At 57.5% G+C, this 57338-nt stretch overlaps 7 protein-coding genes across 14 annotated transcripts; 4 read left to right on the top strand and 3 right to left on the bottom strand.

The window, feature by feature from the left end:
* Window positions 1-1901: 1901 nt before the first annotated feature.
* GAL3ST4 (galactose-3-O-sulfotransferase 4) lies at window positions 1902-6599 on the top strand. Of its 4 annotated transcripts, none has more exons than XM_048517412.1 (5): window positions 1902-2049; window positions 2682-2753; window positions 3772-3888; window positions 4050-4362; window positions 5621-6599. In XM_048517412.1, the coding sequence occupies exons 3-5, from the start codon at window positions 3779-3781 to the stop codon at window positions 6437-6439; spliced, it is 1242 nt and encodes a 413-aa protein (XP_048373369.1). In that variant the 5' UTR covers window positions 1902-2049; window positions 2682-2753; window positions 3772-3778; the 3' UTR covers window positions 6440-6599. The 4 variants fall into 4 exon arrangements, with proteins under 4 accessions (XP_048373369.1, XP_048373370.1, XP_048373371.1 ...); XM_048517413.1 differs by having other exon boundaries at window positions 3775-3888; XM_048517414.1 differs by lacking the exon at window positions 2682-2753 and having other exon boundaries at window positions 1919-2049; window positions 3775-3888.
* Window positions 6600-10271: 3672 nt separating this feature from the next.
* TRAPPC14 (trafficking protein particle complex subunit 14) lies at window positions 10272-19346 on the top strand. Of its 3 annotated transcripts, none has more exons than XM_048517408.1 (11): window positions 10272-10975; window positions 11065-11160; window positions 11270-11399; window positions 11507-11593; window positions 11998-12118; window positions 14815-14962; window positions 16413-16495; window positions 17752-17915; window positions 18189-18364; window positions 18679-18872; window positions 18994-19346. In XM_048517408.1, exons 1-11 carry the CDS (start codon window positions 10589-10591, stop codon window positions 19145-19147), a joined length of 1740 nt encoding a protein of 579 aa, XP_048373365.1. In that variant the 5' UTR covers window positions 10272-10588; the 3' UTR covers window positions 19148-19346. The 3 variants fall into 3 exon arrangements, with proteins under 3 accessions (XP_048373365.1, XP_048373366.1, XP_048373367.1); XM_048517409.1 differs by having other exon boundaries at window positions 10273-10975; window positions 18210-18364; XM_048517410.1 differs by having other exon boundaries at window positions 10275-10975; window positions 18231-18364.
* Window positions 19347-20345: 999 nt separating this feature from the next.
* Window positions 20346-23380, bottom strand: LAMTOR4 (late endosomal/lysosomal adaptor, MAPK and MTOR activator 4). Of its 2 annotated transcripts, XM_048517749.1 has the most exons (4): window positions 23248-23380; window positions 23073-23153; window positions 20753-20870; window positions 20346-20608 (listed from the first exon to the last, which is right to left on the bottom strand). In XM_048517749.1, the coding sequence occupies exons 1-4, from the start codon at window positions 23248-23250 to the stop codon at window positions 20511-20513; spliced, it is 300 nt and encodes a 99-aa protein (XP_048373706.1). In that variant the 5' UTR covers window positions 23251-23380; the 3' UTR covers window positions 20346-20510. The 2 variants fall into 2 exon arrangements, with proteins under 2 accessions (XP_048373706.1, XP_048373709.1); XM_048517752.1 differs by lacking the exon at window positions 23073-23153 and having other exon boundaries at window positions 23248-23319.
* Window positions 23381-25064: 1684 nt separating this feature from the next.
* LOC125445024 (transmembrane 4 L6 family member 5-like) lies at window positions 25065-28174 on the bottom strand. The gene is made up of 5 exons (XM_048517836.1): window positions 27246-28174; window positions 26775-26840; window positions 26377-26543; window positions 26089-26281; window positions 25065-25575 (listed from the first exon to the last, which is right to left on the bottom strand). Exons 1-5 carry the CDS (start codon window positions 27426-27428, stop codon window positions 25561-25563), a joined length of 624 nt encoding a protein of 207 aa, XP_048373793.1. The 5' UTR covers window positions 27429-28174; the 3' UTR covers window positions 25065-25560.
* Window positions 28175-30576: 2402 nt separating this feature from the next.
* Window positions 30577-31730, bottom strand: MBLAC1 (metallo-beta-lactamase domain containing 1). The gene has a single exon (XM_048517835.1). The coding sequence runs from the start codon at window positions 31340-31342 to the stop codon at window positions 30593-30595; it is 750 nt and encodes a 249-aa protein (XP_048373792.1). The 5' UTR covers window positions 31343-31730; the 3' UTR covers window positions 30577-30592.
* Window positions 31731-31793: 63 nt separating this feature from the next.
* Window positions 31794-38668, top strand: TAF6 (TATA-box binding protein associated factor 6). 2 transcript variants are annotated; one of them, XM_048517834.1, is made up of 14 exons: window positions 31794-31929; window positions 32198-32284; window positions 32569-32722; window positions 33528-33584; window positions 33781-33900; window positions 34339-34481; window positions 34899-34976; window positions 35531-35632; window positions 35718-35900; window positions 36892-36966; window positions 37060-37185; window positions 37484-37657; window positions 37749-37955; window positions 38057-38668. In XM_048517834.1, the coding sequence occupies exons 1-14, from the start codon at window positions 31906-31908 to the stop codon at window positions 38435-38437; spliced, it is 1911 nt and encodes a 636-aa protein (XP_048373791.1). In that variant the 5' UTR covers window positions 31794-31905; the 3' UTR covers window positions 38438-38668. The 2 variants fall into 2 exon arrangements, with proteins under 2 accessions (XP_048373791.1, XP_048373790.1); XM_048517833.1 differs by having other exon boundaries at window positions 31906-32061.
* Window positions 38669-48928: 10260 nt separating this feature from the next.
* PILRB (paired immunoglobin like type 2 receptor beta) lies at window positions 48929-55818 on the top strand. Its single transcript, XM_048516854.1, has 8 exons — window positions 48929-49002; window positions 49913-50049; window positions 51340-51435; window positions 52320-52718; window positions 52998-53138; window positions 54926-54953; window positions 55204-55253; window positions 55353-55818. The coding sequence occupies exons 1-8, from the start codon at window positions 48929-48931 to the stop codon at window positions 55517-55519; spliced, it is 1092 nt and encodes a 363-aa protein (XP_048372811.1). The 3' UTR covers window positions 55520-55818.
* Window positions 55819-57338: the final 1520 nt, after the last annotated feature.

A 57338-nucleotide genomic window follows, 5' to 3' on the forward strand; every position in this document is an offset into this window, starting at 1 on the left:
AGCATTGGCTCTCCTTTGCCTTTGCCTCAAAGATGTCATCACCGTACACGGTTGGTGTGCAGCACTCTCTTGTAGGGGGCCCAGTTGAGAGGGAGGTCTGTTTTGCAGAGGTGGCCAGTGGCCAGCAGTCCAGATGCCCCAGACGTGCTCACTGCAGCCAGGACGGGAGGGGGAAGAAGAAGGGAATGGATGAACCATCTGGGCCTGAGCACACACAACATGAGCAGAGGCAGGTTGCCATGGCTTTCCTCTGCATGGCAACCCCCGCCTGCCCTGGTGGCCTCTCATCCAAGGACTGCCTTGCATAGCCCCAAGCCCTGACGATCATCTCCAGCCATCCTGGGTGAGAAGGGCTGAGGAAACAAGACGGAGGCACTACTGAGCCCCGCCTGAGAAGCTGGGACTTGTGTGGGGGGGGGGGGATGGCATGGGGCCCATTGGCAGACTCATACCCACCCCTCCTGGAGGGTCCTCCTGCCATCCCATGTGAAACGCCAAGGCCAGGCCCTGGAGCAGCAGCCACCCCAAGACTCCTGCCTGCACTCAGAGGCCTAACTTCCGGCCCCAAGCCCATCTCTCCCTGCTGCCCACCTGCCAAGGAGGACTGTGCCCTGCCAGAGGCCAAGGGGAGCGGCTACTTGGTTGCAGAGACCGAGGCCAGGCCTGCGAACTCCTCCTCTGACCACCTGCACCAGCTGAGCCTCCCCTGGTGCTTCAATCCCTGTGGGGGCTCCGAGGAGGACAATGGGGGGGGGGAGATTGGTGTAGGGTTGCCCTGCAGGGCAGTGGGCCCCAGCCACATGCAGGCTTCATCCTGACCACGGTGACAGGCAAGAAGAGGGGGGCATCTGGCCCGGCTGGGATACAGGGTTCCGCCCCCCTCCCTCACCCCCGCTGTCGCCGCTTTTGAACCAGATCCGGCTGCTCAGCCAGAGCCACCCCTGCTGTCCAGCTCCCAGGACAAAGCCGGACAAAGGGGCCTGTGTTTGCCTGCCTTCTGCTCCGGCTGATCCGAACCCGATGCTCCGGGCAGGCTAAACTGGCATTGCGCCGGCGGAGGAAGCTGCCGGACTGGGCGAGGAGAAGGGCCAGAGCGTGCGCGCCATCCGGCTGACGCTCTGCGCGCGATCCTGTCTCTGGAAGAGCAGCAGCCCCACCGCGCTGCCCGACCTGTTACTTCGGGCCGGCCGAAGCCCACAGAAGCCGCCTGGGGAACGCTCGGCCTTGTACCCAGCGGATGGGGGGGGGGTCCCCCAGGCGGCCCCGCGGCCTTCCCTCCCCCCAACCCCCCCCCCGGTAGCCTCCAGCTGCGCCTGAGCAAGGGCGCGGAGGGCCGGACGGTTTGCTTCGTGCCCCAGGAAAACAGCAGCCCCGGAGCCTGCCCATGAGATGCCAGCGTGGCCGGCCGGCTGCTTGCTTCCGAGGAGACGGCGGGCGTCGCAAGTGTGGGCGGCGGCAGCCTGTAGCGCGCCGGGTTCCTCTGGCGCGTCTGTCCCGCAAAGACTGTTTGCGTGTGCACAGTGCACGCCAGCCACGGAACAGCCCGAGAGGGCCGAAAAGCCCCCCCCCCGCGCCCAGCAGCCCCGCATTGGCTTCTGGGCGAGGGGGGGCGGGGGGCCACTGAGATGCAGGGTCCTGTTGCAGAAGTCAAGCTCGGCCGCCCCCCTTCGCCTCTGGGCTGGCTGGAGCTCGGCCTGGCGGGGAGGCGGCTGGCGGGCGGCCCCGTGGTTCTCCGGGGCGGGTTTCTTCGCCTCCCCGCGGAGCGAGGCCGCAGCCGGGCGGGGAGGCGGGACAAGACGGGGAGAGGAGCCAGAAGTTGGGTCAAGGAGGGGGGCGGGCGGGCGGGCGGGCGGGTGGGCGCGGGAGGAGGGGCGGGTGCGCGCGCGCGCGCGGCGAAGAAAAGTTCGAGAGAAGCGGGGGGAAGGGGGGGCTGAGGAACAAAGGGAGGGGGAGGGGAGGGGAGGAGGGGACTGCCGGGCCGACTCCCCGGCGATGAAGTTGCTGCTGCTGCTGCTGCTGCTAGGCGGCTGCTAACGGACCCCTTGTCAGGTAGGGGGGAGTTTGTGTCGTCCCCTCCCCACAAAAAAAAAACCCCTCTCGAACTGTCGGGGAGTGCTGCTGATGCCACTTTCTCCCTCAGCCACTCCGATCTGGGATGGGGGGGCAGCCGATTTGCGGTATTGCAGCCCCCCCCCCCCCCCACCACCAAAGATACCTCGGGCGGCGGCTTGCAGCCCGCGTGTTGACAGAGCCAGCAGGAGCATCAAAGTTCTGGGAGGGAGCGGCCAGGAGGGGCAGCGAGTGGAGCCGGGCTCTCGAGCGCCCGACAGGCTCGCCAGGCGGCAGCGGTGGAGGCATGGCACTCTGCACATGCCCCGCGGGAGCGGGCAGCTCGCAACAGCTCCGCCGGTTCCGGAGGCGGCTGCCCCTGCGGCTGGGACAGCTGCTTGGCCCGGTGGCCCGCGGCGAGGTAGGGGGGAGGCGCCGAAGCACAGCCAGAGACGGCGGCCCGCTCGCTGCGGAGGGTCCACGGGGCGCCCCTTGCCAATCCTGGCCAAAGCGACTCTCGGCCCCTCCGGACAGGGGCTGCCTCCCGCCCCCTTTCCACCTGCTGCTCTTTGGGTCCTACCCGCAACCCGGCCCTGTTTACCCTCTCCCCTGTGCCCTCCCCTCTGTGCTAGGTGCTGACCAAGCGGTGCGAGGGACACTCTGTCCGGGGGCGCGGTAGGCCCTTCCCTGGGCCACCTGCGCAGGTAAGTGCGGGCCCAGAAGGACCTCCCCCCTTCTGCAGCGTTGATCCTGGCCAGGCCGGCACCTTCCTCCAGCGAGTCCCCTGGAAACCCCAGGGCAGGTGCAGGAGAGCTGGCCATTCTGGGCAGGGGTCCAGCCCCCAGTCCTGCCAGCTAGGAACCCCCCTCCCCTTCTGCTGCCTGGGGGAGTCTGGTGGGGCAAGGAGAGGTGGGGGCCACGGCTGTAGAGGAGATGGCCAAGCCAGAGGTGTTGTGCTTTGTGGTGTGTGTGTGTGTGCGTGCGTGAGTGTGTCCTGGGGGGGCTCTTCCCCACAGCCCCCTGATCTCTGGGATGGGGGTGTGCTTTGTGTCTGCTGCTTCCAACTCTCCATCTGTGTCTTGCTGACTCTTCCTCTTCCTGTCTTTCCCAGTTAGTGCCCTAGGCTGCTGGGCTGGGCTGTGTACACAGGGGAAAGTGACCGGTGTGGGGCAGGATGAGGAGGGGCAGGCTGCCTCTGCTTACCTGCAACACTCCTGGACTTGGCCCTGGCCTCCACACCCGTCTTGAGGCCACGCTCCAAGGTGCGGCTGCTGAGAGTCTCCACACTCCTCAGAGTTCTCCAGGCAACTCAGGAGGAAGCCACGGGGCAGCAGGAATGGTGGGCTGGCTGGTGGGGGGGGGTATACATGGGGTTAGGGGTCTGGTCCAGGCCTCTTTTAGAAGGGAGGAATCCTCCAGTGGTGCCAAAAGTGCCTCTGAGCATGGGCTACGTGCTCTTCCCAGGTGGAGGGGGCTTCCTCCAGCCCAAGAAGAGCTGATCCTCAAAGCCCCACATGCGACAGCTTGAGGGCCAGGTCTGCCCATGCTCCAGACCATGGACTTGGCCTCTGGGGTGGGGCAGGGCAGGGGGAGCTGGGTCTGGAGTGAAGGCCCAGCAGGACTCTCTCCAAGGGGGTGGGGAGTTTCCGTTAGCACTTCTGCGAGGCTCTTTATTAATCACGTGCCCCCTCTTGTCCGCGCCTTCTCTGCCCCCCTCCTCAGCAGAAGGATGAGGGTCCTCTTTGGATGTGGCGGCTTCCAGGTGCTCTGGGCTGCCCTGGCCGTCTGCATGACAATTGGCTTCACCATCCAGCTCTGGGGAGTCTCCTTGCAGAAGAGGTAACTCTGCCCCGCCCCCTCACCCGTGGCTCAGGGGAGATGCTCAGAAGGGCCACCTGGTGGTGTGTTGAGAGAGGGGAGCAGGAGGGGGCTGATCTGAGCTCTGCTTCCCCCAGTCAGGGGGGCCCTTTTGCTGACCCACCCCTGCTCTTCCCCTTCAGGCTGCTTCCCGTTCCTTGGGCCCCTCCAGCAGAAGCCAAGGAGGTCAGGGAGGAGGAAGCCCTCCCCAGCCCGAGCCCCCCGTGCCAGCCCCGCAAGCACCTGGTCTTCCTCAAGACCCACAAGACCGGCAGCAGCACCATCGTCAACCTTCTGCATCGCTTTGGGGACTCCTGGGGGCTGCGCTTTGCTCTACCAGCCCGCTACCAGTTCAGCTACCCCAACCCTTTCCAGGCACGGCGGGTCAAAGGGTGGCATCCCAAGGGGCGCCCCTTCGACGTCCTGTGCCACCACATGCGCTTCAACCTGCTGGAGGTGCGTGGGGCGGGCGGGTGGCTACTGTGGTGGGAGCAGAGTGAGAGGCTTTGAGGCAGGGGAGCCAGGGCCTCCGCCGCCCGCCCGGGGAATGGGAGGTTTGGCCCGGAGCATTTGCAGCCTCTGCTCCAGTGGGCCGAGAGCTCCTCCCCTGGTCTTTGACCACCACAAATCTGCCCCCATCCTGCTTTCTAGGAGTTCTCCATGCAGCCACAAGAGTGAGACATTGGTCCTTCTCTGAGTGAACGACATCTCTGGTTCCCAGAAAGCTGAATTCCGAGTTCCACACTTGTTCGCAGGGGACAAACCCTGCAGTGTTCAGGGACAGCAAACAACAGAAGGGCCCCGAGGGGGAGAGCCAGGGCCTCAGGGGTCCAATCCCTGCTCACCACTCCAGGGGACAGCACGGCCAGCAGGAGGAGCCATGTAGCATCACCGACAGTTCTAGCGGGTGAACATAAGAACATAAGAAAGAGCCTGCTGGATCAGACCAGAGTCCATCTAGTGCTACTCACAGTGGCCCACCAGGTGCCTTTGGGAGCTCACATGCAGGAGGTGAAAGCAAGGGCCTTCTGTGGCTGCTGCTGCTCCCAAGCACCTGGTCTGCTAAGGCTTTTGCAATCTGAGATCAAGGAGGATCAAGATTGGTAGCCAGAGATTGACTTCTCCTCCATAAATCTATCCAAGCCCCTTTTAAAGCTAAGGGTGGTGTGCATTCCAGCCTCTGGGGGAGTGTGTCTGGCAAGGACATAAAGGGGGCAAGCCTCCCTCTTATTGGTCAGTGAGGCGCTGCTATATTCTGCCTGTCCGTCAGAGTTCTGTAGCAGTTTGGATGTCCAGCTAAGTGCTGAAAGACCCAAGTTCAAATCCTTGGCCCAGTCACACACTCTCAGCCTAACCCCATGGTGGCGAACCTTTGGCACTCCAGATGTTATGGACTACAATTCCCATCAGCCCCTGCCAGCATTGGAATTGTAGTCCATAACATCTGGAGTGCCAAAGGTTCGCCACCACTGGCCTAACCTGTCCCTCACAGTTGTGGTGAAGAGTAAAACGGAGAGGATTTCTATGTTAATGTGTTATATGAAAAATTTAATAAACATTATTTTTTTAAAAAAAGAGTAAAACGGAGAGGCGAGAACCATGAACACTGCCCAGAGCTCCAGAGGGGAAGGGTGAAAATGTAGCACAGAGTTTTCCTGTGTCCTGCACGCTGTTTTCCTACCTCACGGAGCTCATTCTGTGTCTTCTGCCTCAGGTCCAAAAAGTGGTGCACCCAGACAGTTTCTACTTCTCCGTTGTGCGAGACCCAGTGGCCTTGGCAGAATCGGCCTTCTCTTATTACCGGGGTGTAGCACCTGCTTTCCACCGCGCTGGCACTCTTCCTGAGTTTCTAGCATCCCCGCACCGCTTCTACCAGCCTGGTGAACGAGGCAACCACTATGCCCGCAACCTGCTCTGGTTTGACTTTGGCCTGGATCCACCTGCAAGCCACAGCCCAGCCTCAATTGACGCTGCTCTTGAAGAACTGGAGCGCATTTTTCATCTTGTGCTCCTAACAGAACACATGGACGAGTCCCTGGTTCTCTTGCGCCATGCCCTGTGTTGGACTCTGGATGACGTGGTGGCATTCCGCCACAACCTCCGTAGCCCTGAATCCGTGTACACGCTGGAGCCCAGCAATGCTGCCCGACTGCGGGCCTGGAACTACCTTGACTGGCACCTCTACGCCCACTTCAACCGCACCTTCTGGGCCCGTGTGGAGAACTTTGGCTATGCACGCATGGCCCGGGAAACGGCCATGCTCCAGAAGCACCGGGCACAGCTGATGCAACACTGTTTGCAGAACGGGGGCCCTCTGGAACCCGGACAGATTACTGACAAGCGCATTCGCCCATTCCAGTTTGGGCAGGCCCCAATCCTAGGCTATGCCCTGCAGCCGGGCCTGGCACCCAAAGATCAGGAGGTGTGCCAGCGCATGGTTACCCCTGAGCTCCAATACAAGGACCTTTTAGATGCCAAACAGTTTCCTGCATCCTTCCAACGCAACAGCTCCCAGCCCAGGGCAGCGAGGTAGCCCGGACAAGCCGGTGGCATCGGCAGGCAGAGGCGGGGAGCTCTGCTGTGCCTGCTCGTGGTCACGGTGGGTGCTCTGCAGGAATCTGCCTGGCAATGCTCTGGCAGGGTCCGTGTGCATCGACTTGTGGTGTTCTAATGAAACCTTGGTTTGTTCATAATTCTTTCTGGTGAGAGTACTTCAGCAGCGGGGTGGGCTGCCGGGGGAGGGGGTGACTGCCTCGCGGGCAGCCTTCCAGCAGCAGCAGGACAAACAGTTGTCTGGGGTGCTCCAGGCTGATCCTGCCTTCAGCTGGGGGTTGCACTAGAAGAAGAAGAAGAGTTTGGATTTATATCCCCCCCCTTTCTCTCCTGCAGGAGACTCAAAGGGGCTGACAATCTCCTTGCCCTTCCCCACTCACAACAAACACCCTGTGAGGCAGGTGGGGCTGAGAGAGCTCCGGGAAACTGTGACTAGCCCAAGGTCACCCAGCTGGCATGTGTGGGAGTACCCAGGCTAATCTGAATTCCCCAGATAAGCCTCTACAGCTCAGGCGGCAGAGCTGGGAATCAAACCCGGTTCCTACAGATTAGATACACGAGCTCTTAACCTCCTACGCCACTGATGCTCCTAGATGGCCTGTATGGTGCCTTCCAACTGATGATGGCTGCTATGCATGGACTAACACACACACACACACACACCCATCCCACCCCAGCAGAGGGGCACTAAAACCTCCCGAGTGTGGGAAACCTTGAATCCAGTTTGCCATGACATCTGAAAACAGGAAGCTAAGCAGATGAGAGTTGTTGGCTGTTGATTCCAGAAGCTGTGCTGGGAAGAAGCATTTAGCCACACTCTACCAGTGAGGAGAGGCCCTGCATGGCAGGCTAGTGAGGTGCCTGTGGAAGGCACACAGTCCCCGTGCGGAGCTGAAATGAAATGCCCCCCAGGTGCAAAGTGGACACTCATTTCTGAAAATGTCAGGCGCTGGGACCTCCGGGAAGCAAGTGGTCACCAGACCCATTTCCTTGCAGGCAGGGGTAGCCAGAAGCGGAATTCACAGTTGATATTCCATCATCCCCACCCAATCAGCTCTCTGTTGCATTGGGACTTCTGGATTTGAGTCCAGGAGCACCTGAGGGACCAACGATGAACTTTCAAGAGACAGAGGTTTCAAACCTGGCAGAGGGAGTGTTGGCTCTGGACAGGTCATACCCTAAGGCCCTTGTCAGTCTCCTAAGCGCTACCAGACTGGGATGGAGCTGGTCTGGCTGCCCTCCAGTGTTGGGACTCGGAACATGCAGAAGTTGGGCTCACAGAAGCAAGGTAAGCCGAGGCTGGACTGCTTCTTCCAGTAATAACGCTTGGCCGCCTTCTTGCTCGCTTTCTCCCTTCCCCGGAGACCATCTCTTCTCTGCTGCCATCTTCACCACTGTCCACCCAACCCTCCTTTTGCAAGACGTCGTCGGCACAAGCCATGATGCAGTTCTAGCACGGCCTTCTTTCCTTGGGTCCTCTTCGCCCTGTGAGAGCGCCCCAGACACAAAAGCACACCCTCCGCAGCACGTGCCCTTTCCTGCTCTCTGCAAACAAGGGGGACAGTTCTGAATGCTGCTGGTTGGCCTTCTGAACTGACTGGCAGCCACTCAGGAAGCTGGATTTGCCCATGTGCTGTGTGTCCCTCCTCCTCCACCCGCCACCTTCCCGGAGCCACAAAGGAACTGCTTTATACTGAATCAGGCCAGCTGCCCCATCAGAATCAATTCACTCTGCTTGGAAGGCCCCCCTCCCTCCCTCCCCGGCCTCTCAGGCAGAGGGCTTTCACCTCACCTCCCACCTGGCCTTTTCAACAAGAGATGCTGCCAGATATTGAACCTCCGGCATGCCAAGGGGAGACTCACCTGCTTTGCCAGCCAGCTGTGCCAGTGCCAGGGGTGGGGGCGTGGATGGGGCCCCCTTCACAAATGTAGTTTGCCAAAGGAGGGCAGCAACAACAGCCAGACGCTGCGCAGGACAAAGGACTGTTCCAGCGAGGCCCCCCCAGCTGAAGAAGTTATTGGGGTAACAGGAACAGACACCAAATACGGACTGAAAAATCACGTGACTGAAAAATCACATGAATGCATCCATTCATGAAAATGGTGATCGTGTTTACATCTGAAAGAAAATAATTCATGAATTTAAAGACAATTACTCAGTCACCAATTTGAAGTATAACATCTATGACCGTGGTGGCGAACCTTTGGTACTCCAGATGTTATGAACTACAATTCCCATCAGCCCCTGCCAGCATGACCAATTGGCCATGCTGGCAGGGGCTGATGGGAATTGTAGTTCATAACATCTGGAGTACCAAAGGTTCGCCACCACTGATCTATGACAAGAGACAACAGATGAGGTTATAAGCCTTTATTGAGGTGAACTGTGTTGATAACATTGAAGGAGGTTGTTTGACTGCATCGGTGTTACTGAAGTTCTCCCATTGGAGATATTTGTAATGAGAGTAAAGATTTAGTAATAGCAATTGCATTTTATGTATGTTTATACACTGAAAAAATATTTGTAATATACACAAACCACTGTGCAGCACACATGTGTCGCGTGATTTTTCGGTCCATATTTTGGTGAATGCTGTTGGGGGCACACTTACTATAGTAATGGGAACAGACCCCTGAGCCACACCGGCCCCCTTGTTATTCTTGGCTTTATTTAAAGGCTGTCTTTTCCCTTGATGTTCAAGGCACATCACACAGTGTCAGTCAATGCAGTCAATAGGCTGAAGCATCTAATAAACGTTGTAATAGGAATGGGAACTACAAAAAGCTGGACTCATACAGAATTAGACACAATATGTTAGATGGTGCAGAAAATGGACCGTCACGTGCAGCGAGAGCTGGACAATCCACACGGCAAATGGACACTGGTGGTCACTGGGCACAGCAGCCTCATCCACGGTCCGTTCTCTTGAGTCACACGACCTTTATTAAAGTCTCCTCCTGAACAGTTCTGGTCTTCGTAGTGTGCAGAAGGGAAACAGTGTGCGAGCCCTCCTGACCTCCTTGGGTGGGGGGGGGGTGTACGGGGCCAGTTCTTGCTCCTGCCCACTGACAGGGGGGCCCCCTCAGAGGAGTGATGCTGTCATGGTGGACTAGCAGAGAAAAGGGCCGAAAGCCACAACAGGCTTTCCACATGCCACCCACTACTCTGGAGGGACTCCAGTACTCGATGGGCAGCCAACAGAGTGATTGCAAAATGGTGGGGGGGGGGTCTCATGGCTCCTCCTAATGACTGCTTTTGTACAGAGGCCGAAAATTGCTCCAGTGCCGGTGAGGTGGTGTGTGTGGGGGGGGGGGGGGGGGGGCGGGGCTGAGGAAAGGTAAAGGCTGCAAAGAAGAGCGGGGCCTTCAATAAATGCCCCCTTCCCAACCATGCAGTAATGGGATGCTGTGGCGTGGGGCGGGAGTCCCATTTCCCAAGGGCAGAGCTGGCCTTTCCTGCCTGCCCCGTCCCCCTGCAGTCTGTTTATCTCCCCCCCCCCCCGGGGGCGGCACATCCTGAGGAGCCGACAGTTTCTTCTGGGTCCAACACTTTTAACTGCAAACTTTCCAACAGAATCGGATGCAGCCACGTTTGAGAAAGACTGCAGGCACCAAAGCCGGGACAGCAGCTGCCCCCAAACCGGAATGACCGTGAGGGGAAGGGGAGGCAGAAGCTCCCCCCCCCCCCGTTTCTGGAGGCAGCCTGCTCGGGGTGGGTGGGGGGTGTACCCATCCCATAGAGCCTGTCCGTCTTCTGCAGTGCGGCGGGGGCGGAGAGGTAGGTAACTCAAGAGAAGGCTGCCGGGGTCGGAATGAGACCGGCCGAGGACCCCCAGCCCCCTCTCCAAGGAGCCAGCGACCCCCCCCCGCAGGGGCGGGGCTTGGAGGCCGGCGGGGCTGGCTGCGCGCGCGCGCCTGCGCGTTTCTGCGCGCATTCCTCCTCCTCCTCCTCCGCACTCCGCTGCCGGCCCGGCCTTGCTCCTCCTCCTGCTGCCGAGGTGGGGCGGGCTGGCTCCTGCCTTCCTGACCGGCCTCCCCGCCCTCCGGGCTCGGGGCTCCGCTCCAGGCCCCACCCCCCGCAGCAGCTGGGCCGCCGGTTCCGCGCTTGGCGGGGCGGCCGCCCGGCGGGATGGAGTCGCAATGCGACTACTTCATGTACTTCCCGGCGGTGCCCTTCCCGGCCCGCGAGGCGCTGGTGGCGGAGCCGGGCCGGTACCGCGCCCTGCCGCGCAGGAACCACCTCTACCTGGGCGAGACGGTCCGCTTCTTGCTGGTGCTGCGCTGCCGCCCCGGAGCCGCCGGCAGCCCCCGGCCGCCCTGGGGGGAGCTGGCCGCCTCGCTCGCCGCCCTGGCCAGCGTCAGCCCCGGCGCCAGCTCCGCCTGCGGCTGCGGCGCGGAGGGCGGCGGTGAAGAGGCCGGCCCGGAGGCCTCCGCCGACGGCGAGGGGAGCCGCTTCCGGGACTGTCCGCCGCTGCTGACCCACGGCCACGGCTCCGCGGAGAGGCCCGCCGCAGGAGTAAGTGAGATCCGGGGCCGGCGCGGGGAGGAGGGGGGCGAGGCTGCCCCCTGACGCCGCCGCCCCGTCGGCCCCGCCTTCCCCTCCAGGTGCCCCTGGAAGAGCCCATTGTCTCCACCGACGAGGTGATCTTCCCGCTGACCGTCGCTCTGGACAGGCTGCCCCCCAGCACCGTCAAGGCCAAGGTAGGGCGGCGCGGCGGCGCTCCCTCGTCCTCTCTTGGCGGGGGGGGGGAAGGGGGCTTCCAACCAGCGCTGCTTCTTCCTCCACCACTCCTCCCCCCCCCCCCCGCAGATCGTGGTGACCGTCTGGAAACGGGACCAAGAGAAAGCCGAGGTGCGGGAGCGCGGCTACCTCAGCATCCTGCAGGATCGAGCCCCATCGCAGACCTTCCGGGAGGAGCAGGGGGCCTTCAAGGCTCAAGGTGATCCCAGAGCGCTGCGGGGAAGGGCTGCCCGGGACGGGGGGGGGCAAGCGCCCCCACCCTCCTCTGCCTGACGCTCGTGCCTCTCCAAACCCTCCCCCCTGCAGTGAGCACCCTGCTGACCCTGCTGCCGCCTCCGGAGCTGAAATGCCAGCCGTGCAACGTGTCCGGGAAGCACTTGGCAGTCCTGAAAGGTGCTGGGGCAGAGAGGCTATGGGGCATAATGGGGAAGGAGGTCCCGAGGATGAGGTTTCAGGTGGGGGGGAGGGGAGGGCGGGTGCTCCTCTACACAGTCTGCCCGGGCTCCTGGTGACCACCCCCTCGTGGCCCAAGCCGATGCAGGTGCCCTCTTCCTCCTCCCGTTGTGTGGCCACTGAGCCTCGGAGAGACCCCAAGCAGCACTGGAAGGGGGGAGAGGGGATGGGAGAAAGTTGTGCGTCTGGAGTTCCCACAAACACCCCCTCCCCTCCCGAGTCGGTGGGGCAGTTGGTGAGGCTCTAGGCTGACTGCAGAAGGACATTGCTCTGGGGGGGCATGTGGCTCCTTTTTCTGGAAGGGGGGCCTGATGTCCTCACCCCGATTTCATTTGCCCTGTCAGTTCTGAATGCTGCTTCCCAGGAGGAGCTCTCTGTGTGGGATGTGCGGATTCTGCCCAACTTCAACGCCAGCTACCTTCCCATGATGCCCGATGGGTCCGTCTTGTTGGTCGATGATGTCTGGTAAGAGACGGCGGTGTGAGGCTGGGGTATCCTGCCACTTTGGCTTCTTGGTTGGCACCAGCAAGCTGCCTCAAGCTGCCCCGTTGGCATCAAAGGACCTCCTGCTTCTAAAGGATGTTCAGGCCAAGGTGGCTGTCAGGTGCCTCTGAGGAAGGGAAGGGAAGGGAAGGGAAGGGGGACTGACCACAGGAGGTAAACCTCAGGTACCCTTCTTTTGCCTGTCTGCACCAAGTGCTTCACACAAGTAATCCAGCTGCCACACTCGAAGCAAGAGGACGGGGCAACTGCAAACTGCTCAGCTGGGCTGCAGCAGCCGAGGACAAATGCGGCACTCGTTTGAAAAGGGGGCTCTGCCTATAAGCAGTGGAGTGGTTGGTGGAAATCCTGCCTGGGTTTGTCAGGGGAAATCCTGCTGGACCAGTTACTAGCAGAGTGGATTGTAGGCCTGGTTTCCGCCAAGGTGTTGCTCAAGCAAGCAGATGATCCCCCTCATCAGATACATTCAGTGTTAGCTGGGAAAGCCCCCCATTTCCAAGAGGGCCCCTCACTGGGCCATCATCTACCTGGGGGGTGGGGGTGCTGCTCAGCACCTGCCACTCTTCAGCATTCATGGCAGTGAGGCAGAGTGGGGGGGGGGAACCCTTTTCACCTTTGCAGATGAAACATAAGAGTGTTGGAGGGGTAGGAATCGCAGGAAGGCCTCTAGAAGAAGCTCCAGTTGATTTTCATAGGTTGGAAAAGCTGGGCTGAAACTAACAGAGACAAGAACAGACACCTGCATTAGGGTGTCAGCAATCTAATGTACAGGTATAGGATGGGAATGGCCTGGCCTGGCCTGGCCGTAGCGCACCTGCTCTTCAGTCATGCACTTCACTGATACCCCCTTTTCCCCCACTGTGGGAATGCAAAGTGGTTGAGTGCGCATGACCGGCCCATGGGCACACAGTCGGCTTCCGTGGCAGAGTGGGGATCCGAACTCATCTTTCTGTCCAGTTCTGTCCACTGCGTTGTGTGGACGATCAGTGTTTTAAATCAGACTCTGGAAAATAATACAGTGCAGATATAAAGAAACACTGAAAAGCAAAGATTCCAGAAAAACACTTTGGCTGGAATTTGTTCAATAGCAAATTAATTTTTAAATCATTTTTTAAACTAAAAAAAACAAGAAAAAGGTAAGAGCAAGAAATACAATACTGAACAATGTCTTCATTGTAGAACGATGCATTTATAACAATAACCGTTGTGATGAAAAAGTATTAATTAATTAGACTGCTTCCAACATTGCGGAACGTACCACCAGTAAAGTATTGAATCCATTCAGAGGGGATGACAAAGAACTAGATCCTTTGTTAACTGAGAGGAATCTGCTGGGAATGGAGTGGCCAGACCATTGAAGGACCCTCTGGAGCACAGGTGTCAAACTCGCAGCCCTCCAGATGTTATGGACTACAGTTCCCACCATCCCCTGCCAGCATGATGCTGGCAGGGGATGATGGGAACTGTAGTGCATAACATCTGGAGGGCCGCGAGTTTGACACCTGTGCTCTGGAGGAATTAGGCAGAAGAATGGAGCTGGAGCTCCAAGAGGCCTCCTTCCACCACAACACTGAGTTGCAGGGAAGACCTGGAGGGAGGGAGGGAGGGAGGGGCAGGGCACTCGCCCCCCCTCTCTGGGCTGGCTGGAAGTGGCTTGTTAGCCCCAGATGGAAAGAGAACTCGGGTCGCATCAGCCTCCCGGGTCTGATACTGCAGGTCTCTTTATGTCCACATGAGCAGAAAGGGAGTTTAAACGTTTTTTTTTAATGTGGCAAATGTTGTGTATGTCAGCAAAGCGAGTTTCAGTCCATACAATCAATCTTCCCTTTTCATCGCTCTCAATAAACGCCCACACAGCCCTCCCCCCCTTTGCTGAACTCACAATGCTTCCCAAATTGCCCTGTACCTGGTGCAAATCCACCACCTCTTTCCCATCACACCCACACAAGCGAATGTGAGGAGGGAGTGCGGGATGCGGGCAGGCCACGCCGTGGATCACAGGCACAGCTGCAGCTTCCCTCTGGGTTGCTGCTACCCTAGAAGAGATGGACTCTTCATCCCACTTGCCTGCTCAGCAAAGAGGCCGAGGCCAGGGCTCGCTCGGTCCTGAGGGCAGGGTTGCGAATTGCATGTAATAAGTGAGCAACATAATAAGAGCCAAAAGAAAGCCCTGCCATTCCCAGCTCTTCATCTCTGTGAGGACTGACCCTCTCAGCCTGGGACTGACGCAGCTGCAAGAAAGGCAGATGCAATTTAGGCTGCCTCAGAGGAAGGCACACATCCGGGTGAGCCCTTCTGTTCTGCGCCAGTCAGCTCCCTGCATGGCGAGTTCAGAGGAGTGCGGTGGAGCTGGCCGGGGGGGCCTGGAAGGCAGGTCTTCTGACAAGGGGAGACTGGCAGAGTCCTGTGCAGGGCTTTCTGGTCGAGTGGGGCCAGGGGTCATCATCTGCTGTGCAGGTGGGCAAGGCGATTTCCTCTGGAAAGACCCGGCAACGTGTGCGGTGAGAGAGGCGTGCTGCAGCTGCATGCTCAGCCATCGGCCTTTGTGAAATTCCCGATAATATGGTTGTGCTGAGGGGGTGGGGTGTGAACGAGGGAAGGGTAGCAACTGTGTCTGCATGTGTTGGGGGCGCTTACTCACTTGTTGCCCCTCCCCACAGCCATCAGTCGGGCGAAGTTTCAATGGCCTCTTTCTGCCGTGTGCCCTCAGCTGCCTCAGCCTGTCCCTGCTCCCTTCGAGCTCTCGAGGAGCAGAATTTCCTCTTCCAGTTGCAGGCGCCAGAGCAGCCCCCCCACAGCACTAAAGAGGTGAGTGTGTGGGGGCAGGGAGGGTTTCTTGATGGGTCTTGTTCAGTGTTTATTAACTAGGTATTATAGCCCACCTTTCTCTCTGGGACTCAAGGCAAATTATGCAGAGAAAGTCGATACAGTCAACAAGATAGGACATCCAATAAACTATTATGTGGGAGTTGGTTTGTAGAAAATTGGGATCGACCAGAAATCTGAAATCGCACCGAAGCAAAGCATAAGTGCTGACATGATGCGTTAAGTGATGCAAACGTTATATTGCATAATCCTCCTCACAGCAACAGAGGCAGCATACTTGATACACAGTACTAGACAGCACAGTCCCTAAACCTTTACCCAAGTATCTTTCTAAACTGTTTTGTTATGTTTTAATTCTAATACCTCTGTAAAAAAAAGTCTTCTTGAATAATTCAGAATAATTCATAATTGGCAGAGAGCCAACCAGCTTTCCTGGCCTCTGCCTGACCATTTCACAAGGCGGGGGGGGGGGGGGGCACCAGCACCAAGTCCTGCTCGGATGAGTGAAGCTGCCCTGGTAGAACATAGCAGGAGACACGGCCCAGCAGGTAAGAGGTACAAAGGCCATGAAGACCTCTGTATGTGCCGGTCAGCGCCTTGAACAGACCCTGATAAGTGATGGGCAGCCAATGGACTGACTGTGGAATGGGAATAATATGCATCGGGGGTCCGTAACATTTTTAGGCCTGCAGGCACATGTGACATTTGGACACAGCATGGTGGGCACGTGCACAAAATAGCTGCTTCAGTCTCACAATGAAGATCCTAGTGCTGTGGTGGCAGCTGCTGCTAAAGCAGCGTTTTTAAAAATCTTCATAATCTCCAGTCAGCCCTACTTGGCCCCACCCACTTTCCAAAAAGGTGCCACGATGCCACTTGGAGGCCCCCTGATATGTTTGCTCCATCTAGCTCCCAATAATAGCTGACCTGCAGCGTCTGAACCAACTAGAGGCTTCAAGTTAACTTTGGGTGCATTACCGTGGTCTAGCCTCAATGATTCCGTGGCATGGATCCAAGTGGCCAGGCTGGCCGTGTCAAGGGAGAGCAACTGTCTTCCAGGCGAGACTGAGTTGGAAGGCAGTCTTTTCTGCAGATACATTACTTTGCTTCTCCAACAGTAACCCCATGGTAACCCCAATGCTCTTGGCTGAATCAGCAAGGGTCAGCTTAACAGTACTGAAGGGGGGGGGGTGCAGGGGGAAGGGCAGTGTCCCTCAAAGGTCTCTCTCTTCCCAGCCAGCCTGACCCCTGCCTTTCCAAGGTTCCCTTTGGGCTGGTTAACTCTTTGCCATTTAACCCTCTAGGTACTGTGTTTCACAGAAAGTGCCAAAGAGGCTGGCCTGTGGCTGGCTAGGAGGCAGGGAGAGGGGTCTACAGGCATCCAGAGTGGAGTGGGGGGTGCCTGTCAGTCACTCTTGCCTTCCCTTTGCAGGGCCTGGAAGTCCCCCTCATTGCTGTGGTTCAGTGGTCAACCCCCAAACTGCCATTCACCACCCGGATCCATACTCACTACAGGTGAGAGTCGCTCCGCAGGCTCAGGTTCACCCTGTCGTTTTTCTGGGAGCCGCTCCGCAGTCGAATCTCACACCACCAGAAAGACGGAGGCCAAGTACTGCCAGCGCCTCGCCTCCTGGAGACTTTGCAGAAACGATGTCGCCAAGTGATGTTCTACACATGAGTTCTTAGGTCCTTCCAGCCCCCATTTCTGCCTGATTGCATTTTGGCACAGTGTAGGCCTTTAACTTTGCAATTTCACTGTGATGGGTGGAAATGCTGATGCAGAGGTATTGGGTAGGGCTGGGAAACACTTTGGGGCTGCAGCGTGCCGAGCCCCTAGAAAACTGACGCTGGAGCTTCTGAGGGGCATTTTTCCTGCTCTCTCCTGGGTTAGTTTTCCTCTTTCATCTCTTTCAAGAATCTATTGCTAGGAAACCACAAGCCACAACTCTGAGCCTCGGGTGTGCTGGCCACGCGCTCAGTTAAGGCGACCTCGGAAATTCATGAATTACTTGCCTGAATTGGCAGCATTAATTGACTTGTGTGTACGCTGACTTCATTAATTCAGTAATGTGAACCTTAACAGGATTTAAAATGTATGTGGCTTACTTGGAACTCCTCTTCAGTGCAGCCAAACATTTAAAACAGGATTAAGAAGGGGACTGGCGGCTGCCTGGGAAGTCATGCTAGTCTTTCCGCAGAGCAGGTGCAAAGGATGATGGGTCTTGCTCACCCTACGGCGTGACGAAGAAATTTGGGTTCAAGGTTTTGTGCATCCAAGCTGGGAGAACAGCCGGTATGAGAGGCTGGTGAGGAACGGGGTGTCTTTTCCCCCACTTCCTCTGTGCTGCCTTAGTTCTGAGTGTGGAGCTAGTACCGCAGGTGTAGGGGTCTGACTGGCCCACAGCTGGCTGGCCTCTTTGTGATGGTGAGCCAGGAGCCTTTTCCTTGCCTTCCAAAGGAAGGTTGAAGTGTGGGGACAGGGGGAGTAGCATCCACCTTCCTCTCGGGTTGGCAAGAAGGTCTAAGTGGCTTGGTAGCATTTCTGGTGCTGCAGTAAGACAGTTCCCTCCCCACCCACCCACCCAAAAAAAACCCCCAGGAAACTGCTCCCACTGCCAGCAGTCTTTCTCTGCCTCGGAAGAGAGGTCTTTCCCATAATCCCTTTTTGAACAGGACATGCTACCAAGAATAGAACCTGGGACCACCTGAATGCAAAGCAGCTCCGCCCCCTCCTCCTCCCAAGGGTCTGTATCTCTCCCTGTCTCCTGCAGGCTGCCCAGCATCCGCCTGGCCCGCCCGCACTTTGTGATGATGGCCGAGTGTGAGTCTCCGGTGACCCTGCACCGCCGCTTCACGGTCACCTACACCCTCATCAACAACCTGCAGGACTTCCTGGCTGTGCGACTGGTGTGGACGCCAGAAAGTACAGCTGCTGGTCAGTAGTGGGGGAGGGGGGCAAAGGGCACCAGCTCAGCTGGGAGGAGGAGGAGGAGAGATGGGGCTTCCACTACATGGTGCCCTCAGCTGTTAGGGTGGAGCAAAAAGAGAGCGCCCCAGAAACCTTGGGACAAAAGAGCCGTGTTCTAGAGCCACTGGAAGAGGGTGGGACGCCTCTCTCCTGTGCCCTCCACCCCCCGGAGGCATTTGGGTGGCCCCAGCCTGAGCAACCAGCTGGCCAACCGTGCCTTCCCTCTGCTGCCTACGGCAGCCTTGCCCTTTGCTCCTTCAGGCAAGACGCTTTCTTGTGCAGAACGGCGGGCGGTCCACGACAGCCAGGACTCCATCGTCTGCCACACGCCCCTCAACAACTTGGGCTACTCTCGCAAAGGCAGCGCCCGCACTTTCTGCGTCACGTTCCAGGCCCTGCGGGCTGGCCTCTACGAGGTAAAGAGCCCACCCGCTCCCCTGGCTTTGAACTCGGGGGGGGGGGGGGGGGCTTCTGTCCTTCACAGTCCAAGTGGGTGGGCGGGGCCCAATTTGGACCTCATACTGCAAGTGCAGACGCACCGTCCAGGGGCTGCCTCCGCTCTGGGAAGAGGGCCGGCAAAACTCTGCTTGGAGCCCCGTTCCACAGAACCCTTCTGGACTTGGGTGTGAATTGGAACGGGTGCTCTGAGGGATGGCGGGAACACTCCTGGCCCTGTGGCGAATCTGGACTGTGGGCTTGTTCTCTCGGCCCACCTTTCGGCAATTTTAAGCTGTCCCAACACATGAAGCTGAAGCTCCAGTTCACCGCCAGCATCTCCAACCCGCCCCCCGAGGCCCGGCCTGTTTCCCGCAAGAGCAGCCCCAGTAGCCCTGCTGTCCGGGAGCTGGTGGAGCGCCACCAGGCCAGCCTGGGCCGCTCACAGAGCTTCTCGCACCAACAGCCCGCACGAGGGCACCTCATGAGGTGAGTGAGAGAGGCTGGAAGGGGGAGGGACGTCCCCTGGGGCTTGGCGTTCAGGGAGGGGGCAGGGGTGGCCTGGCTTCCCTCCCCCTGAGCAGGATCTGTCTCTCCTCTTCCCAACCAGGTCAGGCAGCGTCATGGAGCGCCGAGCCATCACGCCGCCCGTGGGCTCCCCCGTTGGCCGACCCCTTTACTTGCCCCCCGACAAGACCGCTCTTTCCCTTGACAAAATAGCCAAACGCGAGTGCAAAGTGCTGGTGGTGGCCCCCGTCACGTGACAGGGGCAGGGAAGCCCCCCCCCCCCAGCACACTGCAGCATGCCTTCCCAAGGTATTGGCAGCCCCTTCCTGCTGCTCCCCATCTGGGAGTTCAGTCACCCCCCCCCATGTTCCTCTGGGGAGGGAGGGGCTGCAGTCTTGCAAAGGATTGTGCAGTTGCATGGAGAGCCCGATGCAGCTCTGCAGAAGCTCCCCCACCCCCCAAAACCCGTGTTTGGAGGCCCAAAGCCCCCCCCTCCCATAGATCCTCTTCTACCTTCCCTGCAGTCCACATTGCTCTTCCTGTTTATTCCTCTCCCCACATTCTCTTTGAGTTGAGGCTGGGAGCGAAAGAAATACATCTGTGTCCTTTACTCCTCCTCATCGCTTGTCTCCGTTCTCCCTGGGCTTGCAAGTGAGGCCACAGTCCAGAGCAGCCCCCCCACCCCTGCTGATGTAGTGCTATCACAAGAAGCGGAGGGGCAGCTGCTTCGAGATGGCAATGTGCCACCCTCTGCTGGTCAAGGGCTTCTCGGAGGCTGGACTCCCATGCAGTGAATGGCGCCACTTTGTGCTACTAGGAAAGGGACGGGTTTCCTGTGGGAGGAGGGGGGGAGGTAAAGGCAGCTGGCTATTCCCTATAGCGCACCACAGTCCGCTCCCCCGTACCCCAGGGAGGGGCTGGCACCCGTGCCAAGTGCCCTGCCGTCTCAGACTGGCATGCTCCTAACCGGATTGCACTTTATTTAATTTTTATTATTTATATGTATTTTTATTTGCCTCAAAAGCTGCTTGAAATCTGTGTGTGTCAATAAACTGCACTGGATGTCATCTGGACTGTTGAGTGTGTGGAGGTTTTTCTGGGGTGGGGGGCCAAACACATCCCCTCCCCAACACTGTTCAACAATTGTTTGTGAATCTGCAGGCAGGGTACACTGTGGATCTCAACAAGGGGTTCACATCCTGCGTGGAAGAGCAAGGGCACCGGTTCTTTCCCAGCAGAGGCTCTGGCCGTCCTTTGCCCAGCCTGGTGCAGACGACACAGCCCTTTTGGTCCGGGGTGAGCGCCTGCTCGTTTCCACTAGTCGCTTGCTGGCCCAGTGATTGAGGACAAACCAATCTACAGCCAGACCTCCACCCCACCAGCGCTCTTTCTACGGAAAATAATGGGCGATCGTGTCTCAGAAAGCAGCTGCCAGAAAGTTGCCAATACAACTTCTCAGTGAAAATAAATGTTTTTAATTTGGTTCCAACACAAACAGCGTACACATTGAAGGTATCCTACATGTGCCTAAGCCAGCCTTCCACACACACACATCACCACGAACGTGGCAGGGTGAGCCACGAGCACAGGAGAGGACGGGGCTCTGCGGCCCCGGCAGGCTCAGACCAGCACGGGCTCCCGGACAGAGTTCTGCCGCTTCACCACGAAGAGCTTCTGGCCAGAGACGGTCACCAGGAATGAGTGTTCCCCAAACACCACTGCGGGGAGAGAGGAGGAGGGTGAGAGCAGGGCCGGGGCAGGCGCGCTACTGGCATCCCCTGCAAGCCTCACCCTCCGGCCGGGGCAAAGGAGAGGAGGGCCAGCTGCTCCCGCCTCCCCCCCTCCTCCTCGTGCGGGCTCACCGGAGATGCGCCGGAAGGGCACTTCCGGGCAGCGAGGCAGACGGAAGGCGCAGGCTGTGCTCACCAGCTCCGAAATCACGCTGGCCGCGCGCTCGTCGTTCTCCAGGTCACCGGCCGACTGCAGGGGGACACAGCCAGGGAGACGGGGGAAGGCAGGGACATAGGTATAGATTTTTTTATGGGGGGGTTCGGGGGGGCCACACACCCCCGCCCCTAGGGCATGGCCACACCTCCCCAAGCCCCGCCCCCAGACTAGCGTTTATGAAGCAGCTCTCCAAGGCCAGGTACGGCAGACTCCACCGCCCTGCCCCCCACCAGCTGGGCTCCCAGGGGGCAGCTGGCAGTTCCTTCTGCCTTCCCCTCTGAGCAGAGTCATAGAGGGAAAATAGAGCCCGGTTCAAAATCTGAGTTTTGCACACACACCCTGCCCTTGGGCAGCCGCTTTGATGATGGAACCCACCCCCAAACAGCATCACTTTCAATGGTGTTTAAACTAGAGAGTCCAAATTCTCCTTTTAAATCCACCTTAAAGGGAGAATCTGGGGTCCCCAGTTAAATAACATTGAAAGTGATGCTGTTTTGGGGTGGATTATCCCCCACCCTGAAACAGCATCACTTTCAATGTGGCGTAGTGGTGAAGAGCAGGTGCTTTCTAATCTGGAGGAACTGGGTTTGATTCCCTGCTCTACCGCTTGAGCTGTGGAGGCTTATCTGGGGAATTCAGATTAGCCTGTGCACTCCCACACATGGCAGCTGGGTGACCTTGAGCTAGTCACAGCTTTTCGGAGCTCTCTCAGCCCACCCACCTCACAGGGTGTTTGTTGTGAGGGGGGAAGGGCAAGGAGATTGTAAGCTTCTTAGAGTCTCCTACAGAAGAGAAAGGGGGGATATAAACTCAAATTCTTCTTCTAAACTGAGGACCTTAGATTCTCCCTTTAAATCCATGCCGAAGGGGGTGGATTTAAAAGGAGAATCTGGGGAAATTGGGGGGGTGGCTTCTGCCAGGGGTGAAATTGTTAAGCTAGCAGCACCAAACTTTAAGGGTATATTTAGGAGACTCTCCTAATGATACCACCCAGGTTTGGTGAAGTTTGGTTCAGGGGGGTCCAAAGTTATGGACCCTCAAAGGTGTAGCCCCATCTTCTATTAGCTCCCACTGGAAACAATGGGGGATGGGGCACCCTCTTTGGGAGTCCATAGTTTTGTACCCCCTGGACCAAACCTCACCAAACCCAGGTAGTATCATCAGGAGTTTCCCCCAAACAATCCCTGAAAGTCTGGTGCTGCTAGCCCAGGGGTCGGGAACCTGCGGCTCACGAGCCGCAAACGGCTCTTTAGAGCCTGTGGTGTGGCTCACCTCTCCTGGCAGACCTGCCCCTTCCTGCCAGCAGAGACTGCTGCCAAGCCAGTTAGTCCCACAGAAGGAAAGCGTTCTCTCTGCCGCCGCCACCCCCCCCCCTGGAGAGAAGAAAAGCGGTCTGCGCCACCGCCTCAAGTGCCCAGCTGCCATCAGGAGAGAGAAGCAGTGCCTCCCACTGCAGGGGAAGAGAAAGCGGCTCACAGGCAAGCCGGCTCCCCACTCCAGGGGAAGAGAAGAAAAGTGCCTCCACGCCAGCCCCGCCGCCCCCCCCCAAAGAGCAGAAAAAAAGCCACCAGCTGGTGCCTGCCCAAAAAATCCCCGGAAACAGCCTCAGCCCTGAGTTGGCAACGCAGGGACTTTTGACAGGTCGAAAGAAGGAGGGGGAAGGAGCCGCAAATATGGTGAAAGTGAAACCAGCCGAAGTAGCAACAGAAGCAGCAGAGTCGAAACACCAGCCTCCGGCTGCCTCCCCCCAGAGAGAAAAAAGCGGCCTCCGCGTTTCCAAGGTCCGGCTCCCCACAGAGGGGGGGGGGGGGGGGAGAGAAGGAAGTGGTCCTCTCCGTGGGCAAGCGGCTCCATGAATTTTCTTTTCCGGGGAAAATGGGCCCAAATGGCTCTTTGAGTCTAAAAGGTTCCCGACCCCTGGACTAGCCTAAACAATGCGCCCCCTGCAGGCCAAAAACCAAAAAACACTAAAAATGTTTTTAAAACCCAAAAACGGGTGGGCGGAGCTTCGGACATGAATGGGGGGTTGAACCCGAGAAACCCCCCCTTACCTACGTCCTTGGGGGAAGGCCGCGCCCCTCGAGCCGCCGCGCCCCGCCCCGCCGCGCCCCCCACCCACTCCCCACGCCTTGGCGCGCCCACTCCCCGCCCGGAGGCCGCCGTTGCGCAGGTTGCCCCCCCCCCACGCGGCTGCCGGAGATGGGGGGGCGCAGAGGGGGCGGGGGGGGGACTCACGGCCAGCACAGCCCCGTCGCAGATGACCAGGTAGCCGGTTTGGTCGGGGACGCGCTCCAGGCCCTGCGTCAGCGCCGTCGCCTGCGGGCGGAGAGAGGCGGTCAGGGGGGGGGCGGCGGCGGCAGAGGGACCCGCCACCTCCCTCCCTCCCTCCCTCCCTCACCCACCCACCCACCATGTTGTGACTCCGCCGGCGCTGGGTCTCACGTGACAAGGAAGGGACCGCACCGCCACGCCCACTTCCCTGAAGCGCCCCGCCCCTTCCGGAGCCCGCATTTCCGCCTTGCTCCTGAACCCCGCGTGGCCTAGAGCGGCGCCCATAAGCGGACCGTCCAGCCCCGCCCCCGTCTTGGTGGGGGCGGGGTCATCAGAGGCGAGCGCCACCCCCGCAGGGCGGCCAGCTGAGCCGCAGCAGAAGCCGGAGGAGGACCGCGCCCCCCGCCCGCCCGCCCTCTAGTCCCGGGGAGGGGGGCGTGGCCGGGCCCCTCCGGAGCCGCTGGCTGGCCGGACCTTCCCTCGTGGGTCAGCCTGAGCCGCCACCGGAGCAGCTGCAGAGGCTTGTGCGGCGCCGCCAGAACGGGACGTCCCGGGAGGGACTCCAGGCCCGGTCAATGTGCCGGCTGGTCTGCCGGGGCTGTGCAGCCGGCGCAGGGTTGGGCTGTGACTTGCGAGGCCCAGATTCAGACCTCCACGCTGCCGGGTGTCCTGGGGCCAGTCACTCACTCTTGGCCCCCTGGGCCTACCGCACAGGGTTGTTGTTAGAATAAAGTGGAGGAAAGGAGGAAGCCTTGTGCAGAGTGCACACCTGTGGCCCGCTGTCTTCCTCAAGAAAGCGGCCTGAGTCCAGCCTCAAATGCTGTTCCTTTCTTGAGCTCAACTGCGATGCACAGACCCACCGCCTCGCCAGCATTGGAACATGTGGGGTGGCCCTTCGATGGCTTGTGCGAGGAGAGAAGCTCTCGCTGTGACACCTTTTGGTGTGTGGCATCCCTCAGGAGGCAAACCTCTCCCCAGTGTGCTCCCCAGCCCCTCTTGGGGCAGACCTGGTGCTCTGGCGCCTTCCCCTGGTGCCTCACGGGTTGCTTGCACAGGAAGCCCTTGAGATGGGCCCAGAAGGTTGGTTGGCATGCGCAGGTGCAGAGGCAGAGCTCGTGTATGGCAGTCGCCTGGGAATCAGTGCGAAGTGTCCTGTTGTCCCAGGAGAACTGAGAGTCTGGGGAAGATGGGTGGCCCCTAGGAGCCAGATCTTTTCACGGAAGTTTCTGCACCATTCCTGGCCCCCTCCCCACTAAGTTTCTGGGCAAGCCGTGGGGTCCTGGCCATGCAAGGGAAGTGTGGCTGGCCAGCCACCTTCTTCCAAGCAGGAGGGACGCTGACCAAGGGAGCAGCTGCCCTTCGCAAGTCAGTGCCTGATTCTTCAAGAGGAAAGTGGCTCAGAGGCCCTTTTCCATCCTAGGAGGCCGGGGGGGGGGGGGGGGGGGGGGGGCATTTTTTAGGGCTCCCTACACGCTGAAGGGCCCTCTTCCCCTTTCCTGTTTCCCAATGGCCTGTATACTACATAGAAAGACGCTCTGGGGCTGGGCGTTGCTCATTTGCCCCCTGTTATTCTTTCTTCCAGGGTAGGCTGCAGCTTGGGGGGGAGGGGGTTGCCTGTCCTAAATGCTGCAGTCCCACTCCAGCACCGTAGGGAGAGCAAGGCGCTCTTCACATGCCCAAAAGCACACTCAGCTGTTATTCCATATCTTGTGGCACGCTGGCAGTTTTTCAGGTGACACGCCAGTGCTGGTTGAAAGTCCAGACCAGCCCTTCCCATGGATCAAACCTGGGCATACATGCCACCCCCCCCCCCCATGCCCCATAGAGAACCCTGGAATCCACCGCAGCCATTTCAGCAGAGGAGCAAAGTTCCCACGGCTGATTCCCGTCCCCCCTCCCCCCCATGTCTCATGGTGTTTGTATGCATCTACTGGATTCAGTTGATTGCTCAAATCATTTACAGTTTAATCGGTCCAGCTGTTTATTTGTTTTTAAACAACATTGCTCATGTAGGTGAGTTCTGATCAGTGCAATGGGCTGGAAATGTTTCCTGTAGTCGAAGCCACATTGAGTACAAGCTACCCAGCCCTGCTCTGCTGCTCAGGGGGTCTCCCAGGAGAGCAATGCCCTGCTGAGTGGCCAGTCGTGCTGTGGGAGGGAAATGGGGGGCGGGGGGGGGGGGCAGCGGCGGCACAGGGTCCCGTGCCAAGAAGCTGAAGCTCCTTCCTGCTAACCTTTGATTCCCCTTATCTCTGCTGTGGCTGTCCCAACTGACAGGTGTGGCCAGATAGGAGAGGGGCAAGCGCCAGTCCTGCCCAGTTGTCCTGGCCGGGCTCTTAGGGGGGAGGCAGACGGGGGCCGGAGCGATGACGGGGTGGGGGTCTTCTGTGGAGACGCTGGACTGAGAGGAGCAGCAGCAGCGGCAGCAGCGAGGGGCTCGGTGGTCACCACGTCAGTAGTGGGTCTGCTGTGAAAAACGAAAGGCCAACAGCAAAGTCAGCACCAAAGAAGGCTCTCGACTTCTTCCTTGACCCCGAAGGGCTGCCCTCAGCCAGAGCCGGCTCAAAGGTGCCAGGCACCGGGACGGCTGCAGCTGGGCATTGCTTCAGCTGCCCCCACTTCATGCGCAGAGACAGACTCAGCAGCTGACAGGGGGTGCCTCAGCGCATAGCCCCCCCACCCCCGCCTCCAAAGAGACTTCAGAGCAAGCTGAAGGCAGAGGAGGAGAGCCGTGCCAGGAAAATAGGGATACTTACGCTCCCCCCCCCCTACACACACACCCATGCCCCAGAAGAAAGGTCTTCCTCTCCCGCCCCGTGGAGAACACCCTGGCCGGGCCTCATGACCTGGTCACCCTGAGAGGACCTTCCAGCACACGGCCCTGGAGGCGTCACCCCACAGGAGGGCGGCTGAGCCTGGCAGCAGGCAGACTGCCAGGCCTGTCCCGGTCCAGGAGGCCCAGGTGGGCCTGGGAACTCACCGGGGGTTTCTCCTGGCTGCAGGTCCCACACAGGCAGCCGAAGAGGCCGTTGACCACTTGGATGCCGCAAAGGACCAGCTCCACCGCACTGGAGCCCAGGATGAGCGAGAAGAGGATCACGTTGAACTCAGTGACCCCCTCTGGCACCCGGCAGAGGTCCCAAAGGTCACGGTCAAAGAGGTAGCTGTCGTTGCTGTCAGCAGGAGGGACAGAGGCGGAAGGGTGTGAATCCCGGCCAGGGCTCCTCGGGAGACCCCCGAGTGCCCTGGCCTCCAAAGCCCCACTGACCTGAAGCTCTGCTCTTCCTTCCAGAAGGGGCGTCCCCAGTCAGACAAAGTCCCGTTGTCCAGTTGGTACTGGCAGAGGGGCCCCCGCAGGAGTCCCAGCACTGAGACGCTCAAAGCATACAGGGAGCCAGCAAGCCCTATGGCCGCAAACAGCACTGAGAGGCACATCTGGCCAGCAGAGGGAAGGAAAGAGGGTGGTCAGCAACCAGCCTCAGGCCAGGGAGGGGCTCACTTGGCTAGCGGCAGAGGCCAGGGTGCCAGCTGTGAGGATACCCTGGCCGTCTGCTATTTAGGTGCAGGTGACTCAGGTGGGGCACGTTGCTTCCTCTCCCCCACCAACACACGCACACACGGAGAGGAAGGAGTGGGGAAGGGGAAATCACAGGGCTCATAGCTCACCCCACAGCGGTTCCCACAGCATCCTCGACGCCCCGTGGCCTGGATGTGGATGGCTGGCACCAGGATCTGCGGAGATAGAGAGAGCCTGGATCACTGCCAGGAGCTATGGCTCAGGAAGCAGGAATACCAGAAGATGCAGCCTCCCCTCCCCCCATATTTCCCCCCTCCCAGTCCCTAAAGCCACATCCACGTGAATCCACAGCTGAAAGGGGCATGGAGCTCCTTGAGGGTGAGGCACGATAAATGCCAGAATGCCCATGGGAAGCCCCCCCCCCCCCCCCAACACACAAGGGTTTCATCCAGGCAGCAGCTGCTTTCCAGATTCATTCCAAAGCTCTGGTCCTAGTGCAAGAGAAGCCCTTTCCGACTTCCTTTGTGTCCCATGTACGTTGAGGAGGTGGCCCCAGGAAGAGATGGAGGACGGTGTCTGTGACTCTCCCGTGCCACCCCCCCCCCCCGCCACGTCCTTACCATGATTCCACCTCCTATGATCCCCCCCAGGTAGAGGACCTCCGGAGTCAGGTGCTGGCCTCGGTTCTGAACATACTCTGTTTTCCAGTTGGGAAAGGCCAGGAGAAGGTTGGCCACCATGCACAGGAGGGCAAAGGGCCAGAGAGCAGCGCCCACCACTTTGGAGCAGGCGCCTGTACACATGGCGAGGCAGAGTGGGCCCCCTGGGCGGAGGGCGGCTTATATGCGACAGGAGGGCTCTGCCGCACCACTGGGTGCTGGGGCGTGGGGTGGTGGCAGCGGCGGCATCTGGGAGTGTCCTGGCTGTTTGTCTTATAAATGCCACCTTTGCCCCCTTGCCAACAGACACCCTGGGTGAGATATTAGGCTGGCTGGGGGCCAGGAGCTGCTGCTGCTGCTGCCTTTTCTTGGATGTGCTCGCCCCATGGGGGGAGGTACAGTCACACTCTTTTGACATCTGGCAGGTAGTTCTGCAGCTTGGAAATACAGGTCGTGGCTCCCCTGCCTACGATTCTAACTCTGGGTGATTAGGCAAGAGGGTGCAGTTTCAAAACAAACAAACAAACCCAGACCTGGAAGCAAGTAGGGTCCGGGCCTGTGCCTGAGGCTCAGGCCATAATGCATCCTAGGCCTGGGCCACAACTGCCCACCCCATTTCCACCATACTGCCCAACCAGGATGAGGCACCACACAGAAAGCGCCACCCCCTACTCCTTGGAGAATCAAGAGTGCTGCAGCAGCCATCAGTAGCCAGGCTCAGCAGCCAGTGGGCGAGAGGGAATTCTCCCTGGGCTCACACAGGCCATGAATCATGCAATCAAAGAGCTGGAAGGGGCCATGCAAGCCCTCTGGTCCAACCCCCTGTTTAAGGCATGTTTTGTACATATTTATATGTTAAAAATGACTTCCTATTTTCCAGCCGGCATTTCCCCCCCTTAATTTATCCCAATGCTCTGCTGCCAACGGCAACAGCCCCCTGCCCTCCTCTAGTGACAGCCCTATAAATAATCTCCCCACCCACCCCCACCACCCCCTCTTTGAAAAAACAGGTTTCTTTGTAGGGCTCGGTCCCTACCCCGCTGAATATCCCCATTACTCTCCTCTGGCCCTGCGTGGCCTGCAGTTTCCAGGGTCCTCCCTCCTCCCTTTTTTGAAAACCGGGATAACATTCACCCTCCGCAATTCACGTGGCATGTCTCCCGCTCTGCAAGAGGTCTGGAAGATAATGGGCGAGGCCTCTGCAAGCGTTCTAGAAATCTGACCCGTGGAATTTGCACTCATCCAATGCCGGCAGGTACTTCTAAGCTACTTCCTTGTCCATGTCAACCAGCAGCCAGGATGCTGTGCCTTGCCTGCTACCATCTCTGGATGAACGTGTTCTCTTCTTCGGGGAGAAAAACTTAGGTAAAATAGGCATTGGCCAATTACGCAGGGAATGCTTACCTCGGGACTCTTCTCTGTGCAGTGGGCTTACAGAGGGCTCTCCTCATGTTTCTCTGTTTATCCAAGAAGAGGCAGCACAGTGCCTGACCTGCAGCTGCTTGGTGAAGTCTTGACAGGCTACTCTTTCCTGGTTTTCTTAACTCTGCCACTCCTAAAGGCACAGATCTCATCACACTCAGCAGTCCCAATAATAGAGCTGATATTCCCTCCCTCTCCCTTTCCTTCCACACACACTCTCTCTCTCTCTGCCACTGCAAGAGAGAGGCTTGCTTTTAAAAAGTGGCTTGTCAGAAATATTTTAAAAAGACCTTCCAATCATTGGAAAGGGCAGAACCTGTGTAGGGGAGGTGGGCTAGAGCCGGAAAGAGATCCTGCGTGTTGTTCCTTTGCAAAAGCCAACTCTATTATTTCGATATATTTATAACTTAATATGAGCATTTAGAAGAGCGGGAAAGAGCTGACAACAGGGAGGAGGGCAAGGGGGAAGCATGCAAAGCAGCGCGAGGGAATGGGGCGGCTGTGGGTGAAGAGGTCCAGGGCAAATCTGTCTGCTCTGGCTGTGAAGCAAAATTAAACTTGTGCTAGAAGTGGTCTTCCTTGCTGCGGGGAGAACAGAAAGTGAAACCGGGGCTGAAGGAAATATGTCCATACAAGAAATCTTGCAGCAAGTGTACAGCAGATGCCTTGTGAGTAATCAGCCATTGGATCTTTCTGCTTTCTCGGTCTCCGTTTTCATCCAACAGTGGACCTATTGCTTTTTTAACCTTGTTTTTGTTGCTCACACATCTGAAAAAACGTTTCGTGTTGTGTGAGGCTCACTGGCTGCCCTCAATTCACTGTGAACTTTGGCCTCTCCAGTGGCTGGCCTCTCTGATACCCTAGCAACCGGCTGATATTCTTCTTTAGAGGCATGTCCTTCCCTCCACTTCTTCAGCATTTCATTTTTCCTCCTTAGCTCATCTTGCAGTTCTCTGTTCATCCACATTTGCCTTCTTGGCCCCCCCCCCCCCCCATGTTTCCTCTCTCTTGTGGGAGAGAACCTGCGCTTCCCCTGCTCCTGTGCCTTCCAGCAGTCTTGCCCCTCGGATGATTATCATCAAGCCTCTGAGTTTGCCCTACTGAAATCTAATATATGTGCCTGCCTACGAACTTCCTTGATCTTCCGCTGCAAAAGGAATTCTGGGAAGACATCAGCCTTGCTGAGAAAAGCCCGCTTACACCCCAGGACCAACTGCACGCACCAGCAAAAAGGGCACATTTTGTCTCTCTAAGTCTGACAGACACCCAGAAACCCCCAAGCAGCACCCTGATTCTGTAAATCCAGGTGTCCCCAATGTGACACCCATGGGTGCCATGGAGAAACTCCTTTTCTGATGTCCGTCAAGTGGTTTTTCAAAACGGGTGGGGCTTTTGATTGACCCCTGAAGCTCTGACTGCCAATACTGACTAAGTTGCTTCCACAACACACTGTGTGGCTGCCGCACGCAAGAACATCTTTTCAAACACTACGTCGGTTTTAAAAGGCATTCTGTCCAACAGAGTTTCCACATGAAATGTTTTGTGGTGGTTGGCTCTGCCTCTGGCAACATGTTATATTAGGATTGAAGGCTGTTTTAATGTACACCAATACTGAATGTACGGTGTTTGTTTATTATTTATCTGATGTTTGTTTGTTGTGAACCACCCTGAGCCCTTCGGGGGAGGGCGGTATATAAGTTGAATAATAATAAAATAAAATAAATGCTGTGGTTGCGCCCACCTCCCTGTGCCCAAATTCCAAAGGTGCCCGAGGCTTCAGAAGTTTGGGGACCCCAACTGTCATTCATTAAGACCCCTTCCCTAGAAAGACCAAAAGGCTCTCTGCCACAAAAACCATCAGGCGTGCTCCTTAGAGTTACACTCTTTTAATGGCTCTTTGGCTCTCCGGGGCACAGAGGGAGCCTGCAGGCCTCACCCATGCATTCCTGAGGTCCGGGATGCCCTGGGCCCTCCCGCAATACCCGGAATGGTGCCCCGTGCCCAGGCACGATGATGTCAGCAATGCGCAGCGCATATGCCCTGCTGGCCTCTTGCCGCACTGGGTCTTGGCTCAGTGGCTGCCATTGCCCTTCATCACTCTCGCACTCAAAAAGGTCTCCGGCCACCAAGACGTGGCCCATGCTGGTGCCCCACACCATCAGACTGACATCGTGCCCTGCGTGGCCAGGAGTGGGCAGCACTTCCAAGTGCCCGGCGTGCAGCGGGTGGGGAAGGCCCTGGCGCAGTCCGTTGGGGAGGTAGAGGCCATCGGGCCGGCTGAGGTCGGTGCCCACGATCAGATCCGCCCCTGGGAAGAGATTGAGGTTGCCCACGTGGTCCGAGTGGCCGTGGGTGCACACCACGTGCCGGATGTCCCCGGGGGACACTCCCTGCCCCGCCAGCCCCGCCAGCAGGCGCTCTCGGCCCCACGGGCCCCCCGTGTCCACCAGGGTCAGCTGCGGCCCCAAAACCAGAGAGACGGTCCCGTCCGCTCGAGTGCTGCCGTCCGGGAGCTCTGTGGCGTAGCCCTCCTGCAAGACCACCACGGAGTAGGGGGAGCCGGCCACGAGCGACACAGGGAGGGGGGACGTCCGCACCTTGACGCCGGGGTCTGCGGGGGCCAGCTGGAGCGCCATGCGGACGGGCAGGGAGCCGACGGACTCGGCCAGCGGCGGCGGGGGGGTCCCAGAAGGGGGCAGGCAGGCGAAAGGGCCCCCCCCCCCCCACGGGAGGCGCAGCAGGGGCCGGGCGCAGGTCCAGGGGCGGCGCCGGACGCCTGCAAGGGAGCGAGGGAGGGGCGAGCGAGCAGACCCCGCCCCCTCTGCTCTCACCCCCGCCCCCTCCAGCGGCTGCGGGAAGGTCCACGCATGCGCAGGACAGACAGAGGCCCCGTCGACGGCTGGGCTGACTCGAGGCCGCTCTAGGCGCTGCTCTCGGCTGCTGTTCCTCCGCGACGGGTCCTGGCAGGGGAGGAGAGCGGGCCAGTGCGCGCACGCGCAGATTGGCTCTTCGGGAGGGGGGGGCGTCTCCTGCCAGGACCTGGCGGCGGGAGTCGGTCTGCCTGCAGTGCTTGGATCGGGAGCGCGGCCGCCGACAGGGCGCCCCGAATCGCCGGCCTCCCTCGCGGGGCTGTTGTGAGCAGGGCGACGGGAAGGGCGCGTGGAGGGGCTGCGCGCGAGCCTCGTGCCCCCGCGGCCCGATGGCGGAGGAGAAGAAGCCGAAGGTGAGCCACACGCAGCTGCCCACCGAGTCCATGAAGGCCATGGCCGAGTCGCTGGGCGTGGGGCAGGTGCCGGAGGAGACCTGCCAGCTGCTGGCCGACGAAGTCAGCTACCGCATCAAGGAGATCGCCCAGGTGGGCACCGGCGGCGGGGGCCTCGGGGCGGGCGGGGCTCCAGCAGGGCACGCCCCCAACCCACCTCCCCACCTGCGTGCACGCGAAGGGGCGGCGGCGGCCTCTTGACCCTGCGGCTGTCCCGCCCTCTCCCCAGGACGCCTTGAAGTTCATGAGGATGGGGAAGCGCCGGCACCTGACCACGGGCGACATCGACTTCGCCCTCAAGCTGAAGAACGTGGAGGTGAGTGGGGGCGGCAGAGCCCACCTTCCCCGAGGCCCCCTCCCCCCGCTGCTCCCCGGGGGTTGCGTTCTCTGACCTGGATAGCCCACCCCCAGCAGCTCCCCAGGGCGGGGAGACCCCCGAGGACCTCCAGGGCTGCCCCGCAGAAGCAAGCAGCGGCCAGCCTGGAAACTGCCACTTGGTGGCACCAGGTGGAAGTGGCGCTCTTGTGACAGACAGGTGCCGCCTTTCGGGGTCCAGGGCCAGCCAGGTGACTCTCCGGCTGTGCTCTGTCTCTGCTGCAGCCGCTCTATGGGTTCCATGCCCAGGAGTTCATCCCATTCCGTTATGCCAGCGGTGGGGGGCGCGAACTCTACTTCTACGAAGAGAAGGAGGTGGACCTGAGTGACATCATCAACACACCCCTCCCTCGGGTCCCTCTGGATGTCTGCTTGAAGGGTGAGGCGAAGGGTGGAGACCGTGGGCTCAGAAGAAGCATTGGGGCGGCTGGGCCACATGCCTCTCACCTCCTGGGCCCCTCCTGCACCCCACCCCCTCCTCCAGCCAAGGAGGGCCTGCAGGGGCCAGAGAGGCAGAAAAGGGCGCCTTGAGCTGCTTCCACGGGCTCTCTGGCACCCCTCAAGGGAAGCTGGTCTGAGAGTGGGGAGGGGGCAGGGACAGGCACCAGCCGGGTGAGTCAGGGCCCCTGCCTGGAGCTCCTTCCGCCTGCTGGGCGGACCAGTGGGAGCTGCCATGGGGTTACTGCAGACCTGTTCACTGCTCAGCTTTTCCACCCTTGAGATTTCTACAAAGCTCTTACTGCAGTTGGGGGGAGGGGCTTCTAGGGCCAGGGGGTTCCTACACATTGCCCCGAGACCCCTCCCCACAAAGCCTTGGAAGCACTCAAGGAAGCATAAGGGATCCTGTTCCTGCATGGCCGGGGGTTGGACTTGGTGGCCCTTGTGGTCTCTTCCGACTCTTTGATTCTGTGCTTGCATCAGAAAGTGGCCGATCAGTATCCAGAATAAACAAATAAAGCCAGGCAGGGAAGTGTGTTTTGCAACCAGGGGGTGCAAAAGTAGTTGGGGTTTAAATTTAGGGCATGTGTAGTTGCTGAAAACTCAAGAGTTTAAAAGCCAAAGATGGTCTTTACTTTTGCAAGTATATTTTCCAATGTCTTTGTGTCGGGCTGAAGACGAGGAAGTCGCAGTATCTCAGTTGGGGTTCTCAGTTCTTTGTCTGAGGCTGCTTTCTTTCTGAACAGCACACTGGTTGAGTATTGAAGGAGTTCAGCCAGCCATCCCGGAAAACCCACCCCCAGGTGAGTGGAAAACCCTGCCACGTATTTTGAAAACATTGCTTCGGTACTCCTTCTGCAAAGAACCAAAAAAGCGGCCTCGACCCCACCAGATGCACATCAGCAAGTGCTGTGGCCGGCCAGGACACCCCCTCTGCTGCCCCCCCTGCCCCCCCCCCCGCTTCTGCCTCTTCTTCCTCTTCTTCTTCCTCCCCTGCAGCTCCCAAGGAACAGCAGAAAGCAGAGGCCACAGAGCCTCTGAAAGCCACCAAGCCGGGCCAGGAGGAAGACGGGGCCCTGAAGGGCAAAGGGCAGAACGCCACGCCTCCTGACGGCAAAGGTGCGGTCCCCCACGGCACTGTGGGGTTGGGGAGGGGCAGTGCAAAACGCGATGGCCCAGTTCTCCCCCCCAAGGGCCATGCTGGAGTGGTGTGAAGAGCATCCTCTGGCTCCGCCTTGCAGCGAGCTGGCTCCGCCCCCAGTTGGAGACTGCAAAGATTTATTGGGGGAGTTGAGCTTTGTAGGAGGAGTGGCAGGAAGCCAGCTGTGCCGAGCCCGTCTGCTGGCATCTGCTGTGGGCCTTTGCCACCCGTGCGTCGGGCCTCCAAGACCACTGTGGCATTCTCCCTCCAGAATGTTCAAGACCCCCCCCCTTTTTTTTATTTTTGCTTTCCCGCGGGGCTGCGTGCTGGCAGGGCAGCACGCCCTGGACTGAAGGCTCACCCCTCTCGGAAGGGGAGCTCAACAGCGTTCTCCTCTGCCCCCCCCCCTCCTGCAGGCAAGGAGAAGAAAGGGCCTCTCTTGGAGGGGGCCCCCCTGAAGCTGAAGCCCCGGAGCATCCACGAGCTGTCGGTGGAGCAGCAGCTGTACTACAAGGAGATCACCGAGGCCTGTGTCGGTTCCTGCGAGGCCAAGCGAGCGGTGAGCAGCCCCCGCCTCCTCCCCCCCTTGGCCCAGCTCAGCTGGCTCTGTGTCTCCCACTCGTGCCCCTCCGCCCGGGTTTTCTGCCCCGCTGTCCGCATGCCGGTTGCTGGGCATGAACCGTTCTTTGCAAGAAGACCCGGACAGTTGGGCCTGGGCTGGTGGGGCCTCTTTAGCCCGACTGAGCAAGTCTCCCCGGAGTTCTCCTGGAAAGGACGGCCAGCTGTGCGGTTTTGCCCAGGTGTGCTGCTTGGTGCTTGCTGCAGCTGCCCTCTCCGCCTTACCCCCCACCCCCGGTCCTGTGGGGGCTGCTCTGAGGAAAGCTAGTTCCGCTTCCTGTGCTAAGGCTGGAATCCCCCTCCCCCCCGTGTGCCCCTGCGACCCTCTGCTCTTTCTGACCCTCTCCTATCTCCTCAGGAAGCGCTCCAGAGCATCGCTACCGACCCAGGCCTGTACCAGATGCTGCCTCGGTTCAGCACCTTTATCTCTGAAGGGGTGAGAGGGAGTGGGGGGGCGGGGGGTTGCCCTTTTGAATCTTTAATTGTATTAGATTTTACTAGGCTGCCCCTCCCCCTCCAGGCTCGGGGAGGCGTGCAGACCCTGGCGTGACTCCTCAGAGCCCCTGCAAAGTTGGCTCTGTGCCCCCGGAGCTCTGCTGCAATAGGGGATGGGGGTATCTGTGGGAAGCCTGGCTCCTGTGGCTCTCCTGAGGATCTGTGGCTGCTGGCCCTCTCTCTGAGGCGGTGGAGTCCTGCCACGGCCCTCACGGGGGGCAGCTTTCTTGACTCCAGGGGTTTAAAGTCCCCAGCGTGGTTGACAGCAGCGCACTTTAATCTGGAGCCGCAGGTCTGTTTTCCTGCCTCCTCCACATGAAGCCTGCTGGGTGGGCTTGAGCCAGTCACAGTTCTCTCTGAACTCTCTCAGCCCCACCTGCCTTACAAGGTGCCCGTCGGGGAGGGGAGGGGTGTTGCTTTGAGACTCCTTTCGGGAGGGAAAAGTGGGGTATAAAAACCCACCTCTCTTCTTTCCTTCTCCCGCCCTTCGCCCAGGTCCGTGTCAACGTGGTGCAGAATAACTTGGCCCTTCTCATCTACCTCATGCGGATGGTGAAGGCCCTCATGGACAACCCCACCCTCTACTTGGAGAAATATGTGAGCGGCCACCTGCCCGGGGGCGGGGGAGGGGGCCTTGGCCGGCAGCTGCAGCAGCATTCACGCTCTTTTTCCCCGGCTGCAGCTGCACGAGCTGATCCCGGCCGTGATGACCTGTGTCGTGAGCCGGCAACTCTGCCTGCGCCCCGATGTCGACAACCACTGGGCCTTGCGGGATTTTGCCGCTCGCCTCATCGCCCAGATCTGCAAGAACTTCAGCACCACCACCAACAACATCCAGTCTCGAATCACCAAAACCTTCACCAAGGTGACTGGGGGTGGGGTGTCCAGCCCTGGAAGCCCCTCCCTCCTCACGCAACTTCTCAGGGAACAGCCCCCCTCAGACTGGTAGGGCCTATTCTGCCTGGACCCTCCAAAGTGTCCGGCCACCTGCGGCCACTTAAGGGCTCCGCTGGGCACGTGCCACCCACCTGGCCTCCCCCCCTCCACTCAACCACTGAACCCACCAAGCTTTTGTAGAAGCTGCCCACAGGGGGAGGGGGCTCCCAGGTTCCCTGCTGTGTCCATACCTCCCGCTACCCAGCGTATGGTTACCATAGGAACAGTTTACTGTCCTGAGAGGCTGCTGGCAGGAGTAGCCGCGTGCCAACTGACTGCCCCACCCCTTCTCCCCAGGACTTATTTTAAAATCTCCAAAATAGTGGGGATCAGTGTGGTGGTGCAGAGAGCCACTGCTAGCACGAGAGGTTACGAACCATTTATTAAACAGAAAACGTCCACAGGCAGTATACGCTGCCCAGCAAAACATTATCCGGGCACACTCCCATCCAGCCCCTCCAAACCTGACGACAACCACCGTAGGCTATCTGTCCATGCACGGTGCTCTCACCCACTGAGTGACTATGAATTAGATCTGCGTTCTGAGAAGTTTCTTACTTCAAACACTGTTAGTGCCTCAGTTGGAGAGTCGTGGGCTCAAGAGCCGGAGGACCTTAGAGGCTCAGCATCAGGCGTGGCAAAAGCCATTCGGGCACTCCAGAATCCCAAAGAGTAGCGGGGGAGGGGAACCTGGCCCCTCCCTCTGCATGAGTCGTGGCAGACGATCCCAGAGGCCAGCTGAGAAGGTTCCCGGGGCTCTACAGGGTTCCCACGACCCCAGCGCCTCGGCTCAGGCCGCCTGACCTGCAGAGCAGACCCCAGAGCCTTGGCTGCCTCAAACGAATTCTGGGGGAAGTCTTGGCTCCGTGTGGACCTTCACAGAGAAGGCCGCTCTCACTTCTTCCTTCTTCCCACACTAGAGCTGGGTGGATGAGAAGACGCCGTGGACCACGCGGTATGGCTCCATCGCCGGGCTGGCTGAACTGGGGCACGATGTGAGTAGCTGCTGGTGGCCCAGAGCATGGGGTGGGGGGAGGCCATGCAGGGGCCAGACATCCTCTGGTGCACCTTCTTCTCTCCACCACCAGGTGATCAAGACCTTGATCCTGCCGCGGCTGCAGGTGGAGGGAGAGCGGGTCCGTGCGATACTCGAGGGGCCGGTGGTGAGCAACATCGACAAGATCGGAGCTGACCACGTCCAGAGCCTCCTGCTGGTAACCAGGAAGGGGGGCCGGGGGCTGGGCACACTCCCCCGACTGCTTTCCCAAGCGCTGGCAGAGGCTGGGTGGGCAGAGGAGACGCCCTCCTAAGGCCACAGGGGAGAGGGAACTGCCCAAGGAGGGGAGGACTGGCGCGTTCCACTTCCACTCGTTCTTCCACTCGGCTGATGGTTGATTTCTGCCTCCTGGGTTGCAGGGGGAGGGGGGCAGTGGAGGAGAGGCTTGGGTCTGCGTTCCAGTCCTTGCAAGGGTGGCGTCTTCTGGCTCACCTGTTTTGTGTCCCCTTCTGCAGAAGCACTGTGCTCCCGTCCTGGCCAAGCTGCACCCGGCACCCGACAACCCGGAGGCCTACCGAGCCGAGTACGGGCCCCTGGGGACCCTCCTGTGCACCCATGTGGTCAAGGCGCGGGCCCAGGCGGCTCTGCAGGCGCAGCAGGTGAACCGGACCACCCTGACCATCACCCAGGTGAGGCGGAGGTCCCAGGGCTTTGGGGGAGGGGGAGGGACACAGTCGCTCTTTTCCTTCTGGACGTAACAACCCTTTTCTCTGCCTCCAGCCTCGCCCGACCCTGACGCTCTCCCAGGCCCCGCAGGGGACCGGCACCGCCTCCCGCACGCCCAGCATCCTCAAGGTGCCCAGTTCCATCACGCTGCCCATGCAGACCCTGGTCTCTGCCCGACCGGCCACGCCCACACAGCCTTCGCCCCCTCCCACCAAGTTCATCGTCATGTCTTCTGCCTCGGGAACCACCACCTCCCAGCAGGTAAACGGAGGATGGAGGGTTGTGGGCAGGAAATGGGGCAGGGGAGGGGGGTCCCACCTGGGGCTTTCTCTGTGACTTCCTCTTCCCCATCCACCCCCCAGGTGATCACGCTCAGTGGGACTCCGGCAGGCACTTCCACCTCCCCGGTCACCACCACCGTCCCCAGCACGCAGCCCTTGGTGAAGCTGGTTTCGGGCAGCCAGGCGGCCCCCAGCCCCCCCGTGTCGGGCAGCGTCCAGAAGTACATCGTGGTCTCCCTGCCGCCGGCTGCGGAGGGCAGCAGAGGGGCTAGTGGCCAGCTCTCGCCCTCTGCTTCTGCTCAGGCCAGCCTGGCCCTCTCCGCAGGCATCAAGCAGGAACGGAGCGACAGCCCCCAGCCCCCGGCCAGCGCCGGCCACACTGCCACCGCCACGGCCTTCCTGACCAAGGCCAACGGAGGAGCCCTGGGCGTGGTGCCTGAGCCCCCCCAGCCTCCCCTGTAGGAGCAGTGCTGGGTGGGTGGGACAGTGGGTGGCACGGGGCCAGCCCCTTCGGTTTGGGCCTGGAAACTGGGGACAACCTGGCCAAGACCTTCCAGCGATGGGATGGCAGAGGGGGCTGCGATCATCGGTGGGGCATAAGAAGGGGGGGGCGTTTACCCCTTCCCTACCTTGGATGGGGACAGCAGTGTAAATAAATTCCCGTGTAAATAAACAGTCTTTGGTTTGGATCGATCAGCCTGGTGTGGTTTGTTCCTGGCTCCCAAGACGGGTGGGAAACCCTTCCTGCCTCCCCCACCCCTTAGTTGGGTGAAGGGGGGGCAGGGAAAGGGGCTCTGTCGTGGGGGGGGGTCACCTGAGAAGGAACAGATCTTAAAGGCAGGATCTCCTGGCAGAGGCCGTGAGTGGGAGGGCCAGCAAAGAGACGGGGGGGGGGGTCTCTGCCCTCCCTGCCACCCCCAATTCTGCAGGCGGAGTGAACTTTGGAACATTTACTTTTTTTCTGGAGAGGAGGAGGAGACGACGGCTTCACCTGGAAGGATAAGGGGGCGGCGGTTGGGGGGTGTCCAGGTGAGTGTCTGCGGGGGAAGTGTTGTCGCCCTCTCCTGAGTGCTACCGCTGCCAGGCCGGTCTGTCCTTGGTAGCATGGCCAGGGGCCGCCCGGCGGGCGTCGTAGATTACCTGGCCCAGTGGCGGCCACCGCAGCCCGGAGCAGCAGATCAGGAGGCGGGCAGGCCGTGGTGGCGGCGGCGGGGGAGGGCTGGGGGCGGCGGCCAGAGACAGCCAGGCGCTGGAGTGCTCGGAGCTGCGGGGCGCTGGCCGTGGCAAGGGCTTCCGTGGGCGGGCGGCACTGCGGGCGTTCTGTGGGGGTCTCTCTGCTGAGGGAGGGAGGAGGAAGAGGTAAGAGAGTCTGAGCTGAGGAAGACATGGGTGGGCTCCTCCTGGTTCGCCTGGCTGCTTCATATGGGCCAGACTCTGGTGTGGGGAGCCCCCAGTGCCCCCGACTCACCCTGGGGTGCGTGGCAGTGGGGAGCTCTTCTGCGTGATCCCTGCGGAGGCCGGCGGAGCTGCAGGAGGAGAGCAGGGTCGGGTTGGTGGCCGTGGCATAGAGAGACGTGGGGCCCAAGGGAAGAGGGGTCCAGAAGATTGTTCCGTTCCTCTCTCCGAGGGCCCAGGCTCCCCCTCCCCCCCACAGTGGTGTGTCCTCAGAACAACTCTGCGACATAGAGCAAGCTGTCTGGTCTAAGGGCCCCCTTCCTTCCTTCCTTCCTTCCTTCCTTCCTTCCTTCCTTCCTTCCTTCCTTCCTTCCTTCCTTCCTTCCTTCCTTCCTTCCTTCCTTCCTTCCTTCCTTCCTTCCTTCCTTCCTTCCTTCCTTCCTTCCTTCCTTCCTTCCTTCCTTCCTTCCTTCCTTCCTTCCTTCCTTCCTTCCTTCCTTCCTTCCTTCCTTCCTTCCTTCCTTCCTTCCTTCCTGCTGGTGAGCCCTCCTGCCCATCACGGCGAGAGGGCTGGAGAAGCAGCTGTGGAGCCAGGCGTGGTTGGCAGCGCCCAACAGGCCAAATCTAACCCCAGTGGCTCCAGGCAGGGTAAGGAAGGGCAGCAGGCCTTTCAGGGGGGGATCTCCCCACACTCTCACCTGAGAGATCAGGTTGGCGGCCACACATAGCAGGACCATCCCGGCCAGGATCCGGAGTGCCCAGTCCCCCGCCTCTTGGCAGGTGCCCTCCTGCACTGGCATGGCTGCCCAGACGCCCGCGGGTGGCAGCCCAAGAGAGGAGGCAACAGGGAAGCCATTGTGAGGGGGCCGTGAGGTCACAAAGGAAGCCAGCGTGGTGCTGGGGGTGGTCTTGGGATCTCCAGCTCTTTAAGGGACCACCACACACCAGCAGCAGGGGGGCCTTGGGAGCGGGGGCCCCTCGCCAGGGCAAGACAAGGCAGGTCCCTGGGTCCTTCTGGGTTCTGGAGGTGCACCAGCCTGGCACAGGAGGCCCACGTGTGCTTCAGATGGCATCGGACTGGAGGTGGTGGTGCCAGATCTTCAAGGTGCTGTTAGTTCACATAACCTTAAGCCAATAAACGGACTCTGAAGTATTGATCAGTAGCATTTATTGAAAAGGTATCGAAGCACCGTACTTGGCATTCACAGTCCCCTTTATCCCTCGTAGAGAGACCCCCCTTCCGTTTTCCCGAGACGCTGTGAAAAGCAGTCTTTGGAGCTAAGGCACCCCAAAGTCGGTGGCAGATGGCAAGAGAGAGCCACCTGGTTTCCTGCCCTTCGAGATTATGGATGTAACACAGTTCTCGTGGGACCAGGGTGTCAGGGGGAAGCCTAGTGGTCTACAAAGTGTGTGAAGCCATAAAGTAAAGATCAAGGAAAGAATGCACAGATGGCAGTGGATACATATAGTAGGCTGGTTACGTGTATCTTTGTAGCAGCATTAATGTGTTATTTTAAGCAGTTACATGGATCTGGGAATGTATCTCAATCACCTAGATAGTGTCCCCCTGACAGGTGGGCCCTGGGTTCGGGATGCTCAGGGTGGCCCTTCCATCCACCCATCCACCCAAGAGGCAGCTCTCCCAGAGGAGGCTTCCTTCAAAAAAGGCTCAGAAGTTTACCAAGTTGAGTCAAAGGTCGTTTCTCACCATGCTCCTCCCCACAACCTGACCTGGGTTTCCGCGTGCGTGAGTGCATGCGTGCGTGTTGCCCATTCCTTCCTCCTCTGTCATTGATCCCCCACAACTGGGCTTTCCTGGAAGCAGCTGGGAGTAAGCAGAGGACCCCTGGCAGGCCCCCCGGGAAAGTGCCCGGTCCCCAGAGGGCGCCGTCTGTCCCCCAGGGTTACGTATGTGGCCAAAAGAGCAGGGCCCGGGCATAAAGGGGGAGTTCTGGCTCAGCGGGAGAGTCCTTGGGGCCACCCAGTTTGTCTTGGGCGGGGAAGGGGGGCTACAGGGGAGGAGGGTGTCGAGCTGCTTCCTTCACCAGCCTCTCCGGGATGGAGCATTACTTGCCCAGTGTGCAGAAGACTGAGCCGGTGGAGGGTTCTCTGGGAAGTGCATTGTGGAAAACTTCAGCAGCCCCCCCCCCCCCCGCACACACACCTGGAACTCCTCAGGGCTCCTTCAGACTGGTCCAGATGAGGAGGGGGTGGCAGAGGGAGGCGCTGCTAAGGCTGCCTTGCTCTGGAGAACGGGCTCCCCCGTCAGGCAGGAGGCAGCACCAGCAATCTTGAAATATTAAAATTGAATTAATTATCATAATCACGCAGCTACTGATGGAGACTAACAGGTTTAAAGTGTCAACAGGCTCTAACAATGGGCCATAGTTTAACTAAAACAGCACCTCCATTTATAATTCAGATTTACCACACTAGGGGAGGAGAGGTGCGGGGGGGGCGGCTAGTGGGGACAAATATCAGGAGGCCAGAAAGTTGGAAGGAGAACGGGAGCTGCCTCAACCCAAGACCCAGCGGAACATCTCCCCCTCACAGGCCCAGTGGAACTGAATTGAGTCCAGGAGATAGATAGTTCCACCTGGCCAGAGTCAGGGGCCGAGAAAGCCCCTCCCTCTGGGTAAGGAGGACAGCTGAACATTCTTGGGGCCAGAGACGACTACAAGATTAATGCCAGCTGAGTGAAGCACCCTTCAGGGGCAATATGGGGCAATGCGTTTCCATAGATACGACAGTCCTAGACTCCTCGAGGTCTTAAAGGTTAACACCAGCACCTTGAACTTAACTCAGAATTCAACCGGTAACCAGTGCAATTGGTGAAGCACAAATCAAATATGTGATGTGAGCAGAATCCTGGTAAGAACTCTCACCGCTGCATTCTGGGCCAGTTGCAACTTCTGGAGTAGTCTCAAGGGTAGGCCCACGCAGAATGAGTTACAGTAATCCTGCCTGGAGGTGATGGTTGCATGGAGCACTGGAGCAAGGCCGGAGGAGGACAGGGAGCCAACTGCCTGGCCTTGCGGAGGTGGAAGAAAGTCACCTTGGCCACCTGTGCGGCCTGGGTCTCCGTGGGAAGGAGGACTCCAGAGACACACCCAGGCTTTTGCTAGAGGAGGCAGATGTTAACGCTGTTCTGTCTAATTTTGGCTGCTGGAAACCCCAAAGTCGAAAGATGCAGGCGAAACATTAGGAACAAGACCTACCAGACCATGGCCACACAGCCCGGAAAACCCACCACAACCAAAATTTAGAACTGTTCATAATTGAGCAATAAATTGGCTGTTTCCTCAGCCACACTTACAAGCCGTCTAGTTAAGAGTAATTCCTGTGCTAGTTCTGACACTTCTTCACACTCTGTGGCAGTGATGGTGAACCTTTTCGAGACCGAGTGCCCAAACTGCAACCCAAAATCCACTTATTTATTGCAAAGTGCCAACATGGCAATTTAATCTGAATACTGAGGTTTTAGTTTAGAAAAAATGGTTGGCTCCCAGGCGTGTGTTACTTGGGAGTAAGCTTGGTGGTAGTTGGTGGCTTTGCTTTGAAAGCCCACAAAATAGAAAACAGTGTGCCAAGCACAATGCAATAGAACCGAACAACTCAAAAATTCAAAATTGGCACACTGACCTGGATTTGTATGTAGACATCATTTACAAAAAATTCAAAGCAACATTTGCTCAAAGTTATTTTTCATTATTATTACACACATATAAATCCTCTTACACTAATGTTAACCTTATTCTAATATACTATAATAAGAAAATTAAAGTGCATAATATATATAAAGTGCCAGTGTCAATAAATCATATCAAAATACAATTTCATCATTTCGTGCAAGATATAATGACAAGGTCCATATGTGACTCTAAACTAATGAGTTCCCCAAAAAAATTTTCTTAGTATGTCCATATTTTTGTATGGTTTCAGAATGGAACTACACAATTATTCATCAGCTGTATTAGCAAACAGTCATGCACAAGTCCATATGAGACCACACTGTTCAATTCCAACAGAAATTTTATATCTCCATTGTTTTGTATGTTCCAAATTGAACTTCACAACAGAGCTGATATCTCCTGTGCCTTTGGGAGTCCATTCATAGATGGTACATGGAAAAAAATGAGAGAATCTTTGCATAATCAAGCTTTCACTCGATCTGAATGCGTTTTCGAAGGTATCTTCCTCAAGTATACCGATTCTCAATAGCTTGATTTCATCCTGAGATTTTACTACAATGCAAGGTTGTTGTTATTCCATACCTATGTTCGTGATTAATAATCAAATTTAACCCAAACTGTTAAACATACTTTACAACATTCTTCTACAGTGTCATCTTTTCCTAGAGATCATCTTATACAAGCAGGAAAAAAGCTCAGATATATACATCACCCATTAATCATCTGCACCTGTTCCCATATAGGTCTAGAGCAAAAGTTAAAGGGATCCCTCTTTCATTCATAAAAAAAAAGGTCCAGTCAATTTCCCTATTAAGACCTGTATGGTCTGATTGTAACGTGTATATCCACTTTGCCTCTTTCTGCAAAAAGTTAATCCGGCCTGATGTCCCTTATTTGTTGAAGGAATATGATAAAAGGGTACCAAGAAGGAAAAATCCTTCTCTGTGTGTTGTTTCTACTCCCCTTAAAGTGGCTAACCATAGAGAGCCTTCTTCTTTATTTAATCTGATGTTACTGAGCTTGTTCTAAGAGTCTGGTCCGGAGATTTCTCAATGTCATTCCCAGACGTACATGAGATTACAACTGCATGTTATCAAATAAACACATTGGTTAGTGTTACAGTTGGAAAAAAATATCTCGATGGGGCCATGTTCTTCCAGTGTTAGGATCTGTAATATTTTTAGTATTAAGTGATCTGTCACACATGGAACAATGGCCACATTTAAAGTGGCCACGTAAGATAGGTGTTATTTGATAAGGTTTTCTTATGTCCGATCTTATCAATGTCTGGCGTAGATTGCCCGTGTGTCTATATCCAATTATTGGTGGCAGTCTGCATCCAGGTATGTCTGCCACAATAAGCCAATATTTATTTATGATGGATCTGATCTGGCTAGCCTGTGTTGTGTAATCTAATGCCCATGTGATTCGTTTATTATCCATCCTGGGCTTATATTGTAATAAGCCCTCTCTGGGTACCTGTCTTATTCTGTCCAAAGATCTATTTATTACATTTTTGGGGTATCCTTTTTCAGAGAACTGGTTGACTATTCTCTCAGCCTCTTTTTTAAAATGGTAGGGGTCTGTGGAATTTCTTTTAGCTCTAACCAATTGGCTATATGGAAGATTATATGCAACTTATATATAGACTGTTGTACGCTATTTAGTTTATTGAAATTTACTATGTATTGTTAGAAATAGTTTTTATGGTTATCGCTGTTTTTAAATGTTTATTTTATATTGTTTCCCCTATGTTGTACACCGCCCAGAGCCCCCCGGGGATGGGGCGGTATAAAAGTTCAAGAAATAAATAAATAAATAAATAAATTATCCCGCAAATGCTTAGGATGGTGGGAAGAATAGCGTAGCACTGTGTTTCTCTCTGTATTTTTATGAAAAGGGGCAAAACATATTTGATTGTTTTGCCCAAAGTAGATGGTGGTGTCCAAGTAATCTATACTATGAGTGTTACTAGTACCTGTGAATTTAATGGACCCGTGTATCTCATTAAACCATTCAAGGAATAGCTGTAGATCAAATTGCGGCGTCATAATCAAAAGAAGGTCATCAATGTACCTGCAATAATGAAGGATATTGGAATGAAAGGGATTAGAATTCTGATTCATGATGTAATTCTCTTCAAACTCCTCCATGTCCTACTGGAAATTGGCAGCACTTGGTGCCAGGGGGGACCCCATACTGAGCCCCATTTTTTGGATATAGAAAGTGTCCTCAAATCTAAAGTAATTGTTCTCCAAAATAATTTCAATGATGTTAATTAAGAAATGAGTTGGGGGGAATAATTCAGTTCTATTCTCCAATATTCTGAGGAGAGTAGATCTCATCTCCTCATGTGGTATGTTTGTGTAAAGTGAAGTGATATCTAAGGTCACTAATAGTGCATCTTTTTGAAAAAAATTTCCTTCAAGTTTATTAATTAGATGTGTTGTGTCCTTAATGTAGGATTTCATCTTTTTTACGAAGGGTTGAAGGAAGCTATCTATATATATTGCTAGTGGCTCCAATATAGAATTGGTGGTCGAAACAATGGGTCTGCCAGGAGGTGGTCTTTCCGGTTTATGGATTTTTGGCACTACTTGAGTGCTGCTACTTTGCTTTGAAGCAACCGTGAAACTCTTCCAATGGGTGAATCACGACCCTAGGAGGGTTTACTCAAAAGCAAGCCCCATTGCCAGCAACCAAGCTTACTCCCAGGTAAAGGATCGTGCTTTAGTTCTTCGCATGAAAATTAGTGGAGTTTAACAGTGCTTAACAGGGTTACCTACACTGCTTCCCCAAAACTAGGTCTTAGGTTTAATGCTAATAATAGAGCCCAGCAGCCCAGACCAGCCTAGATGTGGGGGGGAGGGCAACTCTGTTTGCGTGTGCCCACAGAGAGGGCTCTGAGTGCCACCCCTGGCACCCGAGCCATAGGTTCGCCACCACTGCTCTGTGAGAACACCGAGACTAATCATGCTGGCCAAGTGGTTCAAATAATGACCTCAAGACTGTGATCCAAGGAGGTGGCTTGTGGGGGGATGGGGGGCTGACCTTGGCGGCTGGGAGGGGGATTGCACAGAGCAGGCACTCAGAATTCCTTGGGGAGACAATATGCTTTCTGCCCTCTTAGTTGACTCTGATCACATAACAGGTCCTCTTGGTTAGCAGGTAGGTGCAAGGGAAATTGTGTCTTGCTGTTGGATTATGGGAAACATGGACTTGTGCTGGGAGCCCCCATATTTCAGTACCCGCACTAACTGTGTTCCTAAAAGGGTGGGTTGTCACTCCAGACGGGTTTGGAGACGGGTGGGTCAGTAGCTTTTAGATGCAGCTCCAAAGTTTCAATTAAGAGAAATAAAGGGGTGGGGGGGTTGGCCCAAATTTCCCAGCAGCTGTGCTGTCTGTGCACTGTGATCACTAGGTGTGTGCATACAGGTGTGGGCAGCCTGACCCTCTTACCTGAGGCCCTGTGCTTTAAAGGAGAAACTGGTGGCAGTGGGTTGCAGCAATCTGAATTCTTGGTTGAGCTTTTTCGTGCGGCACATTCCACAGCTGGTTCAAATCAGCAGGGCAGGTTTGGCCACTCCCCTGGATGCGACCCTAGTGGGTGAGCACTTATCCTGCACAGGCACTCAGGCCTCCTGGGCTCACCGCTGCCGCCCTCGACTGAAGCCTTTGGGCGGGCAGTCGGTTCTCGGCGAACAGCTTGGCAGGAACTGGGTAAGCCCTTTCTGGCCCCACTGGCATGGGGTAGGGGTACAGGATGTTCTCAGACATGGCCCCCGAGAGCCCTTTCTGCCAGAGAGAAGCAAAGCCACACAGCCCGCAGCAGGGCAGAGGGCAGCCTGCAACCCCCAGGGAGCGTCGCTAGACCGAGAGTGCTTGGCTTGCATCCTGGGAAGGAGGGCAAACGCAGGGCACTGGATCCCAGGGCCATGTAGTCTGTGGAGCAAAAGTAAAACCTTCCCAAATCTTGTTCCAATGTCAGGGTTTGTGTTTGCAGAAAGTGAAGCTGTCATCTAAGGAGATCTAGAGCAGCCGGCCTCCACTCCTGCCTGGGGAGGGTGGGGGGTCTGCAGGCAATGCTGCGAGGGGGGAGATGTTGTGGAAGAGGGGAGAAGCCCCACAGAGGGTGGTTCTGAAGCAGGCATCTCCCTGCCGCTCTTCCTCTCCCCACAGATCTCAAGTCAGCAAGTGAGGGGGCCAGGCATGGGGGTCACAATGCAGGATGACAGGGGATTCTGGGAAGTCCTGTGTGTGCCTCTGCACGCTCACACGGGGGCAAACGCGAGGCATCTTTCTTGGCTCTGGGGCCGTTTTGGGTTGTCCCAGCATTGGCTGGTTCTCAGTGGCTGACAGTCAACGCCTCACAAAGACCATCTCCCCCACCCACAGATTTCCAGGTCTAGGAAGGCCTGGAAAGCCGATTTATTCACGGGGGCAACCGCTTTGGCACACATGGTTGTGTCTTTAACCGTCTAGTTTAAAGCGTGAGTTTAAAGTTTTTATTCTACTGTTGGCTGCTGTCTTTGCAGTAGCCGCTCCTTCCGTCAAAGGCAGGAGAATGCCGACTGGGTAGCACAAATCACGTTCCACAGTGCAGAAGCAAAGGAAAATGGTTTGGTGGTCGCCCAGTTGGACCCTGACTGGATCTTCTGTCACCCACAAAGGGGACTTTGCAAGGGAGTTTGGGGGAGCTACATGTCCTTCAATCAATAGGTAAGGGGCAGAGCCCAAGTCTGGTGGGATTCTTCTTTTCAAACGTAGAATTCAGTTCTTTACAAGCCTGTCTCTGCTCTGCTGAAGTTTCTCACTTGATGAGCCAACCGTGGGACACCGAGTCCTCCCCAGTTTGGTCTGGGGCAGGGCAGACAGAATCTCTCCCCATGGGCCCCCCACGCTAGCACTTGACACCTTGCAGGTTCTTTGGAGAACTCCAGCTTTAAAAGGACTCTGTGGTGGCGATTCAGCCCAGTTGCTGCGTGACCTGGAGATGATCCGTTCAGGCGCTGCCCCTCTGTGTGCAATGGGGATGGGGGGGAAATAGGGTGTTTTGCCAGAGTTGCCCCTTCCTGTGTGCATCAAGATGGGCCTTTCCCATCGAACCCCGCCAGCGAGCAGGCCAGGCTTGGCTCACTTCCTTCCTCCGGAGGGGCCGTGGCTGGCTCTTGAGAGGAGACTTCCCCCTGCCTGGCCAGGGCCCCATTGCTCAATCTGCCACATAGGCAAGCAGCCTCCTTCTTGGGCTGGGGATCTCCCCCACTGGCCCGGCCCTTCCCTTCCTAGTGGCTTCCAGAAACCCGCGGAGCCTGCATCCCTGAGGTCATGTGGCTGGCCCTAATCCTGGCGCTGTGGCTCCTGCAGGGAGGTAGGTGGGGAGGGGCCCTTGGGGAAGGGCCCGGGGGTCCCGTGCCTCAGCATTCCCCACCCCTGGAGTCCGACAGTCCTTCTCTCCAAGGGGCGGCTGCCATCGCCCCCTCCCAACCGAGCAGGCAGTCTTGGATGCAGAGATGGGGCAAGATCAGGCCACCCCTGGGTTTGGAAAAGCACCCGCCTTCCCGACTGCCTGGCTAGCCTCACGAGGTCTGCTTGAGATCCAGGGAGCCACGCAGGGAAGGCAAAGTGGACGTCTCGCCCAAAGGAGGTGGAGCAGGAGCGGATGGCAGGAGGAGAGGGCGAGGCGCCTTCAGACGCGCGCAGGAGGGAATCCCGCCACTGCAGCCACTGCAGGGTGCAGCCAGCCAGGCAGTGCAGCTTTTGGGGAGCAAAGGGGTGGGGAAAGGGCACCCCAGGAGGTCGGGAACAGCTGAGAAAGAAAGACGGACTGACAGGAAATGCCTGCTTGGCCCCAGTGCTCATTGTAGGGATGTGGCTCCCGTGCCAGGCGCTGCTTCCAGAAAGTGGCTCGGGAAAAGGCAAGCACCGGTGCTCACCGCTGAGGTTCTGGGGCTGGCGGACAAGTTACAAACGAGTCAGTTGCCCACTCCGGATGGGGCCAAGCATAAAGAGCCATAAAAACAGGCCCCCGGCTGCTCAAACCAGCTCCTTTCCCGAGGCCTAGAAGGTGGCAAATCACACACCTGGGTTTGACAAAGGATCTGGCGGGAATTACATGGTATCTGTTGCAGGCCAACTGCTAGAAACTGTGAGCAGAGGCAAGAGAGCCCCGGGCCACACTGGGGAGGAATCTGCTAGGCCCTCTGATTGGCTATCTGTGATTGGGGACCGCCCATTGGCAGTCCTCACTTCTGCACTGACTGGTGGGAGGAAAATTAATTGTAAAAATCACCATCTCTGCAGCGTCATTTTAGGAATCACCAGCAACTCCCTGGTTCTGCCCGCAGGTGACAGGAGATCAGCTCCCTTTGAGAAAATGGCCAGCCCCTCTGGAGGACACGCTCTATGGCTTTGTACCCTCCTGACGCCCCTCCCCTCCCCAAAACCCACCCTCCCCCAACCTCAGGTATTTCCCACCTTGGACTTGGCCACCCTGCTTCCTGTTCTGTGCCCGCCCCCCCCCCCCCCCCGGTAATTTCTCCCAGCGGATTGCCTCTACAGGAGGCCAGTTAGGAAATAAATGTTTGAAATGAATAGCATGAATAGATAATCCTCTCAAAGAACTTAAAACGGCTGGTGTGGCAGGAGCTGCCAAGCGGATTCTTCCTCATCACAGCTGGAGCCCCACCCCCATTGGCCACAGAAGTGGCTGCAGGAAGTGGGGGGGGGGGCAGTTGTCAGGCAGTGCCCATTCCACTCAAGGCAGCTAACAACAACAGAAGGAACAACACGCAGTTAAAACGGAAGCAAATCATCCACAACCAGTGACCTTCCTTCATGTGCCTTCTGAAAGGAAACCACACCTCGCCCCCTCTTCCCCCACCCCCCTCAAAAAAGCCCAGGGCCCAACGGTTGCTCCACAGACCCTCCGCAGGCAGGGCAGCCCCCAGGGAAGGCTGTCTGACGATGATGAGCACAACTGGTGCGCAGGTAAGACAACCTGCAGAGATGTGGTTTGAGAACAGAGCAAAAACATTTCAACGGTTTCATTGGTTCTTAAAGCTACCTGCAGTTGGGGGTGAGGCAGCCAAGTCTGCAACATAGTCCAAATTATTTAGGACAGCAGGAAGGAAGCAGCGAGGATCATGCGGAGCTCCAGGAGGCTCCCTCCAACCCAGGGGGACGGCGGGGGACAGTCGTCTAGCAATGGAGGTCCAATTTCAAGCAAAACATGTTGGGTGGAAGAATCCTCCCTTATAAACATTGGTGGGATCTGAACTGGGGGTAAGCCTGGTGAAGTTGCAGCTATTATCAGTACTACTACTTGAGGGCTGGGCAGTGCTGCTACTTGAGGGCTGGGCAGTGCTGCTACTTGAGGGCTGGGCAGTGCTGCTACTTGAGGGCTGGGCAGTGCTGCTACTTGAGGGCTGGGCAGTGCTGCTACTTGGGGGCAGGTAAGACAACCTGCAGAGATGTGGTTTGAGAACAGAGCAAAAACATCTACTTGGGGGCTGGGCAGTGCTGCTACTTGAGGGCTGGGCAGTGCTGCTACTTGAGGGCTGGGCAGTGCTGCTACTTGGGGGCTGGGCAGTGCTGCTACTTGAGGGCTTGGCAGTGCTGCTACTTGAGGGCTGGGCAGTGCTGCTACTTAAGGGCTGGGCAGTGCTGCTACTTGAGGGCTGGGCAGTGCTGCTACTTGAGGGCTGGGCAGTGCTGCTACTTGAGGGCTGGGCAGTGCTGCTACTTGAGGGCTTGGCAGTGCTGCTACTTGAGGGCTGGGCAGTGCTGCTACTTGAGGGCTTGGCATTTTCATGGAGCAATTCACTACAACCCCAAGAGCTCGTTCCCTGTCAGTCTTGGCCATTTCAGACCCCAAAAGCTTGGATTTGAAGTTGGAGGGGGGGTTGTTGTTGTTGCTGTTGTTGTGTTTATCAGCCTGTGCTGAACTGCATGTGGCCCACGTGTCACCCACTCACCCGAGAGAAATCCTCCTGGAGCACTTTACAATCTGCCTTGTTTTCACTGCTCTGCATTACTTTTATCATCTGCAAACTTGGCCACGGCGTGGCTCACCACCAAGTCCAGAGCATTTCTGAGCAAACTGAACAGGGTTTGTCCTATCCCTGAACGGTCTGTTGTCATAATAGATGTGTGTGCAGAGAGATTATGGGGTGAGGACTATTTAGCTTCTTCAGACCAGTTTTGTGAAAAGGTTGGAAAGTCCTAGAGAAATGATCGGACATGTTAGCAAGAACAACGTCTCAACAACTTTCCCAACAGAGAACCTGGTCCCATTTGGAGCAAAGTCCTTGGAGCAGACGGCACAACCGGCCAAGAGCAGCTGGCCCTTGAAGGAATGCGAAAGAACCAAGTCAGGTAATCCACTCTGTTGGGCAAGGACCCCCTCTGGTGTGCAAGCAGTGCAGGGGGTGGAGCTGGTGCTAGAGTAGCCTGTGGACTTCCTCCGCTCCAAACTGTCTTGCAGAGTTGCATCTCCCAGGGTCCAGACTGCACGGCAAGTGCTCTCAAGTCCCAGGCAACCCCAGCCTACACCCACCCATCAGGGGGCGGTACCCCAATGATATCCCTGTGACTGGCAGATACGTGTGCAGCCATTCACCACCCTCCCAACTGGCCATTGCTTCCAGATGCCATGCCCCCCTCCCAAGAGGAAAGATCTGCTGACAAGCCCCTCCCCCCCATGGAGGCCTGCAGGGCTGTCGGCCCTGTTTTGGGAAATACCTGAAGATTTGGGGAATGGAACCGGGGGGAGGGGGGTTGGGGCAGGGGAGGGATCTCGATGGGGTATGCCACAGAGCTTACCCTCCACAGCATCCATTTTCTCAGTTGTCATTCTGGAAGATCTCCAGGCCCGAGAGGGTGGCATGAGTGGCTGGCGTCAGTCCACTATGGGAGCCCACGGGCAGCTGTTCTTGGCACTGTGGCACCAGCATAATAAAGCCTAGTCGGCGGTTCGATCATCCCCCCCCCCCCCCGGTTAAGAGATAACTCCTTCTGCCACAGGGTCCATTCCAAGAGCCAATCCTTTCTGGTCTGGACTTCCACACTCCAGCTTGTCAGTGAAGAGGCTCAAAAGGTGCAGAGACCATGAGCAGTCCCACCTTGGGACCTTCAACCAGAGGTTGCAGAACCTGTGGACAGCTGACTGATTTGCCTCTGTGAAACCCCCTCCCCTTTCCGAGCGCTCCCTGTAGGGCGGGGAGGGGGAACGTTCCTGACTGCTCTCTGTGCTTGCGCAGATGTCGGTCGCCCGTCTACTTCCTTCGCAGACGGCTGCGTCTGTCCAGAGGAATTCCAAATCTGCCAGCCTCTCCAGCTCTCCGCCAGGGTGAATGGGTCCGTCACCCTGCCCTGCAGCTTCACCCACAAGCAGAACGGGGATGCTGCGCAGGTCCACTGGCGCCTGGGAGGTTTTCATTCCAAACGCTTCTTCTTCAACTGCTGCACGACGAGTCGGCTACACACCGACCCTGATTTCGAGGGACGGGTCTCCCTGGCCAAGGAGGAGGGGCGGCAGCACACGGCCTCCATCCGCATCACTGACCTCAGGGAGTCCGACTCTGGCCTCTATTTCTGCCGTGTCTCTGTGGGGGAAGCGGAATGGCAAACCATCAATGGGACCAACCTTACAGTCACAGGTAAGTCTCCGCCCCTCTGCCAGCCTCAGCTGGGAGTCTCCCTGCCCCAGGACGGCTGGATGGAAGGAAGGAGGCCTGCGGGAGGAGAGGGGGCGACGTGGGCAGGGCAGGGCTCAGGCACCCCCCACAGAAACCTGCTTTGTGCTTCTGCACCTGCAAAGCCTGCCGGGGATCCCCCCCCCCCCCCCCGAGGGATTCCAACTTGAGCACCTCCCAGGAAAGACGCCCGTGGCCCCAGAACGAAGGCCCTCCCTCCCTCCCTCCCTTTCTCCCCACCAGCACGCCCACAGGGACCGGAGGGAAGGAACAACACACGGCTGCCCCTGAGCGTCCTCGTTGGCGTGCCGACTGGGGCCGTCCTGCTCGTAGCTGCCATTGCTGTCGGCCTGCTGGCAACGCTGCTCCTTGCCCGGAAAAAAGGTAACAGCCAGGTGGCTGCTGATCATGGCACAAGGGGGTGCCAAGTCTCCCAACAGAGATGCCTTGTGGATCCCACCCCTCACCCCCAGTGAGGCTCCACTCTGTTTAGCACGCTGTGCCACTGAGGGGCCAACAGGTGGGCCAGAGGGCAAAGAAGCTGGCCACAGAGGCTGAGGCCACGGTGGGTGTGGACTTTGGAACAAAAGACTCCTGAGTTAACTTAGCAGTCCTGGGATAGGGGAGGGTCCCTCCTAGGGATGAGGGCATGGAGCAGAGAGGAGAAATACATGGGCCACTCTCTCGATGGAAGTGTGCAGCGGGCTCCCATGAGGATTGGTATTGGGGTCAGAGCTATTTAATGTGCTCATACATGACCAGGAGTTGGGGGTGAGGTGAGCACTTTGCAAGCAGCACAAAAATCACTCAGGATGGTGAAAACCAAGGCAGATTGTGAAGAGCTGCAGGAGGAGGTCGGGCGACGGGGCACGGAGGGGGCAAGGGAAGTTCTGCACGGGAAAGTGTGAAAGGCGACACAGGTTCAAACAGAAAACCCCAAGATATTGCTGGAGCCTGAATTGGCAGAGGGGGAGGGAGGGAGATCTCGGGGTTGCAGTGGAAATAACTCCTAGCCAAAGGACCCGGTGCCCGAGGCCACCGCAGCCATTTTATAGAAGAATCTGACCATGTAAAAATATTCCCAAGACCCCCGGCCACTACAGTGCAGCAGGCCCAGGTGAGCTCCCCCTGCTAGCTCTTCCAGCACATCAAAAGGCACCAGAGTGGGGGCAGGGGGAGGGCACTTGCATGGCAGGCCTGACCAGAATTGGGCCCTCATGGCCAAATCCTTCTGTCAAACGGGGCTGGCGGCCAAGGGGTGGGTGGGGCTGCGGCCACAGGAATGTCTAGTCTGACTCTCAGTGGACGACAGTGGTAGAAAAGGCAAACTCCCAGCCCGGGATTGAAAACGCCGCATCCAGCCAGGTGCTGCCCCTGCAGAGGTCTGTGGTGCGGCCTCATTTGGAACCCCGTTTGTGGTTTTCGATGCTGAATCCCAAAAAAGGCCGCCTCAGAGTTGGGGAAAGGGCTGAAGGGAGCCCCTCCTGATGAGGAAAGGCTGGAGAGGGAGTTAAGGGGGAAATGGCTCAGGGGAAACCTAGTAGAGGATTTGAACATTATGCCTGGTGGGGAGAGAGCTTTGTCAGACTTTCACTTGGAGGGGGGGCACCCCCTGGCATTGTGAGGAAAAGGGTTCAGAACAGAGAAAAGGAAACACTTCTTTGGAATGACAGGATCCTAGATCATATAGTAAACAAACTCCCTCCCTCTTCAACATGACCTCCCTTCGAGTATTGAAACACAGCTATCGTCTTGCCCCTTAATCTTCTCTACTCCAGGCTAATCATACCCAGCAGCGGCTCCCCAAGACTCTCCTTATAGGGCATGGATTCCAGATGTTGCCCTTCTCCTGGCCCATTCCAGCTGCTCAGTATACTCGATTCAGCTGTGAAACTAACTGCCCAGTGAACACAGCGAGGGCCACAATGGCAGATGGCTTTAAAAGGGTTCCTGGCAGAGAGGTGGCCCATCAACCTGTGCAGGCAAAGGCTAAATCTTCTCGACCACAGGGCTAGAAGGAGGCAGCCTTCACTCCCTGGTGTCCTGCATATTGGGGGGGGGGTGTTTGCCACACTGTGTAAGACAGGATGCGGGACTTACTCAACCACTGCTCTGTTCCAGCAGACTCTGAGGTCCTGTTCTTATCTCCCCACCCCCACCCCCATATCCAGGTCACTGTCAAAAGAGAACTCAGACCAGGTGAGTTGGTTGGATGGTGGCCGGGTCGTCCCCTGCAGGATGCCGTGTGCCAGCCCTGCACCACCTATGGCTTCCACGCCCTGCCTGCCACTGTGGATCAGAGAACGGGCACAGGTCACACTTGGGCAAAAGCCCAGCTTGAGGAGGGAGGGAAAGGGTTGCCATGGCTGGTCCCCCCCCCCTGCTGCCCCATGGGGGAGGGGGTGCTGTTGCAGATGCTGCCCTTGCAAGCTCAGAGTTTCTTTTGCAGAGGACAGGAGGAGGAGAAAGAGGCCGGATGCCATGAACTCCCCTGCAGAGGTGAGGGGTTTTCGGGGGGGCGGGTCTGGCTGCCCCAGAGGACCTGAGGGCGGGGTGCTGTAGCCCCCACCCTTCCTCATGGTGCTTTTTCTATTGTAGGAACCGGCATCCCCCCTCCAGAGGAGCCTGCCTCCCAACCTCCCGCCATCCCCCCCGGGCTGCTTTATGCCACTTTGACACTGTCTGATGCCCCTCCCAAACAGGGCCGCTTCCAAAGGGGTGGGCGAGCGGCGGAAGAGACGACCTACGCAACCGTCCAGCGCTGAGGGAGCGGCCATAGTGCGCGGGGGGTGCTCCTCGGCCCTCTCCAGACCTCCCCCCAACTCGAGCTGGTGGGTGACCCCCAGTGGCGGCTGACAGAGGCTCCAGTGGCTGACAGTGGCTCCAGGCCAGAGGCGGTCTGTTGTGACGCCTGGAAAAAACTGCACGTGAGCGCAGAGGCGTTCCTCCCATTGGGCAAAGTAGGCAGTTGCCCAGGGCGCCCCCAGGGGGATTTTTTGTACTTTCAGAGTTTTTCCATTTTTGGCCTGTAGAGGGCTCAGTTTTTAGGCTAGCAACACCAACATTTCAGAGATTTTTCGGAAGACTCTCCTGATGATACCACCCAGGTTTGATGAGGTTTGGTTTCGGGAGTCCAAAGTTTTGGACTCCCAAAGGGGGTGCCCCATCCCCCATGATTTCCAATGGGAGCTAATAGGAGATGGGTGCTACACCTTTGAGGGCCCATAACTTTGTACCCCCTGAACCAAACTTCACCAAACCTGGGAGGTATCATCAGTAGGGGCTCACAAAAATACTGTAAAATTTTGGTGCTGCTATCTTAATAATTGCACCCCTGACAGCAGGCACCCCCCTAAATTTCCCCAGATTTTCCTTTTAAATCCACCCCCTTCCTGCCAATGCTTGTTTTCTTTCTTTCTTTTATTCTCTCAATGCCTAATAAAAGTTGTTGTTGTTGTTGTTAAATCCACCCCCTTCAGCATGGATTTAAAGGGAGAATCTGAGGTCCCCAGTTTAAACAACATTGAAAGTGATGCTGTTTCAGTGTTTTCAGGTGGTCGATCAGGGAGAATCCATATTATAACATGCTCATCTCACAGTTTGAATAATAGTCTTGATGGTGATATTTTGAATATCAAAGCTGTAACAGCGACATTGGATAAAACTTGTAGAAGAGAGTTTATGAGGAGGTAGTTCAGTCCTCAGTAACATTCAATGGTATTTCAACCAACTCCGCATTCTCCAGGCCTTTAAGGTGGATTTAAGAGAATCTGGGCTCCCTAGTTTAAATACCATTGAAAGTGATGCTGTTTTCCCCAATTGGGGGACTGGATACACCACCATAAAATGTTTTCATAGTGCTACCACAGGGTAACGGGTTCAAACGGGTTTATTCAGTAATAAAACATTTTGAAAGCATTTTGGAAATGTTTTCAAAAAAATATGTCTGCTGTGCGGGATGGCCCATTGCTGTGTTCAGATTTGTGAGTTGGGGCATGTTCCATAATGTGATGGTGACTGAAACGACCTGGTGGAAAAAATCATTGTTTGGTCACGGTGGGGGAAGGTGGCTGCCCATGGGGGAGGGGGCATCGAACCCCAGTTTTGCCCAGGGCTCCAGTTTGCCTAGGTACGCCACTGCGTGAGCGGGGAGGGGCCCCCTCGCCTGTCGGAATTTTTAAAAATCCAACCGCCCCCCGCCCCCCCCCCCCCAATGGCTGGCTGGTTTCTGACGCCTTTCGAGGGTCCACAGGTCCGGCTGCTGCTTTCTCCCAGAGGGAACACTGCTTGAACGAAAAGGCGGCCCAGAACTACTCTCACTACGGACAAAGAAGCCCCCGAAGGCCCAAGGGAGGGGGGAGGGGTGGCTCAGGCCTGGGGGGAGAGTCAGGGGGCGGGGCACGCGTAAATCACCCCCCTCCGACTCCTTCCCCCCCTCGCCTTCCCCCCTGGCCCGGCCCCACCAGCCTGACTCGTTTTCAGCCGGCAGAAAGCTGTTTTCTGCCGGCTGGAAAAGGTACGTGAGGGAGGGGGGCGCAGGGGGGCCACGCTTCTGGAGAGCGCCCAGCAACAGCAGCACAGCTG

The sequence above is a fragment of the Sphaerodactylus townsendi genome, linkage group LG15 (genome assembly GCF_021028975.2).
Source record: "Sphaerodactylus townsendi isolate TG3544 linkage group LG15, MPM_Stown_v2.3, whole genome shotgun sequence".
Taxonomy (NCBI): Eukaryota; Metazoa; Chordata; class Lepidosauria; order Squamata; family Sphaerodactylidae; genus Sphaerodactylus; species Sphaerodactylus townsendi.

Excerpts from the sequence above, each read along its gene's own strand:
- MBLAC1 (XM_048517835.1), bottom strand. The coding sequence starts at position 31,342 with ATGGCGCTCCAGCTGGCCCCCGCAGACCCCGGCGTCAAGGTGCGGACG.
- TRAPPC14 (XM_048517408.1), top strand. The coding sequence starts at position 10,589 with ATGGAGTCGCAATGCGACTACTTCATGTACTTCCCGGCGGTGCCCTTC. Across the intron at positions 12,119-14,814 it reads TTGTTGGTCGATGATGTCTG|CCATCAGTCGGGCGAAGTTT; the intron begins GTAAGAGACGGC and ends CCCTCCCCACAG. Across the intron at positions 17,916-18,188 it reads GCCAGAAAGTACAGCTGCTG|CCTTGCCCTTTGCTCCTTCA; the intron begins GTCAGTAGTGGG and ends TGCCTACGGCAG.
- GAL3ST4 (XM_048517411.1), top strand. The coding sequence starts at position 3,593 with ATGCTCCAGACCATGGACTTGGCCTCTGGGGTGGGGCAGGGCAGGGGG. Across the intron at positions 3,889-4,049 it reads GGAGTCTCCTTGCAGAAGAG|GCTGCTTCCCGTTCCTTGGG; the intron begins GTAACTCTGCCC and ends CTTCCCCTTCAG. Across the intron at positions 4,363-5,620 it reads TGCGCTTCAACCTGCTGGAG|GTCCAAAAAGTGGTGCACCC; the intron begins GTGCGTGGGGCG and ends CTTCTGCCTCAG.
- LOC125445024 (XM_048517836.1), bottom strand. The coding sequence starts at position 27,428 with ATGTGTACAGGCGCCTGCTCCAAAGTGGTGGGCGCTGCTCTCTGGCCC. Across the intron at positions 26,841-27,245 it reads TCATAGGAGGTGGAATCATG|ATCCTGGTGCCAGCCATCCA; the intron begins GTAAGGACGTGG and ends CTATCTCCGCAG. Across the intron at positions 26,282-26,376 it reads AAGGAAGAGCAGAGCTTCAG|CAACGACAGCTACCTCTTTG; the intron begins GTCAGTGGGGCT and ends TCCTGCTGACAG.
- TAF6 (XM_048517833.1), top strand. The coding sequence starts at position 31,906 with ATGGCGGAGGAGAAGAAGCCGAAGGTGAGCCACACGCAGCTGCCCACC. Across the intron at positions 32,723-33,527 it reads TCTGGATGTCTGCTTGAAGG|CACACTGGTTGAGTATTGAA; the intron begins GTGAGGCGAAGG and ends CTTTCTGAACAG. Across the intron at positions 33,901-34,338 it reads CACGCCTCCTGACGGCAAAG|GCAAGGAGAAGAAAGGGCCT; the intron begins GTGCGGTCCCCC and ends CCCCTCCTGCAG.
- LAMTOR4 (XM_048517749.1), bottom strand. Across the intron at positions 20,871-23,072 it reads GCGACGGGGCTGTGCTGGCC|TCGGCCGGTGACCTGGAGAA; the intron begins GTGAGTCCCCCC and ends GTCCCCCTGCAG. Across the intron at positions 20,609-20,752 it reads GCCCTTCCGGCGCATCTCCG|TGGTGTTTGGGGAACACTCA; the intron begins GTGAGCCCGCAC and ends CTCTCCCCGCAG.
- PILRB (XM_048516854.1), top strand. The coding sequence starts at position 48,929 with ATGTGGCTCCCGTGCCAGGCGCTGCTTCCAGAAAGTGGCTCGGGAAAA. Across the intron at positions 49,003-49,912 it reads CACCGGTGCTCACCGCTGAG|GAAACCACACCTCGCCCCCT; the intron begins GTTCTGGGGCTG and ends GCCTTCTGAAAG. Across the intron at positions 55,254-55,352 it reads CCATGAACTCCCCTGCAGAG|GAACCGGCATCCCCCCTCCA; the intron begins GTGAGGGGTTTT and ends TTTCTATTGTAG.